Source organism: Dioscorea cayenensis, chromosome 7 (assembly GCF_009730915.1).
Source record: "Dioscorea cayenensis subsp. rotundata cultivar TDr96_F1 chromosome 7, TDr96_F1_v2_PseudoChromosome.rev07_lg8_w22 25.fasta, whole genome shotgun sequence".
Classification (NCBI taxonomy): domain Eukaryota; kingdom Viridiplantae; phylum Streptophyta; class Magnoliopsida; order Dioscoreales; family Dioscoreaceae; genus Dioscorea; species Dioscorea cayenensis.
In genome coordinates, this window is record NC_052477.1 from 27,180,820 (window position 1) to 27,252,908 (window position 72,089).

Sequence of the window (72,089 nt, forward strand, 5' to 3'; positions counted from 1 at the left end):
TTAATTATTATAAATAAATATTTACCTTTAATTATTAATTATTATTATTTCATTTTAATTATTAATTAATTAATTGATTATTTATTATTTAAATCAAATTATTATTTTAATTATTTTTATAAAAAAAGGTAAATTGGTTATTTTTCCCTGAGGAGTGAGGGAAGAGTGAGCAATCCTCCCTATTTTGGGGATTGCTCACTCCCCACTCATTTTCTATCTACTCTTCACTCAATCCCATTCATGCTATTCCAAACAAAAGTTTGCTCTCCTCCCACTCCCACTCCCATTCTAAGCATGTCATCCACAGAAAAGTGAAATTAATCACACTCAAAAATAGCATCACATTACCTTGAACATGAACAAAAATGAAATAAAATAAAACCTCTAATTAATTCCCTCAAGTTTCACATGGTCACAACCATATGGAATCACACATTTTCAAATGCATTTTAAAACTCAATCAGTATCACGATATTTGATATCATATGAAGGTTCATGGTAATCACTCATTAAATTATAATAAAAAATAATCCTCAAACAAAGCATCCATTGATACAAGGATAATTATATATATCTTATAAGTTCACAAAGCACAAACATATATATATATATATATATATATATGAATAACCATTACATGATATAAAACTCTAGTAAACTCAATCCCATATCCCATTAATCATCATAATTAGTATAGTAATTAACAATCTATAGAAGCTTAATTTCTTGCTAATAATCCATTCAATCTCTTCCAGGACCTCTTGGATCATGCCTGTTATTAGCTCCAGATCCAGGATAGTCATGTGTTTCAAAGTCCATCCTCTTCTTCACAAACTTCTCATCATCATCATCATCATACATCATCATCTCCTTCCTCATAATCTCCTGCATTAAAACAAACCATTAAAACCAAACATTTTAATTACATCTTCAAAAGAAAAGAAAGAATTAAATTAAAACATAAAGGAAAAACAAAGGGAAAAAATAGCCACCTTTTGAAGCACCATTTGTGAATACTCATTGTTTCTCAGAGCTACACATCCTGAAAACAAGTAACATATCATCACCATCATCATCCGATCATTTTATGAAGAAATACAAAGATCAATGGAATATGAAGTTCAATATGTTTCAGTACCTTGAGTGAGGATCAAAGAGATGAACAAGAGGAAAAGGAAGAGGTGGAGCAAAGGCTTCATTTTGCCCCTCATTGTATGCAAAGGGCCTTTGGGACTTTGCTTGATAGTAATAATAATAATAATAATAATAATATATAATAATAATAATAATATATTGTGCAAAGATGATGGATGATGGGAAGAGGTGGCATATGGTGGAGTTTATATAGGGATGAAGGAATAAAAGGCAAGGCCAACAAATAGACACACACATGTATACTCAGTCAACCATTGCCTGCCTTAATTCATTCATTCAACCATGTTTTCATGTTGGCACTTTGCTTTCTTTCTTTCTTCCTATATTTGAATGGACATTGAAGAGGAATTTTATGTTCCACAAGACCTAACTATGCCAATGATTGTGGTCACTCTTGTATGGTACAATGTGATCTTTTCTTTATTGCTTTGTAAAGTTATTTAATGTTTGTATTGTGTATATTTTTATTTAAGTTAGAGAAGGGATTTTTTTTTTCATGGAGCTCCATTTTTAGTGGATTATATATATATATATATATATATATCTTTCATTTTTGTGTCTTGGGGCATATTATTATTTTTCTTTTGAATTTAAATGGTTTGTTCATCTTCTCAAAACATAAATAAATAAATTATGAATTTTGCTCCATTGTTTATTTATATTTATGTGCTTTCAAAATATTTTAATACGAATTATGTATTAATTTGTCCCAAGCCAATATCTTATATGTAACAACACAAAACATAATTTATATATTAATTAAAATTGTAAAATATTTATATATTTTAAACCATATGCTAGTTATATATGTGGCGACCATATCACTTGAAATAAATCCTCAACATTTACAAACCAAATTTAATGTTTTAAATATGTACAAATGATGATATAATAATTTTTCTCAAAACAAATTGGTGTTAACTCTGTGTTTTTTTAATATATTATTTAAAAAAAATTACAAAAATATAATTATTGATATTCTCATCAAGATTACTCACATATTTTTTTCTCGAATTATCTGTAACTCTAGATTTATCTAAAAAAAACTAAAGATCTCTGCTATAAAATGAAACAAAATTTTTTTTAACTCATCATCCACTGGTTCAAATGTTGCCATAAATTTCTGAACCAAATCGTTCGAGTTTGTTGTGCCTTTTACCAGTTTTTGTTAGGTGGTGTTATGTTTGCTTTTTCAGCTTTTTGTAATCATTATTTTAATCACATGAGATGGTTAAATTTAGTATTTTGTAATTGTTATGGTTTCTCTTAATATATTCATGATTTATCTAATTATATATATATATATATATATATATATATATATATATAAAGGAGATCACTATCTTCCTGTGCTAGATGTGTAACAATACTTTTCCTCATCTTTATGCGATGCAAATCATCTTCAAGCTTATATATGTATATATATTCTAGAAAGTGTAGCTCATTTGAGATCACATGATGTTGTGGCATCTGAATACAAAGGCACATCTGAATAGAAAACAGATAAAATACAACCGACTCCAAAAGGGAAATGTGTATATAAAATAAGAAGGTGCTAAGTTGATCACTAAAGATCGAGAAACCGCATGCAGATATGGTAAAGCTTGATGTGCATGAAATAAAATAGTCTAAGATAAAATAAAACTATATATATATAATACATATTTTCTTCAAGTGCGGGAAAAAAATCTTGTATGTATTGAACTATTGAAGCATTGCACATAGAATATATATATAAAAAGGTGTGATTTCTATGTTACTTTTAGTAACTAAATAATTGACATAGTGTACATATATATATTTTTTTTATATGTATCTAGTTTTTTTAGATGTAGAAACATTTGAAGAATTGAAGGTATGATATAATGGTTGCTATTTGTAAAGGTGATGTGCAGAGTTTACTGTTAGTTATTGTACTATACTACACCATTAAATACTATTAAGCACTATGATAAATATATATATATATATATATATATATACATATATGTTAACTACAATTAAGTGCTATATATGAAATAGACACTAGTTATTAGATTGTTGCTACTATAGATGTCTCTAGATTTTAAATTTAAAGACATCCTTAAATGGATATAGGTAAACCATTTTAGTATAAATATATCTCAAATCCTCAACTTTGATTGTGAATAATAATTGATGCAATGGGACAAACAAACTCATTTAAAAAAAAAAAAAAATCCACAAAATTTAAGCTTTGTTAAGAGGGAAAAAACTCCCAAAAAAAAAATGAGGTTTATTCCACATTAATAAACTATCAAAACTCACAGTTAAAATTTTCCAATTCTCCATTAGGAATAACATAGATAAACTCATTTTTTTAATGAAAAAAACTGAAAAAAATACTTACAAAACTTAATCTTTATTAACAACTAAAAAAAAAATTGTCTCATAAAAGTAATGAACACTTGTATATATACTCATTCTCCAAATTTCCACAAAATTAAACATAATGGTTAAAATACTCAAATTAAGAAAAAAAATAATAATTTTTGAATTTTAATATATATATATATATATATATTATCTATTACCAATATATTCTTTGTGTAAAATGTTCGTATCCTGTCAAAAAAATAAGTTTAAATCTCAGTTCACATAAAATGAGAGCACATGTGTAAGTAGTAATTCATGCATGTGTACATTTCTGATATATGGCTTGTTCATATTTCATAAAAAATAAATAACAAGTAAAATATTTAAATCTAAAAAAATTAAATATTAGATAAATTATTAATTTATTATTAAAAATACCTAAATCATAGAAAAACAAAGCAACGAGGATAAGGAGATATTTTGTAAGATTCCATTAACAATGTGACAAAATAATAGCCACTTTGAATGCCAGGTGTTGGGCATACAAGCATGGGTTGACATACCACACTCTTAAATTGCTAAAATTAAAAAAATAAAATAAAGAAAAGGTCGAAAATGAAAGAAAGAAATTTAGTGGTCATTTTGTCCCACCACACAAATAAGTGGTGGTATTCATCAACAAAAAGCAAACAGTGCCACTCAAATGATGCCCAACCACCAAAAACTTTGCTTTTTCTTAACTTGTTTTTTTGCTCATCTGTGAGCCTTCAATTGCTCCCTCACTTAACTAAATTATTACACTAATGTCTGAGTACTTTGTGAGAGTTCCAATTGGCCAATTTTTTTTTTTAAAAAAATTCTGTCTCAATTCACAATTCTTTTATGTTTATTTCATGTCATGTCTAGAAGACTTATATCTTCCCTTTGTTATGTTACCACAATGGCCTCATAGCCATTTTATTATTCAAAATGACCTTAAGCTATCAAATCACTAATTAATATAATAAACTAATTAGCTAAAAAAAAAGTTAACATTAATATTACTCAACAATATGTGGGAAGTCCAGAGTTCAAATATCTCCTCACAAATGATGAATATATAACTTAAACAGTGACTTATCTATTTTGAGGAAAAAACTTCCTTCAAACCAATAATTTTTTAATATCTATTGAATTTTAAAAATATATATATTAAATTTATAGTTTTTTTTAAATTATGAACAAACCAAGAGTATGATTGAACTTCTCAACAATTGAGTAGAGATCGAAATGAATGAAGTACTAACCATCTGTTGTAGGGTAGCTGAATTTGTAACTTTAATAATAATAGTTGTCTATCCAATATTAATTTACTCTTTAACCATAATTTTTTATTTGATATTAAATAATAGTAATTAGTTAATTTAGTTTGAAAATTTAACACATTTAAACTAAATTATGGTTATATATAGAAAACATTTAAAAAATTCAAATAAGTTTTTTGTTTTAAAAAATAAATAAGTTCTGAAAAATAAAAACAAATATATTTAAAAAAATATGCAAGTTAGTTGTCCTTTATAAAAAAAAAAAAAAAAGAATTTGTCAAAACAAACATGTTTTAAAAATTTTAAATCTAATAAATTTTTAATTAAAAAAATGTTGAGATGGAAATAAAAACTCAAAAGTCACCCTTGCAATAAAAAAAAAGTAGTATTTCGTTTTGAGACCATCTCCAACCCACAATCCCAAATTTCTATCCCAAATCCCAAATTTGGTCTTACTACGGGAAATTTTTACTCCAACCATAAATCTCAAATTTTATCCCCAAAAAGGAATATTCTTATAATATTCTTTTCATATATTATTTTCTTATAATAACCACCTTCTTCATCATCAAATCCATTCGGAGTTTATTTCGATAATATAGTGAAGTCTGCAGTGATTTACTAGAATATTAGTTTTAATTTAATTAGTTTTTACATTGTATTAGCTTTTATTAGGGTTATTTTCAATAAAATTTCAACTATTCCTGTTTTATAAATTTATTATATATTAATAATTATCAATTTTAGTTATTAATTAAATAATTATTATTATTGATTATTAATTAATTACACACAAATTAATATTATAAATAGCTACTTATAATTATATTAATGAAATAATAATTTTATATTTTTCATTACAATAATAAAAACAATAAAAAAATAAAAATATAATAAAAAATAAAAAATAATGTGGGACCCCAAATTTGAGGTTGCAATAGTGTGATCCCCAAATTTGGGGTTGCACTATTGCAAAACCCAAATTTGGGGTGGGATTTGGGTGTGGGTTGGAGTACTCTACACCCAAATCCCACCCCAAATTTGGGATTTGGGTGTAAGGTTGGAGATGGTCTCAAAGAATTTTAAATTTCTCCAAACTTATTTGTTTAGTTTTTGTGATTCGTTCATATTTATTGGAGAAATTTTTTTAATTATTTGATGGGACGATAGTTCTAGTCATTTTAGGACCCGTTTGGATCATGGATTGTCTCCTTGGGAGTGGGAATCACATGCACCCATGAATCCTTAGCCCATGTTTGGTAACCAGGAAAGGCATAAATAGTGTCTTTTCATGGTAATGGGACTAATGCATGTGGATGAGTGGCACTCCTTGACAAAATGGGGGGTTTAGCTCTCCTTAGCATGGAAATGGCTATATTACCCCTCTATTTATATTTAATTAATATTTAAAATTAATATAATTAATTAATAAATTTAATTATTACAATTTAAATAAATAATTATTAAAAAAATAATCATATTTAAATTATTTTTTTATAAGTGATTTTTTTATTTTTTTATTAATTAATTATATGTTAATAAAATTTTTTTACTTTAAATAATTAATTATAATAATTTAAATTAAAAAAATTTAAATTGTTATAATATATATATTGATTAACATAATAAATTAATTTAAATATCATTATATTTTTAACTATTATTATTATTATTAATTTTTTTATTATTAATTATTATAATTAAATATATTAATTAAATATGTGAATTAATTATATTAATTTTAATTATTTGATCATATTAAATTAAAATAAATAATTATATTCTAAATATTTAATAATAAATGATGGTAAAATTTTTTTATTATTAAACATAATTCATTATTTTTATACTAAATGATTTTTATTTATACAAAAAGGGTGATAAATATAATTTTGATCATATTTCTCTTACTTTTTCCTATTCCTAACCCTTATTCCCTCAAACCAAACACCTTCATCATTATCCTCCTCTTTCCCCCTATTTTTATTCCCACTCCTCCCTTCTTCTCATTCCCTCCCTTCCCATTCCTATTCCGTAATCTAAACGGGCCCTTAATGTATAAAATGACTCTAAGCTGTTGTGATAAATTTAAAAAGGCAAGAAGGCTAAGTGGGGAGAAAAACAAAGCATAGACATATAACATGGAAGGTTGATGGGATATATAAAAGTGTTTTTGTGGAAGGTGAAGCAGGAATACTTTAAATATTTGTCAAATGCAAAGCACTTCGGCAGTGGGATATATAAAGTTCGGTTGTGTGGAGCAACACTACTCTACATCACTGTTCATTTTTTGTCTACTTTATGCTTTTTGAAGCTGTTCATTAAAACACTGTTTATTTATCTGAAAGTGATATGGTCTTTACATTTTTTTTTAATTTACAAATGTAACAAGGGCTAATTATATTTATCTATTTATTTATATTTATATTATTTTATTTATGAATTGTTTATTTTATTTATTTATGTTCATTAAAACAATATATATATATATATATATATATAGTGTGTGTGCAGATTTTTTTACATATCATATGTCATCATCATACAATAGTAAAAAATTAAACTCGTGACCTAATTTACACATAAGTGATAATAATAATAATAATAAATCAAAAAATCATTGATGTTTCGAATGTTTTTAGATTTGTTAAAAATAAATAAATAAATAATATGTTTTTTGTTTTTTTTAAAATAATGTATAAATCATTTAAAATTATTAGAAATAAGCTAAATATAAATATTAAAAATAGGACAAAAAAATAATTATGTGCAATGCAAAAGAGTACGGGTTGTACAAAACCATTAGAGATGTTAAATAACTCTACCGAGACAGGAGATCGAGGTGAGAAGCATAACATGGTTTTTAAAAGATTACAGTCAAAGGAGATCATCTATCCATGGTCTTTGTCAATTTTGAGTGTCAATAGTTTTTTAATAAGTTCATAATTAAAGAAATGCTTTCACTTTATAAAAATCAAAAAGTTCGTAATTAAAGAAAATTACTAAAATCTCTCAACATAAGACTAGTTTAATACCAGTATTTGTCGATAAGATTTCTACCGACGTCCTCATATCAACAGTTGGTATGCACATCATCAGTTATTATTGTGAATAGACCTGTTTATGGACCGGGCTGGGCCTAATTCAGGTTGGGCTGAGTCCATAGTTATAATTTTATCCAAGCTCAAGCCTGCCGGAAAATATGGGTCTTAACTCTTGTCAAGACTCACCCAAATTTAATTACCTTTAATCAAGGTCCGTCCAAACCCGCCCAAATAAGTTTTTCATCAAGTAATAAATTAGTTATAAAAAAATTAATAATAATATTATTCTGTGAACATGATCAAATATTATTCTACAAAACACTTTAAAATTAAAATACTAAATACACATCTTTGTCTAATCACAACAACTAAAATTTAAACCCTTATAGTCAATATCAATCAACAATAAATATATATTATACAAATATATTAAAAACTAATTGAATAAATATATATTATACAAATATATTAAAAACTAATTAATAAAATAATCAATGACAATTCAAACCATTATATATATATATATATAAAAAAAAAAGTATATACAAAATTAATTAATAAATATATTTTATAATTCATACCGGACCGAGCCTATGTTTTTAACAATAAAAACAAAGCCTCAGCGTTTCTAAAATAAACTTATTTTTTTATTCAAAACCCTGTCATCAGACCTTGTATATTTATTCAAGTCCTCCCAATTTTTGAAAGGATAACCCGACCCTCAGACAGATCTAATTGTTAACAGTGTTCATCAACAGTGCAAGTGTCCCCCGTGTGAGGAATTTTTTTTTTTTAAACCAACTAACCAACCAATCCATCCTCTTAGAACCGAGTACAATCCATAGCACTATTTTTTTATTACTGTTGCATGCCCTCTCTCTCTTTTATTTTCTCTCTTTCATTTTTCTTGTCCGTGGACCCTGCACAAGTTCGTAAATAACGTATTATCATATATTATTGAATGTTTCGGTTGTAATAAAAAAAACTTTTAAGTCAAATGGACGAATCTTTTAGATTTACAAAGATCCTGTATATGTTTTTTTATTGCTTTCCATGCCTTCAAACTTACAGTCGTTGTGGATGCTGGCTCAGCTCACTTTTTTTTCACCTTGTGTTTTAAGGAAGTTAAATCATAATTAAAAATAAATAAATAAATAATATGATGATGATAGTCACCTCTCTGTTTTTTCATTGCTTTTATTATTTGTACTGTTATGCACTTTAATATCACTAATTTTATTTAATTATTTGTTTGTTTGTGTATCCTATTCTTAGCTATTTTTAAGCCCTTGATTTATTTATTTTTATCATAAATATAATGTACACGTTTTAAATCTCTTAGATATGACTAGAGGATCAATAATATATTCTTTTAATTAGATATACAATTTAAATAGTGTACGCTATGTATATGTATATTTGCCAACTGATGAATTGAAATAAGAGAGTTGGTCCAAAAGAAATCAAGTTCTTAGGTGAAATAAAATAAAGTAATGCCCAAACTTGCCTCCTTGATTGAAGGCCAAGAATTCATTCATATCTATGTTGAACTGGCTTATTCAAATTTTTTTTTTTTATTTAAAAAAACAAATCATATAAGGTAATTTTTTTTTATAAAATATCTTATATTTATAAGTACATTCTTTTTTAATATACTTAAGCAAAAGTTGTTTTTGATGATGTTATATTTTTTTTTTATAACAAGAACAAACCACCACACACCTACACATGCATCATACTCTCCTGTATAGAAGTTATACTTCTCAGTTATTATAGCGATGATATTTATAAAACTTAATTCTATAACCATGCCCAATCTTTCTATAATATACTCTTATTTTTAATATTCTTATTTAAAAAATACAAAAATAATAATAATAATTATAATAATAATAATAATAATAATAATAATCTCATAGAAAATTTGTTTTATGCATTTTTTAAATATAATATAATATTCACAATAATTTCGTTATTTATTTGAGGGCTCCATCATGGTCTGTCAAATGGTTATGAAACATTACTCAAAACTCCCTTCTCCTCTAAACATATTGATTTCTTAGAATTCGAAAGTGTTTTGTGAGCCATCCCAAGCTATAATAAAGCAAATTGTTTTTTTTTTTTAAAATGAACAAGTAACATGTCAGACTAAGCACATTATTAAAAATTGATTTTTTAGTTTTTATACATTTATTAAACAGTGGTAATAATTAGACTATAAACCCACTCTTACATCTGAGATTTTTTTTTTTACAATATTGCGTCTAATGTGTTTCAAACTCTAAAAAATAAAAATCTTTCATAACACATTTTTTGCAATGAAATCAACTAAGCAAGACCAAAAACATATTTTAGCATGCAATGTTTTTTTCAATTAAATAAAAATTAATGAGAAATACAAATTTAGATAGTGTCATCCTTATCATCTAAACCGACATTGAGGGAACAACAACTGAACACTCCCACAAACCCCAATTGCTTCCACATTAAATTGTCCGACCGAAAGGTTGTGATGAAATTAATAGCAATGCTTCAAGAAAAGCCCATCCAGTGGTTCCCACAAACCAAATGCCCTTTGTGCATTTAAGTGCTCGTTATATATCTCAAAATTTAGTAAAAAAACAATCACACAAATATTAATTAAAAAAATACTTCCTTGGTCCCATTATTTTACACAAGTAAGAAATTAATTAGAATTAAAAATTTTATAAATATTTAACTTATTTTTTCTGTTTTATTCGTTTCTCTCAATTAATGAGATTGTGTATTTAAAGTTAAAGTGGTGAGAAATAATCCATTTAAATACTTATAGTTGTAAGAAATAATACATTTAAATAGATTAATAAAATTTATATTAAATATGTGGGCAAATAATTCAAGATATAAAATTTTTTTAAAAATGAAAACATACAATTAAAAAAAATAATAAAAATAAATATAGTTTAATAGTCTCATTTACTTAATAAATTACAGTCAAAATGAGATCACTTGCTAATAGCCTCTTGACCTATTGGCACTAAATCCCATGTGTAGAGTGTTTGTTTCAAAGATGACAGCTCACACAAGATAAAAATATAAGTATATTGAAATATTAATTCCACAATTGTGCTATGTCCCTAACTTCCATTAAATAGTGTCTTTGTCGTCTATCTTAAAAAAAAAAAAAATGTATCACTTTCTATGTCAAGGAAGCACTCAAGGCCCAAGAATCACAAACCCTCTTATTCCTAAAATTAGGGAATAGAATAACTTATTCTTTTTTTTTTTTTCTTATTCTTTCCTTATTGTTGTTGTCAAGCATTATCTAAATAAATCACAGTAGTTTAATTTTAGTGGCGCAATATTAAAATTTTCTTTTGTAAACTCTGGACAAGAGCTCTTGTCATTCATGATAAGAGAGAAGAAAATAATGACATTGGAGTGCTTCAGATGTCCATTAACAGACAAGCAATGTCATTGTCAATTCAGTTGACCATGAGAGAAATGGATTTAGAGAAAGGAAGAATGAATAATTACCTCAATGAGGTTTTATCTAAAATAAAACATATATATAAGTACTGAGCAAGAAGGATGATTTCTTAATAAAGAAAAACATCAATACCAGGCTGTTTGTTGCTATCTCAGCCATGTATTTTTGGAGAGGATTTTTTTTCTTTGTGAACTCATCCCTGACCACAATTTGTTGCACCTTTAGATTATGATCTGCTTCCCAATTCCCATGTTGTTGTTTTTAACTGATTGAGCTGTGTGTGGCTTCTGTATCAACTTTTTGCTCTTTGCATGGGACCATTAGATCTTTAATTTGTGGATCACAACACACCCCTCCAACATGTATCTTATATAATCAATTATTTATAGAGAGCGCGTGCTCTAAGGACGTCCTTAGACGTCCTATGGTGTCTTTAGATGTAAATTCTTTTTGTATTCGCTAGCTACCATCATTTTGTACACAATAACAAATAGTATTAAGCAGTATTTGAATAATAATCATATATACACAATAAATAATAGTAATTTTACACAGTTCTTTATGCAGTAATCGTTAGATGATGATCTAACGGCTATCATCAAATATTTTTAGAGAGCAATAACTTTAAAAACTACGTAGTTGATGTTTAACATTATATATATGCATATATATTATTTTAATTGATTTCAGAATAAAATTGATTTGAGTTTATATTCAAAACAACTATTGTATTATCTAATTTTATAATTAAATTTTTTTGGTTAATCTTAGTTATTTTGGATATTAATTAAAGGATTATATATAAACCAATTTCAACTATCTCAATTTATAGTTTTTGTGAGTACTTTTATTTATAGAGGGAAGAACACCATAGACTGAAAGTGCTACTATGTTCTTTAAAATTATGATTAGTCTATTGTAGTCTTCAAAGATAAGATTAGACATTTAATATTCTACTATAATCGAGATTTATATCATGCTTTTATTTTTTATTTATATATTAAAAATTGTTTGTGTAAATATCTCATATGTATATATATAAGTAAACAATAAATATGTGTATAGTACATTAACAACTAAAAAAACATAATTAACACAAAAATCTTCAATTAGATCAAAGGTTTTATATCTTTTGTTTCTTTTTTGGTAGTTGCAATTGATTAATACTGTCTATAGTGGTTAAGCAAGTATGTTGACTTAGAGAAATAATAATATTAATAAAATAATTGAGAAATTTAAAAAAATGAGGAGTTGTGCCTGTATATACATGATATATATAAATGTTGCTAATAAAATTAACCAATTTACATGGTTCTATTATATATTTTTTTTAAAAAAACTACTTACACAAGTTTTCCTTAATTAGTTCAAAATTTTCATATCTTTTCTTTCTTTTTTTGTTGGTTGCAATTGATTAATGCTTCCTCTAGCTGTTACGCAAGTATGTTGACTTAGGGAATATATATATATATCATAAAATTAAATAATTGAAAAAAAAATAAAAAATGACTAGCTGTTTATATATTATATACAAATTTTGTTAAAAGATGAAAGTGTTTTTTTTTTAACAAAGTCGACAAGCGAAAAACAAAAGTAAGCGGTTATGGTGGTGCACTAACATTATAATAGCTTAACTGACTTGCTGAAGATAACCCCCCATGCAATCCGACGAAAGTTTCTATTACAAACAATGTCATGCAACATTTAATTTTTCTCAAAAAAATATATAAGTACAGAAGTGCATAAATTTTTAGATGTAATATATAAGACGAGTTAACACGTAAAGCAATTATGACCTATTATGTGTGTCTAAGATAATATACCATGGACCATAAATCCCATAATGGTAAATGCTTTTCTATACAATATTGAAGAGATGGAGAATAAATTTCTCCCACAAAGAACCCACACTGAGATCTAATATATAATGAATTACCCTAAAGTAAGGACCGAGTCTAAAGTATTTGTATTTGCTCACTGTTGAGGTGAGAATCCCGTGGACCATCAAATGTTTCTCAAATGAATTGTTTTTAAAGCGAATTAATTTTTTTCTTAATTTAATCATCATTATGTAAGAACTAATTAACAACATAAACATGACTTTTACTCCAAGATTTAAGTTAATAAAAAAAAAGTAAAGTATTAGTTAGATTAATTAAACTTTAATTTTCTTCAATAAACTCTACAAAGGGAGCACGTGGCAGTTGAGTTCCTATTTGATGGTTAGGATTCATCCCCACTTGTCGGTAACAGCTGCGGACGGCTGAGATACGATGGCTTAGAAGATTCTTATTGGATGAAGGGGGCACGTGAGTCGCAGCTGAGCATGGCTTAAGGTCAAGTGTGGCTTGAGGTCGGCTCACTTTTCACTGTTATTGCCCTTTTTGACGTGGGGCCCATTGTTCAAGCTCCCAAAGTCTGATGTGGCAGCGAGGTTCGTGTCTGGTGGGAAGGGTAACCGGTTATAGGCGATCAAATAAAAAAAAAACAGGAAAGTATTGAAACATCCCTCCCAAATTTTCACTTTCCCTCTAACTCCCTGTAAGGTTTCCACTTCCTTTTTAGTCCCTCCTTTATGGGCCTTTTTTCTTTCAGCCCTTATTCCCCAAACGGAGTTAATAAAGGTGTTAAATGGCTATGGAAGTTACCATAATGTCCTTCTTGTATGGAGAAACTTCCTAGGTGCGTGAAATGATGAGTATGCCATTGAAAATCTTGGTAACCACGCACGGTTGGACGGTTGGATTTGTGAGGTGTTGGGATTCGCAGAGCGGCATCTTTTCTCTAATAGTGGTGTTTGTTCGTCTTCTATACATTGTGGGCAAGCCGGTGTAGAACCCTTTCCCAGCAATCGTCTTCCTCGCGAGCGCCGTCTTTCGTCTTCTTTGAATCTCTTGTTCTCCCGTTAACGACTGGCCACTGAAGAAGTTTGTTAAAAGAAATCGCAACCAAAAGGTGCGAAAACATGCCTTCAAGAAGGTGGATGATAGTGATATGCGTGGTGTTTAGATGTTGTAACATTGCTTCGTTTGTGTGTGAAATAAGACATTATTATGATGATGTGTATATACTTGAGATTGTCATTTAGTTTGTGCATCGTATTGTGTAATATTTGAGTTCATGTGTAACATGAGGTGTTCCTGTGTACAATACCTTCTTCGTGTGTAAAATAAGTATGCTCGTATTTAAGATATTGATTTTTTTTTGTTTTATTTCCACAACAGACGATCTCGACAAAGTTTGTAAATGCACAGTGTTACCTAGCTCTTGTTTTAGAACTGATCTCCATATTAAGGAAGGATATGAATAGGCGGCAGTGGGAGATACTCCGAGGCAATCCTTTTGCCCATTTCATGGATGTCGCACCCATCATCCAGGAGAGAGGGGTGATTGACGCGCTACTACAGGTGTATGACGATCGCACCCATCGCTTTGAGATAGGAGAGAGCATGCTCTCATTCAAGCCAGAAGACGTAACCCTCATTCTCAGTCTCCGTTGCGGAGGGGATATTGTATCGTTCAAACACGAGAAGATCCAATGCGAGTTTGAGGAGTCATTCATTAGTAAAATGCATAATCATCACCGTGACGCAATTAAAGACAACCTATGCTTGCTCGTACGAAGAAAAGGCGGTGACAAGGAGACATTTGTAAAGCTTCTGGTCGTCTATTTCATGGCTGCCATCTTCTTCCCCAGCACTTCTCTTAACGCGCTAACATTTGTTGGCAGGTACGCTAATGATCTTCCCTCACTTGGGCGTTATGCTTGGGCCCATGCCCTTCACTGGTGGCTGATGGTCAAACTCCCTACAACGACCGAACGTGTACAGATGCGGTGCAAAGGAAACTACACCACCGATGGTTACTTGAAAGGGTTCACCGTCGCCCTCATCATTTGGTTCTACGAGGTAACTGGCACTGTGAAAAAATAGTGGCTGGGAAGGACACCCAGCATAATGTGTTATGGGGAAACCAATTACATCAAGGAGAGTTTAATCGGTCCTCTGTTGAAGTCGCTTAAAGGAAGAGAAGTAAGTTTGTGTCAAACTCTAGCAAAAATATGTAACTTATGTTATTTTCTATGTATTAAATTGTTTAATTGTGTATAATATTATTGTCATATGTATAATACATTTTACATGTCTAATAATATATCTTCCTATGCATAACAGAGGCTACCTGTGTAACAAAACATATTCATGTGTAAATTATATAGTTCATGTGTATAATAAGCCTTATGTGTTTAAATTAATAAAGTTCATGTGTATAATGTTACAGTTCTACGAACTTGTTCCAGCCAACGATGAGGAGACTGAACTCATTGGCGTTAGAAGGCGGGAAACTAGAAAGCAAGGTTACGAGAGGTCGTCTGAACTGGTCGAGCGAAAGAGAAGGGCCGGACGCCGCTCCTCGACAACGAGGCCTGTAAAAAGGAAACATGCCTCCCCTAAGCTATCCTCAGCAAAACCAAGCGGACAGCAGGCAAGGAAGTGACCTAGGGGGGACTCTTCCCCTTACGACTCATCAAAATTCTCTTGCCGCCAATTAGAGGGAGACGGTGATGATGTACGCAACCTCTTGCAGCTGGTATTAGAGGAAGTTCGTGATATGCATGCGCATTTGGATGAGCGCGACGCGAATGATGAAAGACGGTGGAGGGCCGTATCAAGGTCACCACTGTCGGATAGTAACATACAGTGGGAACCAACGGTTCGTTCTCTTCCTTTTTCTTCAGGTAGGAGATTCAAGCGGGTAGCCCGGGGTTTTAGGGGCCGGTCTGGCCTGACTTGGGAAAGGGATGCTTCAGAAACGGCCCCCTGACACTCCTGATGTAGATGATACCCGAGAACCCCCAGCACCATCCACTATTGCAGAGCCTGCACCTTCTCATGTTGCGGAGGATGTACTTGTAAATAAAAATACCAACCTTGATGTCCCAACGCCTTTCCCCATTGCTAAACCAGCGCCTGCTGCCGGACCTGCCCCTGTGACAGAGCATGCGCCTGTTGCAACGACTTCAACCGGTGAAAGTAGTAAAGTTGACGCACCGCGAAGGTGAGTAAGTCGCAGCACGGCTGAGGCAGATATATCTTAGGTTGTCCCACCCAAATAATCATCGAAGAAGGTTCCACCAAAGAAAGCTCCAGTCAGGGCCCCTAAGAAGGTTCCACCTAAGAAAGCTGTTCAAAAGGGAACACGAAGCACAAGGACACATGCTCCGAAAAACCAACCACCTATGCGAGCCCCGCCGAGGAAAATGTTCCCACTTGACTTCAGTTCAACTGACACAACAGATATCGACGAAGCAGCCTTAGGAGAAGTGGCAGCACTTGTCGAATCCCTAACTGGCATGAAGAATACATCAGAGGAAACCAATCCACTTGCAATAGTGCCATACGAGGTTCTACCAAGAGAGACGACCCCAAAGCGAAGACTCCTTCGGGTTTTCTCCCACAAAAAAAGAAGTACCCAGGCTTCGGTAGGTTGAACCTGTTGGAACGGACAACCCTTACGCATTACTTGAACACCCGGACAGGTAATATCAGTTGACTGTGTATGACTCTTGCTTTCATATCTATATTACATTATACATGTGTAAATAAAGTCCCTACTTGTGTAAACGATAGGATTCATGGGGGTGGGGCGGGGAATCCCCGTTCCCCTCGGGGCCCCGCCCCGACGGGGCGGGGATTCCCCGAAACGTCCCCCCCGCGGGGCGGGGAGCGGGGAAAAAGTCCTCCCCGCCTAGCGGGGCGGGGCGGGGGCGGGGAATGGTCTCCCCGCGGGGCACGGGGCCCCGTGCCCCGCGGGGATTCCCCAAAAAATATAATATATATAATCAATAAATATTTATTTATTAATATTTTTAGTTATTATTATGGAACTCACAATTATTTCATACAACTTATTAACTATTTAAATTTATATATTTCATTAAAAACATATTTATTTAATAAAAATCTTAAATCATTTTTAATAAAAATTATTATATAATATATCTACAAAATTTAAATTCAAACTTATAATTTTTCAAATTTCTAATATTCACAAAAAAACTAATTATTTATTTAATTTAAATGAATTGGATAATTAGGTAATTGTCTAGATTTTTTTTATTCAAATATCCATGTGTTGCTACATATAAGAGATTACTGACATATTATTAGATCTTCAACTTTTTTTTTTATGAATCATTGGATTCTAAAGTTATATTCTCTGAAACTATCTCACATGATGAAATTACGTATGTGAGAATTAAGATAATTTTTATAGAGAATGTGTGTTCATATCAAAACTCGTTAAATTAACTTTATATATATATATATATTTCAAAGTCGGCTTTTTCATAAAAATATAACAAATATTGTAATTTTTACTTTGCACGAAATGTGATTATAGCAAAAATTTTGTTCACTATAAAATTTTTCACTACAAAACGGCAAACGACCAACCAACCATTTGATGGCAAATCTCATGTATAATAATCCATCATTAAATATTTTTTAATTGCTTCTGATTTAAGTGATTTTATGTTTAAAATCCAAAAATCACGTACCTTCTCCTCTCCAAAAATCATCCAACAAAAACATCTAATCGATTTAAATATATCAATTGAATAGATACTTATAAAATTATTATTTGTATACATCACATTAATGAGAAAAAAAGAATGGATGGTCCGATCGTAAAACAAACATGACTTTTTAAGATATATACCTACAGCTTTTTTTCATATAAATAATTTGGAGAAAGAACAAAGAAAAAACAAATTGATGGAAGCATGAAATTATTGTGCTAGTTTTGCATTATGAATTTTATTTAATGGATTTGTAATTTTTAATTTAGTTTTTAAACTTTATGTTATTTGTACCTTTAATTTTTGTTGTTTCATCAAACATTATATTATGACTTGTTAGGAGAAATATTTTTATGTGAATTTTTTTATTTTATATATGATGTACGTATGTTGTAAAAAAACTTTTGGTTGAGAATTTTTTTATTTTTATTTCATCATACATTATATTTTTTTATTTTTCAATTGTATATAGCATCTTTTAGCATGTGTAACATAAATGCATTAGAAATATTATAGTTATTTATAGAAAAATTTTTTTATATTAATGTTTTTGGGCGGGCGGGGATTCCCCGTGGGCGGGATCCCCGCTGGGGAGTGAGCTGGGAGGATTTTTTTCCACTGGGAATTTTTAACCGGGAATCCCGCCCGTGGAGAGCGGGGATGGGGACGGGGATCCCATTCCCCGCCTCGCCCCGCCCCACCCCCATTCCTAGTAAACGATAGCTATATATGTCTATATTACATTATACGTGTGTAAATAAACACTTACATGTGTAAATAACATTTTAGGTTTAACAAATTATAAATAGGTGTGTCTAATACAAATAGTAAATGTGTAAACTCAATTATTTGTATGCAATATATGATTTACATTGAACTTTTCTTGACATATTTTTTCAGTTCAGTAGTGTGGAGGAATGACTAAGCGTACACAATGCGTGATAGCATTTACATTCTCCTCAAAGGCAAAGATCAAGTCTCGGACGATGTTATCAAATCCACTAGCATTCCAAAAATGAGCCGTCGTCACGTGTCCGCAAGCGCTCGCCATGCAGAAGTCGGAAACCACGGCAGACCTGGCTGCGTACATGATGGAGGATATAATGTTTGGCTATAAAAATACTAACATTATCCTGATGGCAATCGTCTTCAATGGCCACTATCATTTGCTAACGCTTGACTTGGAGAATTCAAAATACATGCACTACTCCTCACTTCAGTCATCTATATACGACTCAGATGCCGTTGACATGGTAAGTCCTTTGCAATCGTTTGCTATTCCTCTTCTAATATATTCCTCACTGATGATGGAATATAATGCTTCAATGGGATCTTTTTGAACTCGAACTGGAGGTTAACTTGGGCCACAACAAATTCAGAGATCTACCTCTAGAGCATGTACGTGACTGCCCCTGACAACCCCCAGGAAGCAACGACTGCCCAATATTTTGCTTACGCTACATGGAGCAAATTTTGAATGGGGAACGACTGGACATACCATGGGGGGTATCCCGTATTTGAGACTGCGCTACGTGTCACGGATATTAATTGATGGAATAAGGCGAAAAATTATTTCTGACACAGTCGCGGAGACTGGCCAGGAGGCTAAAGAGAAAACTAAAACTGCCTTGGAGACTGGCCAGACTGCTGAACCTACCGCAGAGTCTGTAGCGGATAAAGAATCTGCCGTTGAGACTACTGACGACGCTGGTATATATTGCACAGAACGCAGAACTTACGGCGGATCCTATAGTCGATGAAGAACCTCCCGTCGAGAATATCAAAGATGGCAACTGTTGAGAACATTTTCATAATATGGTGAATTAAAACTGCAAATGTTTGTACTTAAATCATTTATGAATCCAATTTAGTAGAATTTTAACTGTCTCTCAAACATATCCAACTTAATTGTATTTTACACAGTAGTATCAATTTTATACACAATAACATCATTAAGAACACAGAAACTTATCATTTTGCACAATAGAGTAGTTTTCTAAATAGTAACCTTAAATAATACACACAAAAAACTTGTAATACACAACAAACTGATTAACTACACAATTCAAGTGATTAACTACACCAGCACACTATGAATGTCTAACAAAAGGTAAAATAACTGCATGAAGAAGTTTTTATAGCTAGTTCCCAATGACTGCATTACAAGATCGTCGATTATGTCCACTTTGGTGACACCTTCCACAATGTAAATTGCGCACATCAAAGGCTTGTGATTCGATCTGTTTCCTTCGCGGATGGCCGGGTCGTTTCTTTGCTATCGGTGGCGGCATTCTCAGTTGACGGGCGTCATCTGATGGCTTGTCACTGTCAGGGATCGGGTATATTGGTTCGGCATATGCGGGACGATACAATTCTGCTGTAAAATATTGGTCGACATAGCAGTGCACATTTGTGTCTGTTTGCATAATCGCAACAGTTGCATGCTTGCATGACAGTCCATGTACGCCCCATCTCCTACAAGAACATTTACGTAAGCGTAGGTTGACGACATTATTGTGCTCGTCAACCACTTCGTAAGTGTCATCGCTTGATCGAACCACCCTCGAAAACCGACTGATTTCGATGATTTGTTCAACCTTCTTGCGTATCTAAGGGCAAAGGTATGTGTCCCATATGGCAGACACTTCGCGCCGCTCAGTAAGCATGTTCATCAGTTTAAACCTGGGTATTAACATGCGCGAAGCCGGGTAAGAATTACTAATGAACATAAACATAATTTAATACACATGAGATCGTAAGTGCACATAGAAACTCACGATTTTAACCACTAATGCAAAATATTACATAATAACATGGAATACTACACATGTATTAGAATTTATACGTAGTTAACTAATATTTTACATAGGAACCCATATTTGTACACATGACCTATATAAACTACATGGGAAAATAGGATTTTAAATAATAGTAGCAATTATTACGCAGTATTGGTGATTACTACACATTAAACAATGAACTATAGATTAATCTTACCATATAGTATCGACCATGCTTGTTACCAGTAGATGCCTTGCCTCTTTGATCCAGGCATTGAAAGACTCCGCTACATTAGAGTACATTTCGCACCACCTCATACCCTTGAACAAATAATTACACCAATGATCAATGTCGGACTTGTATAATAACCAATCATGTGCATTGGTCGATATAGCTACAAGTTCACTAACTGCATCATCGAACTCTTTAGACGTGTACGCGTACGCAATTTTCACGATTACTGATCAACACTGTTCTTTCAATGATTTCCCAAGGCTGTCGTTCGCCTTCATGAAGTTGGTTTCCAAATGGCACAAACAATAACCATGCGGTGATGACGGGAACACGCGTGCGACCACGTTAACAAGACCTTTCGATCGATCCGAGATAAATGTAATAACTTTGTCGTAATCATCTTCTCCATACAATGCCTCCTCGAGGGTAGCAAGAAACCACGTCCAATTATTATCTGTTTCGTTGTCAACTACAGTGAATGCTACATGGAGGATACCCTCATTGCCATCTTTGGCAGTTGCACCTAAATGAATCCCGCCGTGCTTGCCAAGCAAGTGAGTTCTGTCAACAAAAAGTAATGGCATGCATCCCAACTTGAAACCCAACAAACATACCCGCAACGAGAAAAAAACGCGTTTAAATTGATCACCGTCATTCTCAACGATTACAAAACTGCCGGGATTCGTCTCAGCCACTTTGTCCGCATACCAGAGAATCAAAGTAACCTAGGTAGTCAGAATCGGACCGGACCAGCCGGTCCAACCGGGTTGGACCGGACTCGGGTACTAGGCCGGTCCGGTTTAGCTTAGAAAACCGGGTAAAGAAAAACCCGGCCATGAACCGGGAGAACCGGCCGGTTCAACCGGAAACCGGATGAACCGGGCCAGTTCTCCCGATTTTAAAACTTAATTAAAAAAATTAAAAAAAACATAATAAACCAGCTAATTATATAAGTTAATGATTCTTATCAACTTATTAATTATTAATCAAGCCTTCAAATCAAGGACCTCCACCCGTGACTCCATGAGCAGCTAGGTCTCCATCTCCAATAGCAGCCTCTTCACCCAAAACATCATCTCAGGAGATCTCCCGATTCTTCCTCACCCGTCAAGCAGCGACACCACCCGGATCTTCCTCTCGTCAAGCACCTACAACCCATCATCTCTTCCGTCAAGCACCGGCATCACCCATCACCGTTGCCGCCACCATAAATACCAAATCAAGCCTCTTTGTTCACTCATCAAAGAGTCAAGATTCAAGTTCAACAAGAGTGTTATATTGCAGGCTTGCAGGCTTGCAGCTGAAGGTTAGTGTTTTGTATATTTCTATTTCATTTATAGTTACAAGTCTTAACTCTTAAGTGGTTGGCAGATGTACATGGTTGTGTTGATGAACTTGGGATTAATATTATTACTGTTAGATATCATGAGCATGACCTAACTTTGCAAACTATATATATTAATGTTAATAGTTCTTGGAGGAAATTAAAAAGTTGTGAGTTTAATTAGTTGTCAAAAGGTGTTTGACTGTGGAGCTAAGGACATCATTATATTGTTCTGTTTAGTTGGAGATGATCTGAATGCATGGTATGTTATGTGGAGCTAAGAAGAAGACTGAACCTTAATATTTTTATTTATGGGAACATGTGCGTCAATATATCAGACATGGAAAGTTATGTGTTTTCTGAATGCAAGACATGGTATTATATTTAACAAGGATTGAATATGAGCACATGGCATGCTTCATGATATTAAATTATTAATAAGGATTGAATATGAGCTAAGGACATCATTATACTGTTCTGTTTAGTCGTGAATCAGCTTTTTCTTCTGCTAATAAAATGCAACCCGGTGAGTAACAATAATAATTTATATATTTTATATTCTACTTTCATTTTTACTAATTGTGTGTGATTCTAGATTTTTAACACTTCATTATATAAATTTATTTTAGATGAATGGTGGAGGTTGTTTGGATATAGCGCTCCGCAGTTGCAAAAAGTTGCTATTCGACTCCTTAGTCAAACATCATCTTCTTCAGGATGTGAGCGCAATTGGAGTGTTTTTGAGTGAATTCACACCAAAAAAAGAAATAGATTGGATCATCAAAGGCTTAGTGATCTTGTATTTGTGAATTATAATCTTCATCTTAAGTGCAGGTATTACATAAATTTTATAAAGAACATGTTAAATTGATTTTTTTTAATGTTCATTAAGTTCTTACTTCTTACATCTTATATAATTTTCTTTGGTGTAGGCATCAATACAAAAAGAGAAGTTATGATCCGGTTGATTACGATTGCATTGATAAAACGGACTTTTGGATAGTTGAAGAAGAAGAAGAAGCAGAATTAGTAGATGGAGATATGGTAGAAGCAATATATGGAGAAGATGCTATTCCAACTTTGGATGAAAGCCACAATCAAGGTTAATGATAAGATTTTAAGTTAGTTTATAACTATATAAAATTTTGTTTCAAGTTTTTAACATGATGCAATTTTTTAACATTATTAACCTTTTATATTTTTGTATTGTCTTTTTGCCACTAGATGATGTGGATTTGAATGAAGAAGAAGTGGATTTTGAATTATTTGGTCATGCAAGCTATGATGATGCATTTGATCAACAAGAATACTTGGGGCAAAGAGATGACAATGAGAGTTGGCCACAACATCAACCATGATTTGTGGATTTTGCTTAAGAAGGAGCTTTCTAGTGAAATTTTCATATTTAATATATTGTGTGGATTTTAGTATTTTACTTCAATGTGAACAACTTTTTGTGTATGAAACTATGCATTTTGATTCTTATCATATTTATTGCATAGTATTATCTAAATGTATTTTTGTTGAGAATTATGAGCTCATGTTATTTTGAATTTCATATGGATTTAATTTTATGGATTTGATTTCAATGTTTGAAATTTTGAATAACTTGATGAGATTAATATTATTTAGTGTTTCATATCAATTTAGTTTAATTAAATGTTGTTAAATGTTGTGTTTTGAATATGGAATCAATACTTTTTTGTTTCATAGGTTGTGTATTTGATTTGAAAATTAATATAGGATGTGTATTTGATTTAAAAATTAATATAATATTTAATGTATTTTATTTTATATTTTTATTTATTAAATCCGGTTTGACCCCGGTTGGACCTCTTGACCCTTGAACCTTGGCCTCCTCTGGTTCTAACTACCTAAATCGTAACTACTAACCTCCTTACCATGAATAGTGGCCTGTGCAATCTCCTTCCCCATCCAAGCATGCTTATATGGTAGGCGAACTCCATGGTCCTATAATATATCTTTCTGAATGTCGACAGCTCTATATAATGGCCGCTCCTTGAGTTTCTGTATTACATGTTGAGAGACCTATTTTTTGCTTGCTTTCGGGTGTGTTGTTGTACCAATGCCCCACCGCAACTGTGCGTTGCTTGCATTGTCTTCACTCGGAAGGTGTCAACATTTTCCTATTTTAATGCATGCACATGCCACTAACAATTTGGAGAAGCGCACTTGACGGTCACCTGAAGTTTATCATTTTTTATAAACGTAAAATCAAAATTTTGTCTTATGGCATTGCTGCGTAAGCAATTTTTGAACTGCTCTACATTGTCAAAGCGCTGACCCACTTTTACGGTCACCCTATCAAGTGTTTGTAAAGACTGAACAATACTGAGCGCTCCTGTCAGAGGATATTGGGACAGATATGTCTCAACATCTACGTTCATACTTGCTGAGAAGGTGTCCCTACATGACAATGCATAAAACAGACAATATCAATACGATACTTTATTACACAAATAAACATTAGACCTACACAAGAATAAGGTATTTTAGACAGTAAAGTATATATTTACACATAAACAGATAATATTACACAGATAAAGTAGTTTAATACACATGAGACTAATTTAATAAACATGTATGAGATAAATTACACATAATACACAAATGAAAGGTAACCGACAATAATTATCATTGCAATTACGATGGAATCAATGAGCCTGAGTTGTCATCCATTGACCCACTTGCATCCTCGATGATGATGTCGACAACGGTTTTGTTGAAAGTATGACGTATATGGCACATGCGTTGAAATTCAGCATCCGACTCAATTGGGCAAAGCGTCTTGTACGAGTCAGGTGTCACAAACTTTACCCTAACCTGAGAACCGTCCAATGTCCACCGCTCACTTATGCCACCAATTACTGTTTCTCATGAACTCAATACGGTGCATTGAAGCATACGTCCTTCTCCTTTGTATCGTGTCACGGCATAAAAGGTCTTCATTGATTATAAACACCTACAAGAAAATTGAAAAAGTTACAAAGGCTATCGTCTGTTACTTAGTATAAAAGATGAAAACAAAAAAAAGCTCAACAAACTTTCACACGGCCTCGGCCTCTACAGGATGTAGAATAGAAAATGAGACAATGACGAAACTAAGAAAGCTCTTTTCCTGGCGTTAAGAAGGTACACAGATATAAAAAGAACAAAATAATCAAAGGAGGTTAAAAATACGAGAGGCTTTAGCACCAAGATTAAGAATAATAATAAGAAGATGAAGAACAAAAAGTCAGAAGAAGAAGAAGAACAAGAAGATGCAGAACAAGAACAAGACTTATATAAAAGAGAAATGAAAAGGCTCTGACATTGGCAGTTTCTTTGAATTACTTTTTAACTTTTTTTATAAAAGTTGATTTGACATGGAGAGAAAAAGCTCTGCAATGCTTGCTTTTGAGACAAGGGCAAGGTTGCCATTTCACAACCTCATAACTGACGCCTTTAACGACAGAGACTAAAGAGGAATGTAAACATTAAAGGAGGGATTTTTATGAAAATGAAAAAGTCAGAGGGACTGAACAGGAAGATTGAAACTTCACAGGGACTAAAAAGTAATTTTTCCTAAAAAAATTATATATATAAGTTTATTTTTATCAGCGCCAATTTTACTTCTTGTGGTTTAACTCTTATTTTAATAATATTTAATATAAAAATTTCACATTATTATATATGTAAATCCTTTGGCATTCATCTAACCACACCTTTTTAATTTTTAAAGAAATGTAAAATAATTATTTTGAAAAATATTTATAATTTTTTTTTGTTATTAAAATAAGTGGTGTCATTTTCGCCATTTTCCAGTTTAACAAAATGTTTTTAAAATTTAATATTAATAAAGTAGATCGTAGATTGCAATAAATATATGTATCAAAATTTAAAAATTTAAAAATAAAAAAGTTTTTTATTTTGAAAAATATTTCAAAAGACACCAGAATCGACCCTTCACGCGTCAAACGGCCGCTATACTGTGAGATGTTCTTTTTCATATAAATTTTTTTTATGAAATTTCATGATTTTTTTATTAAAATAGATAAATAGTACAAAAAAAAAAATAAAACATGAAAAGAAGAATAAATCACATAAAAACACTAGGGGGTGATCACTACTGTCACACCTACCCTTCTACTGAGGTAAATGTGACACCCATCAGTTAGAAATCCATTTTAACTAGAAACTGACATCCCTATCAAAGAACAAAATCAGACTTACAGATCTCAATTTACAACTTTGCACCAACTATAGGTTCAAGTACATAAATACAACAAATATAATAACTCAAATTTGCTGGTACAACCACTACAAGATCACGACACCAATAAAAAGAAAGAAAGGAGACTCACTACAATCTTGGACTCAACCTTGACTAGCTCTATACTCGAACAAACAATCTAGTAAGGTCTTGCTCCTGCAACTACAGCACATTCAGTTGGTCGATAGTGGCTCAATAATTTCAAATAATCAAATGTAGCATACATAAGTATATAAAGATCCATTTTCACAGATAACTTTTCAAACTTTCACAAAGATCATAATTTTAGCAAATACAACTTTAAAGGGCTTTTGAAACATAAATTTATCATAAATCAACATTAAATCAATTTTCACAAAAAATCCAAATTTTTATGAGAGACTGCCCCTCCTAAGAGCGACAGCTGGGTTTCGTCCTCTCATCACAATTCAAAATAACAGGTAATATAAAAACCGTCCTCAAATCCACAGCCTGAAAAACACTCCCCGACTTAGCCGCCGTCGCGACTAGGTTGAGAGCCGCCATGGTCTTCATAACCTTGACGTTGGTCATTGAGATTCCCGTGTGGTGACCCCGAGTTTCTCACATAAAGAACCTCCTGTCAATGGCTCCGCGCACCTCTTGACCAAGGTAAACTCAGGGTTAACCACGCCGCCTCCCATCAGATCGGCCTGTGGAACCCCACACTGCAGTGTCGGACTAAAGTCCGTAATTACTATCAAAATCAAGAAAAAAATCCACAATACAATACATGCATAATATCAGTAAAGTCCAGATCCATGATACCATTCCTATAGTAGAAATGAAAACCAATTCCACAAACATTACTAGTAAAACAATCTAATATGCGCACATGGTTTCACAAATCATTCCAAATCAAAGCATATGTAACCATAAAAAATAAATACATGAATTGAATAATTAAATCATAAATACATGTATTTCCACTATTTGAAAATATGTATAATTATACAAAATAGATGTATCAATACGATCGCGATTGTCATGGCACATCAATGGCAAATAAATATAAGTATCTTTTAACATTATAAGCAATTAAACATAAAAAAATGAAGTAATCAAACCATTATTTCCAAAAATACTAGACATTAAATAATTATTTCAAAATAATAATAATTATTTAATCATTTAAAATAATAGTCACTACCAACTCACCTAGTCTCCCTTGGGTTTCTTGCTAGACCTGGAACTCCCTCCCAAGCCTAATCAATACCTAACATGAGAAAAGAATAAAAAAATAAATACAACCGGCTAATGATCACAATTAAACCCAAACAAAAATACAAGAAACAATAACAGACTCTCTAATTGGGCCTACTCACTCCAATCGGTTCAAACCTGATCTTGCATAATCCAACTAGCTTTCAATTGTACTTAAACTAACTCAATTTGGGCTAGACCATCTTAGACCAACCTGAACCAACCTCAATTCCACTGAACCAAGCTCAAATTCACTAAACCAAACTCAATCTAGCCAATCAGCCTTGAACCAACTCTAATTCTTATACAAAATTTGTTGAACCAGCTTGGTTCAACTGAACCCGAATTTTTCTTGAATTGCTGGCTCAACTAAACCCAATTCTCTTCCAATTGGTTCAGCCCAAAACCATTAGCTCAACATCAAAACCAAGCCTATTCTTCACTCTCATTCAAACCCAATGAACCCAACCTACTTCAATCCATCCAAACCCAACTCAACCAATTCACTCCACCAAATTGGTTTGATCCAATCAAGTCAATTTGGCTAACCCAACCAACTCTATTCCGACCATCATCATTGCCATCTTAATCATCATAATCATCAACTTAATTAACCAAACCGTAATCTCGGTGATACATACATGCATACATACATCCATTTGAGAAAAATACACCAAGAAAAGTTTTTACTAAGTCAAACCATCCCTCCGACGATCTCCAAATCCTCCACCTCAAACCTCCCATTTTTCTTCTCATTTCTTCATTCTTTTTTTTTTCCTCTCAGGTTACTGTAGCACTATGAAGAAGAAGGAGAAGAATATCATCCAATTCTAGAGTTTTCTCTCTACTTAAGTTTCCTGCTGAAATTCACTGTTAGTCTTTGAAAATATAATTTCTTACAAAAAGACTGAAAAGTTTCCTGAATAATTCACCAATGGTCCCTGAATTATGAAATAGTGTTGCCAAAAGATTCTTGCAAACTGTCCAACGGTCTCTGGATTATAAAACAGTATTTTAAAAAAGTCCATTTCGTCTTACCTTTCAGTTCTTGGTTTCCAGAAATATTACATTTCAGTTCTTAGATTATAAAATAGTGTTTGCGCTTTAAATAAGTTTAAAGAGCACTTAAATGAGTGCATAGAATCTATTAAAAGAAGTTGATGTCTGTCTCGGTATGTAAAAAATTTAAGAAAGTGGTATGTAAATAATCTTGGTGATGATAGAGAAAGTAGCATGAAATTTATTGAATTAAAAAATTTACATATATATATATATGGTCTTTAATAATTACATAGAACGCAGGATAAAAAAAGAAAAAAAAGAGTGAAAAAGGAAGGCATTTTTTTTCTTTCCTTTTTCTCAGTATCATTGTCCGTTTGCGGCCCAGATTTAATCTCAACGAGACCTAAAAACTCGTGGCTGAGAATTATCCTCCCTGCTGACTCAGCATCCAGCTGGCACTTATTTGTCAATTACCGGCATCTCCCGGTCATCCTTTCCTTTTCCTTCGTATCCTTAAAAATTTCCTTTTTTTTTTCTTTATCTTTTTTCTTTCACTTGTTCGTCTCTCTCGCTGAAGAGAATAAGGGCAGGGTTGAAGAAGACTATGCGAGCGATCGGGATTGGAGGCGGAGGAGATGACTGATCCGGCGATCAAGCTCTTCGGCAGGACCATACCGTTGCAGGAGGGGATGGATGGTGATTTTCCTGATAAAGGTTCTGTCTTGGCGGCTGCAGAGGATTTCGGAGAGAAGGTGAGGAAGTAGAAGGACTTTGTTTGGTTTTGTGGTTTGATTGTTTGGGTTTTAGAGTTTTGGGATTGGTTGGTGTTTGTTTGTTTGTTTGAAATGTTTGGATTTTTTTGTTCTTTTACTCTTGAAGGTTTCTTATCTTCTTTTTAAGAGGTTTGAGAGTTTTGGATCTGGTTTTGTTTTTCTTTCTGTTTCTTTGATTTTTGAGATTTCATAGTTTGATTTTGGTTTATGTGCTCTTGTGGTAATGGAAATAGACTGGGAGTATGGTTCGGTCCTTGTATTTTTATCTTTATCTTTTGATTTTATTCGCTTTTTTTTCCTAGTGAGAATTTGGTCTGAGCTCTTGTTTGGTTTTTGAATCTTGTTTCTGCGTGTATTTAATTCAATTGAAGTTTGGGAAACTTGAAATTCACAAAAAAAGTTGGGTTTGTTTAAGAAAGGTGAGGCCTTGGTTTTTGGTTGAAACTTTAAAAATTGAGCCTTTGGAAAACATAAGGGAATCAGTTGGATAAAACCATAAACCCTGGTTGTTGTTTAATAATTGACTTTTTATTTCTTGTTGAAAATAAAATTCTAGTTCGGCTGTTCTCAATGTTATTATTACAATTCTGATATTAATTTCGTTCATTTGTTCCTGAAGTGAGATGGGATATTATGCTTGATGTGGTATTTTCCCAAGTTTATTGATGGAATAGAACATCAAAAACTAAAAAAAAAACTCAATTTTGGTATTTAGGACAATGAAAATGAGCCACTTTCAACCAAGTATGGAAAGACCAAGAACCTTAAAAGGTTGCTCTTTTTTAGTAAACTTGTGGTGCTTATGATGTATGATGTTTTTGACACCACAAACTACTCAACCTCTTGGAACGTCATTTTTTTTTCCATATTAGAAACCTTGGGAAATATAACATGAAAAGGAGTGTATCTCGTTTTTTTGGTGTAGTGATTTTGTTATTTGAATGTCTGATTGTGTCTCATGCATGATCTTTGTGAATTCACAAACTTGCAATTGGAAGAGGAGATGAGTCCAGATTATGGAGGAAAATCCATCAACTACGAAAATTCCTTATGTCAGTAGTTGATTTGAAGTGACATATTGATGACAAGGATGGAGTGATTTTTGTTGTCTAAATGCTGCTCCTGATCACTGATGTTGGGTAAAGGCAAATCATTGCATGACATATCTGAAGTCATGATCTTTGTTGAGATAGGGAAAATAATGAATTAATTGCACCAGCAACTTCAAACCATAAAGATCCTGACATCTGAGAATGAAAAGAATGCGAGTAGGAGACTAAAAAATGGCAATTAAATGTCTGAACTTGTTCATAATTTGATACTGTGAGTCTGTGATGCAGTGACATGGGTGAGCTGATGAGGTTTTCAGACAAGACAAGACTGAGAGGCCAGAATATGTAGTATGGGTTTATAAGAGCGTCATGTGCTTGATGAACTTGCAGATCTTGAGTTTTTGTTGTCATTCTTGATTGTTTGAAAACTAAAGAAAAACTCGAGCTCGTGCAATGAGCTATGATTGAAATGAAAAACTCTTTTGCTCAAAAGTCAAAACCAATGATGACTCTTGCTATTAATATTTTCTCTTTAATGGAGTGGCTGTTCTACTGTTTCCTTTTAGATTATTTTCCTTTCCTTGAACATGTGTTAACAGTTGTCTTATTTTTGGATTGGTTCTCGACCCAGGATGCTGACAAAGAGTTGAAGTTTGAAAGCAAGGATCCAGCTTCTAATGGCCCAGAGGAGCCAGAGCAGAATGGGCAACATGATCCATCTGATTCATGCAATGGCAATGGTGAAGATCATGAAACATCTGCTCAAGGTGACAAAGTGACAGAAGATGCTAAAAATGAGCAAGATCAGGCAGGGACTGAAACAAAGGTTCTCAAGAAACCAGATAAGATTCTACCATGCCCTCGCTGCAATAGTATGGATACCAAGTTCTGTTATTATAACAATTACAATGTCAACCAACCTAGGCATTTCTGCAAGAACTGCCAGAGATATTGGACTGCTGGAGGGACAATGAGAAATGTTCCAGTGGGTGCTGGAAGACGCAAAAACAAACACACTGCCTCGCACCAACATCATTTAATGATGCTATCAGATGGAATGCCCACAAACCGACTAGATGCTTCTGATTTAAATCATAGTCGGACTCTCCCCTCTGGGCCTTCGACAGCTTCCATACCTATCAAGGTAAATGCAACTCTCTTGAAATTTGGACCAGAAGCACCCCTATGTGAGTCAATGGCTTCTGTTCTTAATCTTGGAGACCAGAAAAAAAAATCTGAGTTGAGCTCCATAGCTTGTGGTGAAAACGTGGATGAACCCTCTTGTGCGTCTTCCATGACAGTTCCCAATGGTGTTGAAAAGGAACATCCTGAAGGTGCCACTAACCTGAGGAACAGTAGCATGCCAGGCTATTGTACTGGAGTAAATCCTCTGCATCCTTTGCCAAGTTATCCCGGTCCTCCTTGGGTTTACCCTTGGAGCCCGGGATGGAATAATGTTGCTGCCATGGCAGCAGGCCGGTCCTCAAATGAGAATGGATCAGAAAATGGACATCCAAATCCCATCCCTTGGAACCCACCTCCTATGGTAGTTGCTCCTGCATTTTGTGCACCCGCTATTCCCTTCCCTTTTATACCACCTTCCTTTTGGGGTTGCATGCCTACTTGGCCCTATGGAGCATGGAATGCACCATGGGCTGGATCTAATGGTGGCTTGTCACCGTCATCTTCTACAAGCAACAGTGGTTGTTCCGGCAATGGCGGCTCTCCTACCTTGGGCAAGCATTCCAGAGATGCAAATTCTCAGTGTGAGGAGAAAGTAGAGAAGTCTTTATGGGTTCCAAAAACTCTGAGGATTGATGACCCGGATGAAGCCGCAAAGAGCTCTATATGGGCCACCCTCGGCATCAAGCCTGATGAAGGTGGTATATTCAAATCTTTTAAGTCGAAGTCTGAAAGCAAAGGACAAGAATCTGATACTGCTCAAGTCTTGCATGCGAATCCAGCAGCCTTGTCACGGTCTCAGACTTTTCAAGAAAGCACTTAGGAAGGTTCTGCTTGGACAGTTTCTGGACTTCCATGAAGAATGCTTCCAAGCATATAGGGCAGCTTCTGAAGCGCTCAGATCTACATGGCCTCGCTTAGTATGTACAACAGGCAACTGTTAGATCTGACAGAAAGCTAAATTTAGAAATCTCGTTTTGTTTCTTTAAAGCTCAGGAGACAATCAGGTTTGTGTAGCCTATTCTATATTTTCTCAGCATTGTATTCTGTAAATAGCAGAGAGATACGTAACAACTTATAGCTGCTAGTCCAAATATTGTTCCTGTAACTGTTGCCTTCCCAACAATGTGGAGTGTGATTGGCAATAATACTCGGTTAATTAAGGTGAAAATGCATTTGATTATCTTGGACCTGCTGGTGATGGTTTGGAATGATGGAGACAAATTTCTGGCGAATCCCAAGGTCTGTTTCTTAAACACAAATCTGAAGTAAAATTTATATATAGAGTTCCCTTTTCTTTTTTGCAGCACTCCCCCTGGTTGGTTACAAGATGTCTGCTTTTGCATTTTTACATTTGGTTGATCCTAATTTCCTTTTTTCTCATTGTAATTGCTTTCTTCTTCGGGTATTGTATCGTAATTGCTTTCTTATCTTCTGTTATTGCTATTCTAGTATTGTATGGATGAAAATCATCTAAAGTACTGTCCTGGATTTAAGCACTTGCTTGACCTGTTGAAGACAAAATGTTTCTTTTGATATCTTATCTTTGTTGTTACCACTTCTGTTGATTCATAACATGCTGTCATTGATTAATATTATAGTTTCTATTTTTGCATGACGTAGCCTTACTATTGTAATCCTACTATTCCTTTGTTTAATATTGTTGTGTAATTATACATATGACAGGAATAAGTAAACTTAGTTTCTCTTGAAGCCAAGAATTATGCCATTTTAAACAATGATCAGAATGAATTGCAGCATTTCAGCATAGGCCAGTGATTCTATGTTAATGCTGTCAATTGCCTCTCATATAATTGTCCATCTTATGTCTTTCAATCATTTAATCAAAAGGTAGACACCAACTGCTCAAATGACATTTTGAGAAATATATCCTGAACCATTAGAGTGGTCTGAATGAGTTTTCCATTTATTAGAACTGTTACCATGAGTAGAACATGTATCAACAGCAGTATGATATCGATACGATGGAAGTTTGTGTTGCAACTAATATAAGTGCACTCAGGTACACTTTGAGATCTCAGCTGAATGATTTTTGCGCAATGCGTAAGCATGTCTCTTGATTATGTTCTTGCATATTTTGCAATATTTCTGCAGTGTCATCGCCGGAGCCTGAGTTGCTGCTGTTTTCAAGCTCAGATGTATAGCTGCTGCAACTCGGATTCGATCATGTTCTTCTTCCATTCACAGTCATTAATCATGATGAATATAATAAGTTGTATGTAGATCAGAATTTGATTGTTCCTCATCCTTTCCTGTATCTTGTTGCAGGATTCTGTGAGAAATTTAATATCTAATAAGACAAACCTGGTGAAACACAACACATCCATTTTATCAATAATCTCTTATGTTATCAGTTTTGGTGCATGTTAAAAAGTTGGCAATCCACATGATGCTCATGCTTCTCCAACTATCCACATGCTTTATATGTTAGAAATCTATCAACTTGTATACCCATCTCTCCTCTTTGAATAAAGCATAACATGATGTCTGCCTTAATGTTTGCCCTTATTCAATCTCTGCTCTTATTTTGAATCTACATTCAACAACATTTTAACTATTAATTGAGTTCCAAAGGCCAAGAATTAATAGCTCTAGAACTCGGTATATAATTCTAGAATGTAAAAACACTAGTCATTTGATCTCTCTAGACGCATGGAAATAATATATATCCTGAGAAAGTTGAAAACACTGCAGCTGTACTTTTTTGAAAAACATGAAAGAATAATAAGAAGTCAATAACCAATAAGTCATACATGACCAATGACTCAATTAAATTAATTAAAAATAAATTTTTTTTATTTAATTTGTGACATCTCTCGTTCCTCACACATTACACCAACCATAATTTTCCATCCTCATCCGCTGCCCCTCTCTGACTGTCTTTATCCAATTCCTCATCCTTTCCCCCTCTTCTAGACTTGCATATTCTTTTAATAATAATAATAACAATAATCCAAAATTGTTTGATTGCTAATTCCAAATGCATATTATTCAAAAATGCCTTTTCATAAGTAATGCGAAACTTTATATCTCTGAATATAACCCAATCTGATAACTAAAGCTCCCTCCTCCTTTAATTAACTGAATAAAATGACTAATAACCTCAATTACATAAACTCAATAAACATGCTCTTACCTTGTGTAGATTTTAAAATTTAATTTTAATCTCTTTATAATAAAAATCACATCCCTATTTAAGAGATTGTTAAAAAATACCTTACAAAAAAAATCTCCCATCCTATAATTCTAGAAGAGTGAAATCATTATTTTTTATGAAAAGCTCATATATCCAGATTTATAAACAGTATTAGACCAAAATAAACAGTATTAGACCCAAATGTACTGTATATAAAATTTTAAATATTTTTAAAATTTTAGTAAATAAACACCCAAAATTTTATAGGGTATAAACCCTCCGTCAAGCAGGGGAAGCTTCTATAGAACTATAACCCTTTCCCTCCCTCCCATTCGTTGACATTCAAACCTCCCAACTTCTCCTACGTCTCTGTTTCTTCTTCTTTTATCAAACCTCATCATCTTCATCATCTTCATCATCCCAAGCCCAAGCCCCAAGCTCCAAGCTCCAAGCTCCAAGCAACAATGGCTTCCGGCCGTCCTCTCCTCATCCAATCTCCCAAAACCCCAACTTCTCCAGAACCCCCACCTCCTCCTCTCCCTCTAATCCCTTCCAAATCCCAAAACACCTCCATCTCCAAACACCCTTCCTCTTCCTCTCCTCGCCATCCTCCTCCTCCTCCTCCTCGCTTCCCTTCTCGCCGCTCCGACTCCATCACCACCTCCCAACGCGACATCCCTGACTCGGAAGCTCGCTTCGTCTACATCAACGATCCAACTCGTTCCAACTCCCCAACTCGTCTTCCAACCAACTCCATCTCCACCACCAAATACTCTCTCCTCACCTTCCTCCCTCGCAACCTCTTCGAGCAATTCCACCGTCTCGCCTACATCTACTTCCTCGTCCTCGCCGCCATGAATCAAGTCCCCCAACTCGGCGTCTTCGGCCGTGAAACTTCCATCCTCCCTCTCGCCTTTGTCCTCTCCGTCACCGCCATCAAAGACGCCTACGAAGATTTCCGCCGTCACCGCTCCGACCAATTTGAAAACCACCGCACTTGCTCCGTCCTCTCCTCTGACTCCCAATTCCTCCCCACTCGCTGGAAAGACATCCGCGTCGGCCAACTCATCAAGCTTCATTCCAACGATCCCATCCCTTGTGACATGCTCCTCCTCTCCACCAGCGACCCTACCGGCGTCGCCTACATCCAAACCGTCAACCTCGACGGCGAATCCAATCTCAAAACTCGTTACGCCAAGCAAGAAACCCTCAAATCCCACTCCTCCTCCTCCACCACCACCACCTTCCCCACCTCCGGCCTTGTCCGTTGCGAGAAACCTAATCGGAACATCTATGGCTTCCATGCCAACATGGACATCGACGGCAAACGCGTCTCTCTCGGCCCTTCCAACATCGTTCTCCGCGGTTGTGAGCTCAAGAACACTTCTTGGGCCATTGGTGTCGCCGTCTACACCGGCCGTGAAACCAAAGTCATGCTTAACAGCTCCGGCGCACCATCCAAACGTAGCCGTCTTGAAGCTCACATGAACCGTGAGACTATCTTACTCGCCGTGCTTCTCTTTCTTGTCTGCTCCATTGTCACCGTTCTCGCCGGCGTTTGGCTTCACGTCCATCGTGCCGAGCTTGATTACATGCCTTTTTATAGAAAAGGAGACTATTCCGACAAAGAAGTGGGGAAGTATAACTACTATGGGATTGGTTGGGAGGTTGTCTTCACTTTTCTAAAGTCCGTCATTGTTTTCCAAGTTATGATTCCCATTGCTCTTTATGTTTCTATGGAGCTTGTTAGACTTGGCCAAGCTTTCTTCATGATCCAAGATGACTCTATGCGCCATGAAAAAAAGAGGTTCCAATGCCGAGCTTTGAATATTAACGAGGATTTAGGCATGATCAAGTATGTCTTCTCTGATAAAACCGGCACTTTGACAGAGAACAAGATGGAATTTCGTTGTGCCAGCGTTCTCGGCACTGATTATAGCAACACCCTCACCACCCAAGAAGAAGAAGAAGATGATGTAGAAGAAAACAACAATGGCTATACACTCACAGGTATGCATATATATATATATATATAGAATGCATGTGTTTTTTTTTTTTTAATTTTATTGCTGTAATTAATTAATTAAGATATAATATAACAGAGGATGGGCAAATATTGAAGCCGAAAATGAGGGTGAAGATTGATGAAGAGTTGGTGCAATTATTGAGGAGTGGTAAATAAGAGTGAGAAAGAAGAAAAGAGCTTGTGATTTTGTTCTTGGTTTGGCTGCATGTAACACTATTGTGCCATTGGTGGTGGAGACTGAGGATCCAAGAGTGAAATTGATAGATTACCAGGGAGAGTCACCGGACGAGCAAGCTTTGGCTTATGCTGCTGCGGCGTATGGTTTTGTTCTTGTTGAGAGGACTTCCGGCCACATTGTCATTGATGTTCTTGGCCAAAGACAAAGGTATGTCCCATGCTTAATTTACTTTTTTATTTAACTTTTTTTTTTCAAGTCTTGCATTACATGTTACATAAATATAGATTTAATATAAATGAAATATTTTATTTAATCATTCTAATATAGTTTTTTTTTCTCTTTATTATGATTTGTCTATGGAAATTCTCTCTAGTTAAATATTTAAAAAATGTAAATTTTTATAAATTTCTCAAGAACAAATTATATGAGAGAGAGCTTTATATTTTTTAAATATTAAAATAAAAAATTTTATAGTGACAAATCATATTAAAAAAATCAGAAGAATAAATTAAGTATATTAGAAGGGCTAAATAAGTTATTTTAATTTTAATATATAAATATAGTTTTTATTATATTAAATGTCTAGAAAGTAAGGTCATTAGATGAGATGCATGATAGGAAAAACTTGAAACATGTGAAACATATGCAGCATGCAACGATTTCAAAGCTGTTCATTTGTTTATATGCATATTAGCAAGACCTGGCATCAATGATGCTTAATTGGAAACTATGAAAGGATTGCTTTTTTTAAAAAAAAAGGGTGGCTACTTTCCTGAAATAAATTGATTATTAAATATAAACACAACAAACACACAGCTGGTTGGGGATGGGGAATTGGGATTCATATGCTCTTGTTTGTTGGCAACTTGGCATTGGTCCATGTCAACAATCAATGCCATTAATGGTTCTCCCATTTTGTTTGGGAGGACAAGCTTGTGCCCAAGATGAGCCATATAATATTTATTGATTAGACATGATTACTCACTCCAATTACATTTCAATATTTCATTTTTTTTTAAATTTTACTGTTTTTATGATGTATACTTTATTTTAGTTTATTTATTTATTTATTTTAAATATTTATATTTTTAATATTTTAATTTTAGTCCAATGTTTTTGTATGCAATGTATAATTAGATTAACTTCTATGCACTATCACCTTAAGATTTTAAATTAAATAATAATAATAATATAGTATATTTCTTTTTACCAAACATAAAATTAAAACCGGATAGATTTGAATATATAAATTTAATTTTTTTTATCCTATCAACCCCATATAGAAAAAGGATTATATATATATATATATATTAAAGACGGGCATGAACAAATATATTTGTCAATCTCTAATATATATATTAAGAGGACTGTTTCTCTGCGGACGTCTATAGATAAAAAAAAATCTATGGACGTCCATTTTCAGCTGTTGGATCTTGATCCAACGGCCAACATTGATAAAAAGTAGTTACTACAATAATATTAACAGCAAGTATTGTTTGGAACAATAATTACTGTTCATCAATGTCAACTTTTTGATCATAATCCAACGGCTGATAAATGGACGTCCATAGATTTTTTATCTATAGACCTCCACAGAGAATAGTCCTCATATATATATATATATCAATGATTTTTTGGTTTATTAACACTAGATTTTTTATATAGGATATTTATATCCTTATTAAGAAAGCGAATTCGAATCTAAGCTCACATAGAGTGAAAGCACAAATTTATTAAAATATTAATTCAAGATGCATGTTCCTTCATATATTGTTTGATCAAGACCAGTTAAAAAGAGAGAGATGATAATAGACTTTAGTTATGGATTCATATGTGGTTGGTCAAATGCGTGCAAGAGGGACATGTTAGAAGAGAACACAACGTTGGTTACCAGTTAGAAAAATAAGAAGAAAATGTGAGAAAAAGCCAAGGGTGACGCGTTCAAAGGATGCAACATTGAAAAGGAGTGGTTTGACTTGGCTTGTCTGATTTCAAAGTAGAATTAGCCACCGGTCAAATATATCTATTTAAATTTTTTTTTTCTTGTTTTTGTGGCAAGTGGATTAGTTGTGGAATTAATCATAAGTGTGTGTTGGAGATCATCATCAAGTAATAGAGAATATTTTGAGGAAGTTGTTGAACTTTCTCATTTGATCTTTGGTGATTTTATGTAATTAGGATTTGGTAGTGGGCCTAGTGGCTTCTTTTCCCATTTTCAATAGTGTTTTAGGTTTACACTTGGGGGTGTTCATTTGGTAGGCTAATAAGTCGGTGGAAGAGGGAAATGGTGTCATTTTAGAGTATACAAGTTATTTTGTCATTAGATTTGGTGGGAAAATTTGTCATTTATATCATTTTATCCATTAGTTAGGGTTAATTTTAAAGTGACATGGGGAAATTAAGAAGTGGCTTTGACTTCCCATATGTATTAGTCTATATGAAGTGGAGAAAGGGAAGAGCACTTGTCTTACTTTCCCATCGCATCATCTGATTTGGTAGATAATTTTTTTTTTAATGTTGCTGATGCATTAACCAAATAATAGTATCTTAGGAATCGTGAGATAAACCACGGGTGATTACTCATGTTTGTGATTGAGAAGTCTCAAATTAAAACCTCTTAGATTATAATTCACTTTTTTGAGTCCTTTGTAGGTGTTATGTGTGAAAAATATCTCTTAATGGTGCACCATTATACTAGTTTATTTTTTGCTTTGTCGTTTATAGACTTTATCAAAAATGAGACTTCAGTTTTATTTATTCTTATTAAAAAATTTGAGATTTAATCTCTTGTTTTTTACTAAAATTCTCATCCATACATACTATATACTATTGAATGACACTACAAACCGACCTTTGCACTGATAGGAAATAAAAACCTTGAAAATGATTTATATTTTAAATTTTAAATTTTATATAACTAAATCACTTTAGTTATATAATGTTTATAATTAAATTAACAAAACTGTGCTTATCCAACCTAATCTTTAATTCAAAAACCTTGGTTATTTTATTTTATTATTGTTTTTAGATAGATACACAAGATAAATTCTAATTCAAAATGTGACATATCATATAGATAGAATTACATTACTTTTTAACAAAATACAAAAAAACTCCTCCAATTATTTCCCAATAAGCTTGGGAAATAAATATCCAAAAGAAACTCTTCTTCTCATTAGAACTTAGAAGCAGAAGAAGAAGTAGAAGAAGAAGAGTATTAAATTAAATTAGAGCATAAGAGAGACACCACCAACTCTTCACCCATATCTTATTCCGGACAATCCCAAGCTTCCCAATTTGAACAACTCTGCCGGCTCACCACTTTGTTTCAACTCCAATTAATCTAATCTCAATCCCAACCATCTTTGCATGCCTTTCTCTGTAAAGCTGTACCACTACTCCTATCCTTCTAGAACGTCCCACCTCCCTCCCTCCTTCCTCTTTTGACTCTCTCTCTCTCTCTCTCTCTCTCATCTCCAACTTCATGTGATCAATCATGCTTCTCTTCTCCTTCATCTTCAATCCTTAATAAAAGGAAAAGCCATTATTAACCAACCTTTTCTTCTCTGTAAATGCTTTACCTCTTCAAAGTATTGCTAATACTTTTTAGTCAACTCAAGCATTCTTCTTGTTCTTGTTGAAAGATTCAATCTTTCACCTCAAATCCTTGGAAAAAATCCAATCTTTGATCCATTTTAGCCATAAAAATCCCTCCTTTTTTTTTGTTTCTCCAAATTCATGCTCCATCTTCAATAGTAGCTCTCATCAATGGCCCACGAGCGGCCTCTCTTAGACCCTTCTCCCCGACCTCCGGCCACCGCCGAGCCTGCCCCCCCTGTGGCGTCGTCGTTTCGGTTTCCGTCCTCCCGGCGCTCTGCCCGTTCTCGTGCCTCCACTGACCACATCTCCTTCGCCATCGATCCTGCTTCCCCTAAGCCCTCCTCCGCCGTCCGCTACGGCTCCCGCGCGGAGTCCGACCGGTCTGGCGCTTCCCAGAAAGAGATCTCCGACGATGACGCTCGCCTCGTCTTCATCAACGACCCTGAGAAGACGAACGAGCGGCTGGACTTCGCCGGCAACGCGATCCGCACCGGCAAGTACTCCGTTTTGACCTTCCTCCCTCGCAATCTCTTCGAGCAATTCCACCGCGTTGCCTACCTCTACTTCCTCGCCATCGCCATCCTCAACCAACTCCCTCAACTCGCTGTCTTCGGCCGCGGCGCCTCCATTCTCCCTCTCGCCTTTGTCCTTCTCGTCACCGCCGTCAAAGACGCCTACGAGGACTTCCGCCGCCACCGTTCCGACCGCATCGAGAACTCCCGCCTCGCTCTCGCCCTTGACAACCTCTCCTTCGTCCACAAATGCTGGAAAGACCTCCGCGTCGGCGAAGTCATCAAGATCTCCGCCAACGACACCATCCCCTGTGACATGGTCCTCCTCTCCACCAGCGATCCCACCGGCGTCGCCTACCTCCAAACCATCAACCTCGACGGCGAATCTAATCTCAAGACCCGCTACGCCAAGCAAGAAACCCTTTCCAAAACCCCCGACAATGGCATCCCCTCCATCTCCGGCGTGATCCGCTGCGAGAAACCCAATCGTAACATCTATGGCTTCCAGGCCAACATGGAAATCGATGGCAAACGCATCTCTCTCGGACCTTCCAACATTATTCTTCGCGGTTGTGAGCTCAAAAACACATCTTGGGCCATTGGCGTCGTCGTCTACGCCGGCAGAGAGACCAAGGTGATGCTCAATAGCTCTGGCGCTCCCTCAAAGCGCAGCCGACTTGAATCCCATATGAATAGAGAGACCATCTTGCTCTCCTTTCTCTTGATCATCCTTTGCTCTATTGTAACCTTTTTGGCTGGCTTTTGGCTTGGGCATCACAAGAAGGAGCTCAACTCCTCACCTTACTTTAGAAAGAGCAACTTTGGTAGAGATGGTGATAATTACAACTACTATGGGATTGGAATGGAGATCTTCTTGACATTCCTCAAGTCAGTGATTGTATTCCAGATTATGATTCCCATATCTCTGTATATATCCATGGAGCTTGTTCGTCTCGGGCAGGCTTATTTCATGATTCGTGATTCGAATTTATATGATGAAGCTTCAAATTCAAGGTTTCAGTGTAGAGCTTTGAATATCAATGAGGATCTTGGGCAGATCAAGTATGTGTTCTCAGACAAGACCGGGACACTGACAGAGAACAAGATGGAGTTCCAATGTGCGAGCATTCGTGGGGTTGATTATAGTGGAGAGAAAGTTACTGTGGGAGAATATTCGATTAAAGGTAGTGTGGCATTTGTTAGATTGATATGTTTGATGTTGGTGTCAACATATTGTGATTGTTTGCCTGAAATTTATATAATTGGTGACAGTTGGAGATCAAGTTTGGAGGCCGAAGATGAATATTAAGACTGATCCTGAGTTGTTGGGACTTTTGAGGGGTGGAAGGGAGAGTGAGCGACGCAAGTATGCTTGTGATTTCTTGCTTGCCCTTGCAGCTTGCAACACTATTGTGCCACTGGTAGTAGATACAACAGACCCGAAACTAAAGTTGGTAGATTATCAAGGGGAGTCCCCTGATGAACAGGCGTTGGTTTATGCCGCCGCCTCATATGGATTTGTGCTTGTTGAGAGGACTTCCGGGCACATTGTCATTGATGTGCTTGGAGATAGACAGAGGCAAGCTTTTTATTTTTAGATTAGTACTTAGATGATTTGACATCATTTAGTTAGTTCCAAAGACTTAGATAATTTGTCATACTGCAATTTGTTTGGAATGCTTAAAGTCTTGCTTTTGTCTTTTGTTGTTCTGCCTGTGAAAGATTGGTCATTTTAGTTTAGCTTAGCTTGTTATTCTTTGAATCCTATCTGCTTTTGCATCAGCATAAGTGACTTTTTAATGAAGTAGTTTAAACTTTTATGGTGGTGGTTGATGTTTGCTATGTCACAAGTAGTTTTTTTCAAGATTATTTACTGTTTGTTTTCATTGAAAACCATTTGCTTAGTCAATTGTGATTATTAATATGGATCATTACACTATTTTACTACAGGTTTGATGTGTTGGGTCTTCATGAGTTTGATAGCGATCGCAAAAGGATGTCGGTTATAATTGGATGCCCTGATAAGACGGTGAAGTTATTTGTAAAAGGTGCAGACAGCTCAATGTTTGGAGTAATTGACAAATCCCGCAATATGGATGTAGTTCGCGCAACAGAGTCACATCTTCACAGCTATTCATCCATTGGTCTGAGAACATTGGTTGTTGGGATGCGGGAGCTCAATAGCTCTGAGTTCGAAGAGTGGCAATCTGCCTATGAGAAAGCAAGCACCGCTTTGTTTGGAAGAGCAAGTTTGTTACGAACTGTTGCAGCAAATATAGAGACCAATCTTCAATTACTTGGAGCCTCAGGAATTGAAGATAAACTACAAGACGGTGTACCTGAAGCTATAGAATCTCTGAGACAGGCTAATATCAAGGTCTGGGTGTTGACTGGTGATAAACAAGAAACCGCCATTTCCATCGGCTATTCTTGCAAGCTATTGACGAATGAGATGACTCAGATTATAATAAATAGCCATTCAAAAGAATCTTGTAGGAAGAGTCTCCTCGATGCTTTTACTATGTCCACCAAAATTTCAGCAATGGCTTCTAATGCACAGAATTCTGTTGGAGATGCGGGATCCAACAAGGTTCCTCTTGCTTTGATCATCGACGGAACCAGCCTTGTCTATATTCTTGAGACTGAACTTGAAGAAGAGGTATAAATATGTTAAATGTGTATGTATATATATTCTTGCTTGGGATGCATTCAGGTCAGGATTCCACTTAATTTGTTTATTCTTTCTGAATTTGCAGCTTTTCAAAGTGGCAACAATATGTGACGTGGTGTTATGCTGCCGAGTGGCTCCATTGCAGAAAGCTGGAATAGTCGCACTTATTAAGAACCGAACTGACGACATGACTCTTGCCATTGGTGACGGTAAACAACTAAATACTGCATTGTGCTTTTTATCTTTCATCTTTTTTTTTTAGCTGAACATTGATTGCTGAAAACTAGCATTTTGTGGTGAGCTTTATTTTAGGCTGATTTGAATATCTGTATTGCAACAGGTGCCAATGATGTTTCGATGATTCAAATGGCGGATGTGGGGATTGGAATCAGTGGCCAAGAAGGGCGGCAAGCTGTTATGGCCTCCGACTTCGCCATGGGGCAATTCAGATTCTTGGTGCCTCTTCTATTGGTTCATGGTCATTGGAATTATCAGCGAATGGCCTACATGATCTTATACAACTTTTACAGGAATGCTGTATTTGTTTTCACTCTTTTTTGGTAAGCATCCTTTATAAAAAGTATTAGCAGTGTGTTAATATCCCCCTCTGCATTGTCTAACTGATATTCCTCTGTATTCACGGCAGGTATGTTCTGTACACAGCTTTCAGTTTGACAACTGCAGTTACAGAATGGAGCAGCGTGTTATATTCGGTGATCTACACTGCTCTCCCGACCATCATCATTGGAATTCTAGACAAGGATTTGAGTAGGAAGACACTGATGAAGTATCCTCAACTCTATGGAGCCGGTCAGCGGGAGGAAAGATACAACCTCTGGATGTTTATTTTCACTATGTTGGACACTATTTGGCAAAGTGCGGCTATTTTCTTCATACCACTTCTTGCATATAGACACAGTACTGTAGATATATCTGGTATCGGAGATTTATGGACACTCGCAGTTGTCATACTGGTGAACCTTCACTTGGGAATGGATGTATTCCGATGGAATTGGCTCACACATGTATCCATTTGGGGCTGCATTGTTGCCACAGCCATTTGCGTAATCATCATCGACTGCATACCCATTCTTCCCGGATACTGGTATTTTCATTTTCATTACTCTTGTCAAACTGTTATTTGATTCTGAATTTTGGTGTGCTGATGCTGCATCGTTTCAATTAATTACAGGGCAATCTTTGAGATGATGAAACAAGGGCTGTTTTGGTTCTGCTTGCTCGGCATTATAATCGCGGCATTAATCCCACGGTTTGTGGTCAAAGCTTTCATGGAGTACTTCAAACCTAGTGACATCCAAGTTGCCAGGGAGATGGAGAAGTATGGAAGTTTGAATGAAGTTGCTGCTAATACAGTGCGAGAAATTCCAATGACTTCATTCGCAAATGCGAATCAGAGAATACCATGATTTTTACACATCTTTTATTCTTTCTTGTTTATTTCTCTGTTCTTGTGTGTATATTAGCCTATTCTTTGAGCTGTAAGTCGGGTTTGTCGCCGATAGCATGCTTGTAACAAAAACAAGGGATCAATTCACACTCCCTACATGGCTTGTATGTATTTTAGAAATTTTGTCAGATCAAATGAAAATTACCATGATACACAACAGTAATTTTGCCTCCATTATTGTCTTGAGTATGCATGACATTGAAGATTGAAAATGAGCTTGTAAATGAATCCAAAGAAATGAGATGTGAATTGACATGCAATGACTTTATGTAGTAACTTGATAGCTCTCATTGATGTTTTGGATCTAAGTTTCTTGTCATGGGCTCCAATAAGGTGACACCATGACAACTACTAGACTATCTTCATTCAAATCTAGAAGAAAAAGGCAAGAAAATAACAACCAAATCTATATATGTACATGTACTCCCATTTTCCAAATTGTTTGAACTTGCTAAGCTTGTAAATTTGCTAAACTATTTCAAAGTTGGTTGATTACATACAAACTCTTAATTAATTTTTTGGATACTTTTATGTAAAAGAGGATGCTTTATGTAATATGAAACTTTTTATTCTCATTTCTCTCATTTGTCACCTGTAAGAATAATACCATGTCAAAGAAGGTAAAAGAATAAATTTTGTATATGTACCACTTGAAATAAACATGTGAAACATGGTTTGTATAAGTAAAAGATAAGATTTATTCAATCCTTTTTGTAACAGGCTGAGGTTGACATTAGTTGGGCTGAGAGAAATTTAGCTAAATGTTAACAATATTCATAGTCACAATAAGGATGGGATCTCTAATGATTACCATTGTAGACATGACCAATTAAGAACAAAATGTTAACTCTAACTTAATGTGACAATGGATTAGCTATTCAGAACATATATATATTTATATAAAAAAAACTTACACACCCAAGCTATTTATTCTAGAGAATAGTTTGTTTTATTTACACTTACGTTTTGAATTCAATTAGGCATAGGATATAGATAATCACAGTCACTTGCGAGAATGGAGTCATGGTTGAAAGAGATAATGAGAACAAAAATTAAGAAACCAATATGTTAATATTGTCGGTGTTAATGTTAGTATTTTAGTAAGCTGACATTATTTGCCAATAAGGTTTGCTGAGGCCGCAGATGATGAGGTGGCAGCTGTTGGAAGAAGTAAACTTAATTGGATACATGCATGCATAATATTGGGAAGTTATAAGTTTTTGTTTTGGGTTCATGAAAATATGTTTTGGTTAATGAGATGGTGTTTAGGGAAATGAATATGAAATTAATATGTAAATGTGAAAGGTCACAAAAATGCTATAAGCAAGTGTTTTGTTGTCTTCCTCTGATAGTGGAAAAATTAATATACATCTTCTTCATGCATTTTATCTTGCTTATTTTGCCCACAAATTTATTTCATCCCAAAATTATTTCCAACAGCAACATGATGAGGTGATAGTCAAACTCAAATTACAAACTATTCCAGGTAGGAGAATTTGAATTAAAGACTTGATTGAAGAAGACCTAATTTGGATGCTTAATTAGGGGCTAAATTTGGATGCTTAAGGATTAAGTAGCTTGTGAGCTAATTTATTAAAGAGACTGTTTTTGGAAAAGCTATGGTTGGCAAACTGTGAAGATTCCAATTGATTGAAAAATTGATTAAATACTTTTTGGAGTTATATTTGGTAAGTGCATAAATTGAAGATCAAAATTAGCAGAAGATTATTGAAAACTATGTTTGGTGCATTAAAGTTTACTTGAATGGTAATTGAAGATTTGGTCGAAGCTAAGATCGAAAGGATCAAGAAGCAAGAAGTTTGAGTGTGTGTTTAAAGACCCAAGGATGGGTTCTTACTAGTGGGATAATTGTTGGAAATTTCTCATCACAACCAATGATTTTTGATTGATAACTAAGACAAGGATCAATGGAAAACATCCATAATATATGAAGTATATTGTAAATCGATATAATGAATAGAATTTCCTCACACAGATAGTGAAATAGGGATGGAGACCATACGGTGGAACTAGAATTTTTGCCATCGGAGGTATCCCGCGATAAAAAAACAAGAAAGGCGGCGCTAGGATGTTCGTTGAATCCTTTCTCTCCAACTTTTCACACACACACACACGCACATCCCACCACAAACGCATCATAAGCATATATAAATATACCATATTTTGGGTAGACCCAAGCCCAATGGGCTGACTTGGGTAAGTTTGAAGAGTGAATCCAATGGCTTATAGCATGGTTAAATAGAAAAGCATTCATCTCATAAATGACCAAATATGTCACATGCATTCAACAACGATGTTAATTGTCTTTTAGATTATGTTGGTTTATAAAATAATCCAACATTCTCCCACTTGGACTAACATAATCAATACATAAATGTTTTTCTCCACAAAATGCATAGCCAAACTAATTATATATAACCAATACATCGATAAGATGTAAAGTCCATACATAATTAGACGCTACTATTATGAAAGCATAACAAAGAACATCAATATGGATTTAACAAATTGAATTTCATCATTTTGTCACTTAATAGAAACACAAAGATACATTATCTCCAACAACATCAAGCATCCATAATATGCATGAATTACACAAAATGCAAACAATCCTCACAAGAGATCTAAAGAACAGTAGACTCCCACTAATACAAAATGAGATTAAGCTCTTAAGAATCTAATTAACTGCGAAATGTGTTTTTTAAAAACACAAATTAGGATGCTTTTTTTAGTGGGTCTGCCAACAACAAACTGCTCATAGACATATTCTCAATAGTAATAAGAGACACTGCATCTTTCTCTATCACAAATAGAACTTAACATCTATATATAAACTTGGAGTGTGAAATTCTCCTAGTGTTCTAAGAGAAAGAAACTACTAGGAATTATCACAAACAATTTCAGTGACCTCAAAATGGAGTCCATAACTCTAAATGCTGAAATAAAATTCCACAGCCACATAGCAGGTTGTCTCATAGCACATCACATATTCTACCTATTTATAATCCAAATGTGAATTTCTTATCATCTATATTTGCAGCCTGCATAATGGAGCTACTAAAACAAACACATTTAAGTTGGTATGCCGATATGTAAACATAAGATCCTTGGTACCTTGAAAATACGTTAAGATTTTCTTAGCCACTTTCTAATGGCTTTGTCCAAGATCACTCAAATATATACCAAGCACAGTAAGCACAAAGGCAATATCAAGACATGTGCATACTTGAGCATACATCAGGCTGCAAACAACAGAAGCTTAAGAGATAGCTTTCATTGAATCTCTCTTAACATCACACTTAGGACATTGAGCTTTGGAGAACTTGTCAGTACTTTTTGCAAATGAAGTCTTTGTAAAAGAACATAACTAAATGTTAAACATCTTCAAGATAACCAAACAATATTTGTTTTATCTTAAACAATAAATCAGTGTTATTACCAGTGAGCAAGATATCACTAGCATATATTACGAAAATATGTACTTGCTCCCACTAATCTTCATGTCAATGTCGCTTAATCTTGAATACCCATTTACAACCAATGAGTCTACAACCATTTGATAACACTACCAGACCCCACACTTTATTTTGTGATATAGAGCTCATTTCATCATTCATTGTATCCATCCAAAAATTGGATTAAGAAGCAGAGATAGCTTCTATATAAATAGCTCAACTCATAATTGGTCATTTATGTTAGGGCCCAACATAATATCCATTAGTTGGTTATGTGTTACATATCAAAATAATATCCATAATTAATATTATTAATAATTCTAAATAATTGAATAATCCTAATCCACAAATTATTCAAAAGTCTCCCACTTGGATAGCTTTAATCAATTATTAGTAAACGAAAAGTATTACTATAAACAAAAATATTAATCGTGGCTATAACAATATACATATATAAACCAACAAACTAATGAAGTGCAAAGCATTTCACACTACAGAAAATTCTATCCCGTAGGGATAAAATATCACACATGTTAATATACTCACACTTATATATAAGAACAATAATACATATCATGAGTTAAACAGGATATGTAATGTATGATAATGGGTTTAAGCATCATAATAATGCAAAAAGGGATAAGATATTTGGACTCCCACTAACCCCAAACATCAAAGGACTTAACAGCATTTGTAAATAAGCTGGCCCCGAAAACATCAAAGAATCATTTGATATGCATGTAAACAATATTTAATAACATGCAACTAAAAATAAATGATTTATAAGGCCAACAAACAAAAGTCCTATAACTAGATTTTTTTATTCAAAATGGTTCCACCAATGGATCCCAAAACATGACAAGCAAAGTGTACAAGATAACAATGCATATGTACGTGATCACATGTCAACAACCAAATTTTCGATACTGATAAGGAATACAAAAACATAATTGACATTAATCCAAAGCAAATAGTGCATTGTAACTTCGATAAAAATGACATTGATAATGATACACCAATATGATATAATTATCACTAATACATCAATAAGTGTCAAATCATATCAACTCTCGAAAAAGTATTAATCAAATTTATGCAAATTTCATATAATTGTGCTCACAATAAACAAGATTATAATTACACAATTGTGTAAACACGATCATGTATCTTGTACTTTCAATACATAGCCTAATTTATAAACATGTGTGAGACCATGTAATATTTGACAAGTCCAATTTCATAATCATTAAATTCAACATGAGAGATTCAAGTCATAGTTTATGATTAGTCCCATTAAGCTTCAAAATGGCAGAAAAATGAGGATTGCACGAAGCTGAAGAAAAACCATAAGAGCAACAATTAATGTCCATGTAAACAAGATCAAGCAATTTTCCCTTTCTTCAACTTCCCTTAATGATTCACAAATGTGATCATCAAATGCTAGAGTCCATCAATAATAAAAAAATTGAACTCATTCACAGGTAACAACAACATATTAAACATTACAACCAAATATATCAATTGAACTCATCGTTAGGATAGTTTCACTGTCCGTATGGATCTTAGAGAAAATAAAAAAAATGTACTAAATTGGGAGAAAACAATACTAACAATAATTTCAAATGCCTCTTGATTGACAACTAAGCTAAGGATCAACGGAAAACATCCATAATCTATGAAGTATATTGTAAAACGATATAATAAATGAAGTTACCTCGCACAGATGGTGAAATAAGGATAGAGATTAGAGACTGATAGTTCCGGTGAGTAGTGTGGTAAGATAAGTCACTCAATAACTCACTCAAAGATTGGACACACACAATCAAACAAGAGAAAAGAGACACGCAAGTTGGTAACCCAGTTCGGCACAACCTTGCCTACATCTGGGGGACCAGGCCCGGAGAATCAATCCACTAAAAGAGGCTTAAGAATAAAGAGTACAACACTCTCTCACTCTCTCAAGACAAAGAATATCCCCTTTAGATTGACCGATGCCCACTCTCCTTAACCCTCACCAAAGGGTCTCTCACTTCGTGGCTCATCCTAAATCTTCAAGCATAATATCTTATATAGACACACCGACGTCCAAATAATCATTCCTCTTTTAGAATTCCCCGTAGCTTCCTAACTTAGACACATTCCAAAGTTAAATGTTGCAACACCTAGTTGCAATATTGCCCACCTTACTGAACATGACTGAGTTCTAGCCAATTGCACCCGAATCTGTGACCTTTAACCTTCCCGGTTCCTTCAATCCACCTCATAGCAGTTGACTCGATTCGAGCTCCTCCTGCCTGCAGCTGCTTCCTTCCTCACGCAACCATCTCACCAAAGATGGTTACCGAAGATCTCCCGATCTTCTTTCCAAACTTGGTCAAAGTTTGGTTTTCCAAAAATGATCTTCGATTGACTCATGGAAATATTGTTACTAAACTTGATCTCATCTCATCCAAGTTTAGCCTCCAATATCTTCAAGCATGATCTCCAATCATCCATGCTTGGATCTTCAAATCTTCAATCAATCTCTGTATCCGATTAGTCTCCTTAAATAGTTCTGCCCATAATTAACTCTTGGATCTTTCTTCAAATTGTGTTGCTAAATATGGTCTTAATAATCTCATTGGCTTGTCCTTGTCTAACATAGTCTGTGTCTTCAAATATCTCTACACCAAACTAAGTTTGTCATTGCCTATCTTAGTTTGTATTTTCAAATAGTCTTCACACCAAACTAAGCTCCATGCTATCTTAATGATGATCTTTTATTCTTGCCAATAATAGAATATCCTCTCTTTCTTTAAGGTAGATCTTTCAAAAAAAGAAGTTTTACTAAGGATATGATCTATTATCCCAGATCTTACCAAGGATAGATAAACATACCTAAAATAAAACTTACCTTCTTGAAGAGATCCTTTTAACTTGATGCACTTTCCAAATATAGTTGATCATCACATGACTCTATTGAGAAGAATTTCTTCTAAACATGATATATATCATGATCTTCTAGCCCTTGTAGCTTCACATGTCATGACACCTAGCTTCATCCACATCATCATCCTAGTCACTCCTCTTTTTGCCAAGTCATCATTTCCACTTCATCTTTCTTTGCCATGTCACATCTTGGCTTGTCATATAATGTCAATCCATGTCGTCAGACTTAACAGAAACCATCAAAGATCTAATCTTTATTCATCCCGCATATGGTGGAACTAGAATCTTTGCCATCAGAGGTATCCTGCGATAAAAAAAAAACAAGAAAGGCGGTGCTAGGGTTTGTTGAATCCTTTCTCTCCAACTTTTTATACGTACCCACGAATCCCACCACAAATGTACCATAAGCATATATAAATATACTACATTTTGGGTGGACCCAAGCCCAATGGGCTGACTTGGGTAAGTTTGAAGAGTGAATCCAATGGCCCATAGCATGGTTAAATAGAAAAGCATTCATCCCATAAATGACCCAATATGTCGCATTCATTCAACAACAATGTTAATTGTCTTTTAGATTATGTTGGTCCATAAAATAATCCAACAGTAATTGGTTATAGGTTGGCCAAAATTGGTAGAGATTCGGCCATGTTAGACTTAAACTCAACCGGGAGGGTTAATGGTGTCATGAGGTCATGTTTCAACTTGGAGTTATACTCATCTATTTCCACTATATCTATTATTGGGCCAAGTTGTAACTTAAGTTGCAACAAGACTTACAACGCCAGAATTGGTGGCTATGGAGAATTAAGACAGAAGAAAATTTCTTGATACGGTTCATGTGGAGGATTATAAGATTCGTTTTTATATAAGATTCGAAATTGGGGAGAGAAGCATGAGGGGAAAGTGTATACCTCGATCAATCTAGAGAAAGTGTTTATTGTTCATTGTAATCGATCGTGATATTGATGAAAGAGTGTTTCCTTGTGTCTTTTAGGTTCTTTGTATACTATATTTACCTCTTCTAGTAGATTGTTTCTTCTGATTTGGCCCAACATACATAAATACATTATGTCCAACTATGTTACAAACATTTGTGTCTCTTTTCTTAATTGTTGTGATGTGTATATGCTTGATTAACGATAAATGTAATAACCCACGACCTTAATAGAACTAACAAATATAATAGTAGGGATAAATTTTTTAAAAAGTTACCAAACTATATTTTTTTTTTAATTTAGGGTCCAAACTTCAATTTAAATCAAAATGGTACCTCAACTTTTATTTTGTTTCACCAGCTGATTACCGGAAATATTCCGGCTAATTTATGATGATGTGGCGCCAGAAAACTTGAGTCAACATCTAATTTACACGCTAGTACATCCCATTTGGCATAGCCATGTCATCAAAGTTTGCCACCTCAAATGCCATGTTGGACTTCAGTCTTATATTTGACTATAAATGTAAATTCCACAATGCAGAAGGTAAGTTGGACATGAAATCTTAACTCCAAAGGAATATTTAACTCACGGATAAATAAATAAATATTAATATTTTCTGAAATCATGTGAATATAATGATTTTTATGAGTTAAAACTATTTATTTTTAATGTACTCACACAACTAAATATGCAAATATAAAATAAAGGATTAAATCTATTAAAGACAAATTATGGTCGCTATTTTTTTAACTTTAAAATTAAAAAAAAAAATCATTTTGGCCCTTGAACCAGTTGTTTTGTCCATCATGGCATGCACTTCATATATATTATGCCGTAATATATAGTACACATGCAGGAGTCCTCACATAGAAGAGTTTTCTTTACAAACTAGGATTCACAATGGTTAAAGCTTTAAGAGAAACACCTCTAGTTTTAACTTTAAAAATAATAATAATGATAACTAAAGCAGAGCTTTATACATATATATAATACATTTTTGCTTAGGCTTTAGGCTTTTAGAATCTAGTGACATTTGATGGTAGTGGTTAAATCATGACCTAGCAAAATTATTATTTCTAAAAACAGTGTACAAAATTTATTATTAACTATTTACTGTGCTATTACACTGTTAGAGATACTAAAGCACTATAAAATATTATTTATTACTATTAAATATAGTATATAAATCGATAAAAGTTGTGAAATGTAAATCTAATGATTACTGTAGAATGTCCTTAAAGGACGCATCCTCACATGTATATATAAAAAAGTTTTACTTTCACAACACCAATACAAACAAATTAAGAAAAGATTACATAGAAACATTTTGCTAGTAAAAAATTGGAGAGCACCAATGAGTTGTGAAGGCTCCAACATTGCAACATATCATCTTAAGGCTAATGTACTCTTTAATGTACTATTGATGTGTGGGTAGGACCCTAAACAGATGATGGTCTCATATGTTGGAACTATATTAGAGCATCAAATCTGACAAAACAACCAAGTCATTGGTTGTCAAGTGGGGATCCTAAAACCCCCCCAACAATCAAGCATAGATGTTGGACACCCAACAAAAGGATCTCTACTCTCTATCCTCTCTTGTCAAGGCCACCAACATGCATGCCTTCATCTTAATGGACCAAAAGACACTATATCTTAATGTTTCAGTCCCCCTTCTATCGTCATTTTCATTGTCATTTGGAGTAACTGTAAATTTATAAATTTTGGGATAATTGTTAAAATAAAAATTTAACTAGGCGCATCGGTTGTTTGAGGGACAAGTTGATGGGGACTAAGTGGGTCAAGTCTGTATGCCTTGGAACCCAAAATCTGAAGGGATGTTGGGAAGGGAACAACCCCAAAGATGTGTGTCTAGCATGAGTCCTATGTCTTATTGATCCTTCCCAAAGAACCAAATTTAGGGTGTCTTATCTTAGTCCCTTAAACTAAGGACCATATGGACAGACACAATGCCCCCTTTCTCCCTACTTGCTTTCATGGATCTCTTAATAATTTTGTTTCTTTTGCTTACATCTTTAATTGCTCTTATTAGGATTTATTTGTCTTAAATTAATATATATAGTTCCTATTTAGCACCCATCATGTGTGTTTATTTATACAAGCATTAATTTTATTAAATTGTTAGCAAACAGTTATATATAACCCATATAATTAATTTGTGCTAGGTGATTCAAATGAATTGATTCTGTCCCCTCTGTATATATTTGCCATATTTTGTCATTTTATGATGAATTAATGCATTATGAGGGCTCAAGCAGCTTGCTATGTTTCATGTACTTTTCTAGGACTTGTTCTGCTGGTTCTGGCTTTATTGCTTTGTTTTTTTCTTCTGTTTATGATGCTTTATATTCTTTGTACTAATGGTTATAATTTAATATATGTGTGTGTATATATATGTTGATAAATGACCAGAAATATAAACATGCGAGATATTTGATAGATTATTTATTTATTTATTTATTTATGACCGTTTCAATATATTAAGAACATCAAATGTGAGTGTTTTCATTGAACCATAAGTACATCTTGATTGAAAAGGACAAATAGAAATAGTGAGTCTATAAGCATGTAGTGTTTAAGCATGTTTTGTGATAGCCTTTGTTTTATGTTGAGAAGGTGCATGAATTAATTCTTCTCTGGTCTTATTCCACAAAGGCAGCATGACATTCTTTCTCTAGACATTGGACTGTAAAGGTTGTATAATTATTGGATCAACAACTATATATAACTGTATATCACCTCAATTGTAAGTTGTAACTTCTAGTAAGTTATAGTGTTTCATTAATTTTGTCCATATCCTTATTGTTTTCTTAATTTTCTTTCTCAAACTTAATGCTAGCTGTTTCTTTATTTATGTGCATGAAAATTGTTATTACTACGTGTTATTGGTCATGGTTTGTTTAATTTACTTTTTTTGGAAAAAAAAAAAGATAGAAAACCAGAGCAAATTAAGTTGAAGCATATGTATCAAACAAAACCTTTTCTTATTTTAAAAAATACTTAAGTTGCAATTAACTAATCTATTTGTAATTAGTTACTTATTAAAGTTTTGGGATGTCATATGGTACTGTTATTTAATTTAACTTAAGTTTATCATGTTTATTTATATTTGCCTCTACATATGTTGCTTCACCTTTGATGCTGTTATTACTGTACGTTTTTAAATCATTTATGAGGCCTTTGTCAAGCAAAGAATCTTAAATTGCTAGACAAAAATAACTTAAGTTCGAATTTAACTAAGAATTGTTGTTTTTAACATTTTACAATTTCTTTTTTAAAAAAGGGATGAGACTAGATTGGAAGATTATAGGTTGGTCTCACTTAATTCCTTTGTATTTTAAGTTAAACTTAATCAATAAAAATATTCAAAAATAAAAAATAAAAAATTAGACATTTGTGCTAAGCGAAAGGTATTAAACTAATAGATTCGATTTAGTCAACAATGAGTAGCTTTTATAATTATTTTTATCTTATTTTATGTTTTTAGTTTTTTGACCCACTGATTTTTTTGTTTATAGTGAAATACTAAGAGTCTTATAAAAAGTAAATTTTTTGTAACAAGTGATTTTTGCATGCAAAAAAATTTAAACTTAAGATCATATACTTAAGTGGCCTAAATTTCTATGACTTGGACCGGCACCTATTTATATTTTTAATAATTTTTAAATGTAAAAATTTAAATATGTTATTATTTTATTTTTGAAGATATATATATATATATATATATTGACTTAAACGGGACGACTTTTGTTAACTATGGCTCTTTCAACCGATGTGGGCTTACAATAACATACCATGTGTTACATACATACTAAAAAGTAAAAACATATGTAAACATATATATATATATAGATATATATATATATATGTATATTCAAGCCTTTTTTAGAAATGATTTTTGAGTGTTGATTACTAATTTCAAGTTTGCGGAAATTTTCAAATATCATGGCTAATAACCTTTGTAGTTTCTTTTTCAATTTGTTTTATCGGGGATGTTGAATGGGGACAGGCTAAACTAAACTGATGCACGTCAGAATGAGACATTGAACCTCTCATGCATGCAAATGCAGATAATGATAATGAGAGAGAGCAACAGATAGCTATGTCGCACATATATATATATATATAACAAGACCGATAAGATTAATCAAAGCTCAAAACTATGGTGTCATGCATTCCCTGATCAGTCCACCGACCAAGGGTGGCCCTGTGATTGAGCCAAGTGCACTCACTTCATGTGGGTCTACAGTGCATCCTCTGCTGAATATCAGTGCAAGTGAATCAATCCTTACTTTTGTGGTGCCCATACATGCACACTTACTTGCATTCCCTTGGCTTCTACCTTCTCTTTCTGCCACCTTGGGAACCATTCAACCATCCATCCTTCTCTCTCTCTCTCTTTATATATTCCTTTCTCCATTTTCACCTTCTTTTGATCCCAGAATCCCAGACATGTCCTTTGGAAAGGGTGGCAGATTTTGCCACCCCTTACATATGTGTGTGTGTATATATATATATAAAGTTATAGAGTTAATAGTTAGAGAGGAGATGATGATCTCTAGATGATCACGTTAATGTGTTTTGTTTGTAGGTGAGACACCGACCAACTCTTAGTTTGGCTTTTAGGGCACATGCACAGTGAGTTCTTTGAGGAGATGAGAGTTTTGTTTTATTTTTAAGGGTTAAAACACATGTTAGTTTTATCCTTTTTGAGTGAGCTAGGTCAAAAGTTGCAGAAAGTTTTGAGTTTTTGAGAGCATGCATGCATAGCATATGCATGAAGTTCTAGAGAACTTAATTTGAAGGAAGGTTTCAGGGAACATGCTTCTTTGCTTTTCCATAATTTCCAAAGTCTACCTTCTAATTATTTCATGTTTCTTAAAGCACATCAATGCATTGGAAATTAAGCATGCACTTTCGAATTGACTATAAATACATATATTATATCATCGGTTTTGATCATCTTGGATCGAAATGTACTACTAACTTGTTTCTATATATGATTGTTATGATGTTGTTTGTTCTTTAATGTTTCGGCTAATCCTCATCGGTTGCGAGTTTCAGTAATGTACTATTAATAATTTATTATCATGTATTTACACACATGTAAGAGACAAGAGACAATGCATGAACATCATATAGATGTAGACACATTAAAAGCAAAGTGTTTCAAATTCTAAAGTAGCAGCATTGTTTAATTAGTTTTCAATCCATAAACAAATGCTCCTTTAAACATGAAAACAAGGTAGTGCACATGGAGAAGACAAAAGAATATATATAATTTTATAAGGAATCTTTCTGCCTATATATTAAAGTTAGTTTTATTGTTAATTTGATCACCAAACAAAATAACATTTATAACTTAATTTGTATTAATTCACCTTTTATATATATATAAATATATGATATAATATAAATATATGTATGTATGTATGGAATGGAACAAGCTTGACTTTGTAGAAAATTAAAATATGTGACTCTAAAGAATCATTAGCTAGCTAGCTTCCTCTACTGCCCTAGTTTCTAGGGATGTTGTTAATTAGTGACTTAATTAATGGAACATATCCATGCAAACTAATGAGTGTTTGTGCTTTGCTTTAGTACTAATCATGAGGTTAGGCAGCTTGCCATTGAAAAAAATTTGTAAAGCATGGAGCACAAATGAAGGAAGGATAGGATTCCGCCGGGCAGTTTGTCGTCTCGCTAAATAATATTTAAATCATCGGAAAACATCTGAAGTCCTTTTTTTAATATAAAGATCACACTTGATATACAGATTGAGAACTAATTCTTAATTAGTCTTTGCTAATCACTCTCATTACACTGTTTTCATTTTTTTAAAATACATGGTAAGATGGTAAAATTAATTATCTCATGCTAATTAATTAAGTTGAAAGTTGAGAAAGAGATACATGACCTCACTGTCAAAGCAAATATAATTCTAAAACATCCAAAATGATGGTCAAATAACTCAAAAGAAGACACAAACTGTCTTTAAGACGGCAAGGCAACAAACCAAGTTTTGTGGCAAATACTCAGCATAATATATCAAAACCATCGCCACCTTTTTGTTAATACATGATTAGTGATACATTAATGAGGGTGATCTTTTGCTTTAAATATATGTAACTTGTCTCCACAATGAATGTAGACAGACATACAAGTTAGGATATCAAGTGTGTGTTCTGTTAAGATACAAATACTAGTCAAAATGTACTTTTGAGTATTCAATTAAAAGCTTTGGCATTTCATTGATGGCAGAGCTTGATGGAATAAATATATATAATTTGGAACATTGTCAAGTATTTTTGTAACAAAAGATGAGCCAAATGGATTCAGATATTGAACATCACTGACAAGTGTGACCCACTTTCAATTCAGCTTGCAAAGATTCACCAACATGCACCCAATTAAAGCTCATTCTATATTTCCTAGCTAGTAATAATCTTCATGTCTAGCTATCTACCTTCATATACATATATATATATATATATATATATACATATTAAAACTTGGTCATTCTCATTGGCCTTACAATGCCATTGAATGATAAACAAGCAAAATCTTGAGTTAAAGAAGATACATGCAAATTAAGACATGCATGCATGCAAAGTAGACGTAAAGAAGATGTATTGTTATTATTACATGGTACTGTCGAATGTACGTAGTTTACTTAATGATGAAGAAAAGGAAGAACAGAATGGCCTTAAAATGGACAAGATCAGCTGACTGATAAGTAAAAAACCAAGGATGCTTCTGTCCTCTTGTGTGCAAAAAGTAACCTAATTTTAGGCCAACCCTCTTCCTTCTAACCCTAGAAAAAAGTTATAAAAAAATAATAATAATAAAAAATTAAAAAACCCTCTCTCCATTATAAAGAATACATATATATATTCTATATTCTATATGTTCACTCTCACACACACAATGAGAAAGAAACATGTCCAGAAAACGTCAGCCATGATAAAGAATGCGGTTTCTTGACTAGTTGTTGGATTGTTCTTCTTCTCTGCTTTTAGAAAACAAGAGGGGTCCAGCTCCCCATGCAACCCCCCTACAAACTCACATGCCCTGAAGAAGCCAAGCCCCTCCCACGCTTTCACATGTACTCTTCTTCACCCTTGGTCAGACTTGCAAGCCCTTGACCCCACCTGTCTCCTTGTTGCCATGAAAGGATGACACTGGTTTTACTCCTTAACCTCTCTTATGTTATGTGTGCTATCATCCTTCTTCATCCTATATATGTACCATTTGACCATCATCTATCTATACTCTATAGTTCTTCATGTTAAAAACCCTCCTTTGTTTCTTTTCCTCATTAATATGCCAAACACTAACCCATTATATAACTTATATGTTTTTACCACCTTTGTCTGTACATGTCTTGCTTTTATAGCTAGTCTTTAGGGTTTAATTTTCACCACTCTCTCTCTCTCTCTCTCTCTCTCTTCATTCATTCATTCCATTTCACAATTTTCACAATATATCCCTATATAAATACCCAAGCTTATGCCATTCCTTCTTCACTAGTTCCTTGTGCTATTCCCTTTATCCCTTTTCTTTTGACTTTTAAGTCTTGTTATTAATTCTTGTTAGCCAGCCATGGATAGTCACTCCCAAGAACACAGCAGCAACTCAAGCAGCCATGGTTCCAATCAGCAAGACAGGATCCCAACTGAACCAGTGCGCTCTAGATGGACTCCCAAACCTGAACAAATCCTCATCCTTGAGTCCATCTTCAACAGTGGCATGGTTAATCCTCCAAAAGATGAGACTGTTAGGATCCGTAAGCTTCTTGAGAAGTTCGGTGCTGTCGGTGATGCCAATGTCTTCTATTGGTTCCAGAACCGTCGTTCAAGGTCTCGCCGTCGCCAACGCCAGATCCAAGCTGGTCTTGCTGCTGCTGCTGCTGCTGACCCAAGAACAGCAGGCCTTCCAAGAGCCACATCTACTGGCTCACCCATGTATCATGAATCAGCTTCATCTAGTCGCTCTAGTACTTCTTCTTCAAGCTCATCTGGTGGAGCTTTCTTGCCTTGCTCTTCAACCACCACTACTTCTTCTTCTAGCCTTATCGGCGATGACGGTGCCGATGATCTTTTCTCTATCTCTCGTCAGATGGGCTTCATGGATGGCAACCAGAATCCCATGTTCTACCCTTCTGATGTCTCCCAATTGCACTATCAATCTGGTAATTACTAGCATGTCTTTAATTAATTACTTTGTTGTTCAAACATACAATATAAATATATTTGTATATATATATATATATGAAGCATGGTTGTTGAGATCATACCCAAATCTATGCTTCACAGTGATATGCTGCAGTATAGGATGTTATCACATGCTTAATTCTCAACTAATTTTCATGAATATGCAGGTCCAATAACTGTTTTCATCAATGGAATGCCTTCAGAGGTGCCAAGAGGACCAATTGATTTGAGAGCCATGTTTGGCCAAGATGTCATGCTTGTGCACTCCTCAGGGGAGTTAGTTCCTGTCAATGATTATGGAGTTGTCTACCAAGGTTTACAGATGGGTGAAAGCTACTATCTGGTAACTATATATATATATATATATATATATATATATACTATCTCACCATATCATTTAGTTCATTAATTAAACATGTGGAACTTATAATTTGTATGAATTTTTGGTGCTTGTTCAATTGGTTTCAGGTTTCAAGGACTACTTAGCATCATAAGTTCCAAGTTTCAATTGAAGGAAAGCATAAGATAATCTTCAGAGCACCAGCATAAGATTATACAACTTTAGTTATATTCTGCCAGTAAAAATATATATGTTGTACTCTCCTCTGCTTGATCATAAGCCTCAAGGAGCTTATTCTCTGGATTTTTAAGTTTATTTTATATATATATATAATATGGGAATTCCAATGTTTCAATTGTCTTGCATTTAGCTCTATTATTTGGGCTTGAAATAAGAATTTTAGCCTTGAAGTCAATCATCTCTATTATAACATCACTTCTTATTTATTTATTTGTTTATTCATTTACTTTCCTTTCTATCTTTTGTGCTTTTGGAAAGTTTATATATGCTTTTGATTGGTGTTTCATATGATTGATTTATAGATCAAAAGGTCTATGAATGAAGTGAGTGTTTTGAGTTTGAAGTTAAGGGGAAGTGTTTTCAAGGGGGCAGTGAACAAACAGGGCATGGATTCAGGTTAGACAAACTTAAAGTGTGGGCCTGGCCTGCTCTCAAATCAATGTCCAAGTTTGGTTTAAAAATAATCATAATTAATTCAGTTGATCCTAAAAGAATTATTTTAATATAATTAAAAAAAAGTTCCTTTGATTTTTTTTTTTATAAATATTTTTTAAGTAAAAAGATAATATCTAATGGTAACCAATTATCAGTGCTGCAATGCATGCAATGTGACACTTATTTGTTCATATCAATTGTCACATTCCTTTTCAAGATCATTTCATCACCAAACAAATGGTGTGACTTAATGCTTTCTTTTTTCCCTTTTTAGTTTCTTTTTAGAAAATTCAGTAGTTTTTTATATTCATTTTTTATAATTGATTTATATTAAGAAATCGGCGAAATTTGTTTTCTAGTTTAAGTTGTTGTGAAAGCGATTTGGAATAGATGTGATGTGAATATGTCCTGGATTCATATTATATGATCTTTAGACTGAATTGGCATCCAAATTTAATTTTTGAAGTTTGCGTTAATATTTTGTAAAGTGAGCTTAATTAACACAATACCATAGCACTAAACGCGGTTGAATCTATTGATACTAACTTCATTAAAATAATATATTGTATAAAGACTTTTTATCGTCCAAAATTCAAAACATTAAATAAAATAGGATTAAAAAAATTTAATTGTAAAAGCGAGTTTATAATTCGATTCCCAACACATCTCACACAAATCAGACAATCAATTTATGATGACATCGCACCTGACTGATATATGTTTATTTTATAATATATATATATATATATATGATTTTTTTTTAGAGAAAAATCTCTTAATTTCTTAAAAACCCATCATGACATCTCTGGGTTTGACCTTAAACTTTTTGACTTTTATTTAAAATGAGCAAATTAATCCATATGCTTATTCTTGTTAACACCTCCTAATATATATGTATAGAATCTATAGATATGTATATCCTAGTAGATAATCATGTAAAATGACTACTGATAAGTTTATTTTCCATTAAATAAAATTGTAATTACAATAAGAAAGTGATATTTAATTATCCTCTCAAATCAGGGTCGAGAGTTCTAATCACTCTTAACTCATTGGTCAAGGATTTTGATTTGTCTATATTTACCAAAAAAAAAAATTCTAAAGTTAACTTGTGAAACTCAACAAAATATCTTTTTCTAAATAATATAACAAGCAAAATATCACTTGTAACATTTAAATCTCAACTCTATTTTGATTATTTATTTATTTATTTGTAAAATTAATTTATTAAATTTTTTTGAGATATCTAATTACTCATATAATTTCCTAATTTTCTAATATATACACATATTTACAATATTAGAATCTTTGAGGTTTTTTTTACAATTTTTTTATTTTATATCATGACAAATATGTGACCATTAACCAAATAAATAATAAAAGACATTACTGTAAAAGAATATACACTGTGACTTCACTAAAAAAAGACAAAAAAAAAATTGTAATAAATTTAACTCAACTAATATCATATTGGAGTTTCTTTATGTTTTTTGTTTTGTCATCTCATTGCTTATATTTTTATTTGTATGTTATATATTATGAATATTTTAATAAATCAGTGTTTTATTTATTTTATTAAAAAATCATGATTAGTAAAAATAATTAACTTGTGGATCACCACATAATTAACAAAAAATAGGATAATATTTATAGTTCTATATATATATATATATATATATATATATATATATATAAAAAAGGATAAATAAACAAACTTTGAGTTAACATATATATATATATATACACACCGTGACTTCACTAAAAAAAGACGGAAAAAAAATCGTAATAAATTTAGCTCAACTAACATTATATTGGAGTCTCTTTATGTTTTTTGTTTTGTTGGTTGTTTTGTCATCTCATTGCTTATATTTTTATTTGTATTTATATATTATAAATATTTTAATAAATCAGTGTTTTATTTATTTTATTAAAAAATCATGATTAGTAAAAATAATTAACTTGAGGATCACTACATAATTAACAAAACATAGGATAATATTTATATTCCTACATATATATTTTTTTAAAAAAAAGAGGATAAATAAACAAACTTTGAATTAACATATATATATATATATATATATATATATAATATGCTTTAGTTTCTGTGAGCTTAACTTTTTAGGTGAATAGAATGATACATATATACATACATGAAAAAGAAATGTGTTGATTTTAATTGTGAAGGTAATATATTTAGCATAACCAAGCTTTTCTTTCAACATTTCAACAATACTTTCTTGGCGAATTAATCAACAATTAGAAGTGTTTTAATACTATTTTCAAATCCAATTAATCTATAATAACTCAGCAACACCAAATTAACTTGTCAAAAACATTGATTAAGAAACACATTTTAATTATAATATTATTCACCAACGACTTATCTATTTATCTAGATCATCTACATACATACTCCTATTTTTTTTCTTTTATTTTTTATAAAATTGAAAATGTAAAAGGTAAAAAATGAAAGAAATCACTCAATAAAAGAGAAAATCAACACCAAATAACCCAAGTTTTATGAATTAACATAGTTTGTATTTCCCGAACACCCGATCGATCATTTAATTCATTTCTAAGTTTAAATAGGTACCAAGCTCTAATTTGGGTTGGGCTATGATGAGTTGATCATGGGCCAAGCTTTTTCCAACACATAGATCCACACAAATATATATATATATATATATATATATAAGTGTGTATGTAGGTATGTATGTATAAATTGTCTTCATTGGATATTAAAATACAAGAGCATAGTTTTCACCTTCTTTCCATGAGCTTTCTTCTCATCTTCCAAACCATGCAACTACTCCTTCATTTCCCATTTAAACTTTAATATATTAACCATATCATTGACTCCTTGCTCTTCATGACAAAGCTTGTTTCATTAGAAAAATATCCTCAACTTCTCCACAATGAAGCAACATGCTGTTCAAAGCTCACAACACATGCCATTATTCATGGATTCTCATGGTAACTTCTTAGAAAACCCTCTCTTTGTTCTAATTTATGCAAAATAATCAACAAAGTTTCTTATGAAAAGTAATTCCTCATGACTTTTATCCTTTTCAACTTCTTAGAACCTTCCATGCACCCAACTCTTCTCATTTTTAAAAACTCCAAAGACATAATCCGTTAACGTCTCACATGAACTTATAATTCTTCTTCCAAGTTTGGTTACAATATCCTTTTAATGAAGTTCTTACACAACATAGTGCATAAATTCATGGACTTATTCCACTTCAGTTTGATCATGAAGGAAGGATCAATTGGACCTCAAGTGTCCAAGAGAAAGAGCACTATTTGCTATGAAGGATTTGTGAGCAATGAGGATGCAAAGGTGGTGATTGGCAAGCTTGGTTTGTGGAGTTGTTCTTCTTCTTCAAAGAGAAGTAAGGATAATCAGCTTCTAGAAGAAGGAGTTTATAGATTGTTAGAAGAGAAGGAAGCAAGCTTGACAGAATTGGAAGAGGCTTTCACTGTGTTTGATGAGGATGGAGATGGATTCATGAATCAAAGGGACTTGTTTAGAGTTATGAACAAGTTGGGGTTTGAAGGAGTTAAAGTAGAGGAGTGCAAGAAGATGATTAAGGTATATGATTTGGATGGTGATGGTTGTATTAGTTTCAAAGAGTTTAGGTTCATGTTAGAATGTGCAACATAGTAAGTTATATATATAACTCTATGAATTAGAACTTCTTCTAGTTCTTCTCTCTGTATTTCCTTCTATGTTTTTATTCTACATCTTAATTAATTTGCTTATTAAATTTTTGTTGAGTGTTTTACTTGTAGTTTTGGTGCATGAGACAACCATATATATATATATATATATATATATGATGGTTGTTTCCCTCACAAGTTCAAAACACTCAAGAAATTAATTAGCTGTTAGTTTATAAACTGTTAGGTTTATGTTAGTTTATTAATAATTTTTAAACATATTAGAAGGTCAAATTTTTGTATCACTTGGTATTTTATTCCCCTCCTTATTCAGCAATTGAGGGTTTAATTCTTAGTTATGTACACTTGTTTCTAGTTAATTCTTAAGAAAAAAAATATATATTGCTTATCACTTCTTGGCGTCTCACTGTATTAATTGATATGGAGAATAATTATTATTTTTCATCTATTGTTATATTCATTTGAAAAGTTATTCAAAATTGTTAGAAATAATCTTTTAACACTCCAACTGCCAATTAGAGATCTCTGGTTAATACATATCTTTTAAAAGAAAAACTTTTATAAAACTTAATGAAATTTGCATAGAATCATAATATAAATCACATTCAGAAGGATTACTCTGTCAGCCCTATGAGAATCCCACCGTAAATTTAAGATCAATTTATATTTATAATTTTTTCAAAATTATATAAAATAAGTTGATATATATATATATATTTAAAATTCACTGATTTTTGTATAGTACATAGTATATGTAACTATATAGTTTGTCCATTTTTTTTAATATACATTTATATGTAAATATATTTAGTAGACTCAAAAATAAAAATAAAAAAATTACAAGCCACCCCCCTCTCCCCCCCTGATATATATATATTAAAATTCACTGATTTTTGTATAGTACATAGTATATGTAACTATATAGTTTGTCCATTTTTTTTAATATACATTTATATGTAAATATATTTAGTAGACTCAAAAATAAAAAAATAAAATAAAAATTACAAACCCCCACAAAATCAGGGTGAATTATAAAAAGCCAGTATTTGATTAAATGTATAAAAAATATGCAATTATTTTCATATTCTTATAATGTAATGTTTAAAAAAATATGTAATTATTCTTATAAAAATATATCGTTTAATTATATATAATCGGACATCATTGTTTTTTTAGTCAACCGAAAAATTATACAAAAGAAAATAATTGTACATGTATAAAAAAATAAAAAAATAAAAAGTGCGTGTGGAAAATTTAATTATTTAAAATATATGAACAATTGCCTGTTTTTATTGATTGAACCATACAAAAATATTAATTATATTTTTATCAAATGAAGATCCAATATAAAACACTAATTTAATACTATGTTAGAGGTCTATTAATTAATATTTTTTTCCTAAGAGAGAAGGCTTAGGTGTCCCATGGATGGGAAAATTTCAAAAGTTTATATTTCCATTTTTTTTTTTATATCTTTTATTTTAGAAATCATTAAATTTAGACAATTCAATGGGTAAGGTCGAACCATTGTACCTGATCATGGAACCGTGTCCGTGTGATCATCTAAATATTTTTTGAATTTTTTAAATCATTCCCTATGAATTTTTTAAATTTTTTATCAACGGATTTCAAAAAAACTACGGAAATTTAAACCAAATGATGAGAATCCTATAAAAAGCTCTCATTAGATTTGACAATTTTTATTTTTATATAAAGAAAAATTGAACTGAAAACCATTTATTTAAACGATCACTTGCCTGACCTCACCATTCTTATCAATTCTTGCCGACATATATATGATGCATCCCATAGCTCTTGTAAATAATAATAATAATAATAATAATAATAATAATAATGATGATGATGATGATAAAACTATATTACTCTTTTGAAAGTGAAAGTGATATATTTGGGCCCAAATTAAACTAATGTTTGGTTTGACTAAGAAGTTCGATGCATGTTATGTTTGGCCAACAAACACTTTCAACATTTCAGTAGAAAGTTGGACATAATTAATCAACTCTCATGTGATATTTAATTAATTAGTCCATGTTTTATTATAGTACATAGATGTGGGGTTAAACTAATTGTTTTGGAGAAAAAGCTTTTAAATAAAGTTGACCAAAGTTTTATTTTTGGATTAAAAAACAATATTGATGGAAAATCTTGATTGTATGGTCTAATGGTGTGGATTATACCCTAACTATTTTTAAGAAAAAAATTGTTTTGTTCTCAAATTTTGAGTATTGAAAATAAACAGTTTGGTAATTTGGAGGATATTCTGGATGGAAGATTGTGGCGTCATGAGGGTTATTTTTCCTAATCAAATTTTCCAGAGAAAATCTTTTTATTGTTTTCTCAAAAATTGAGTAATCAAAGAAAGTAAGAAACGTTTTGTTTTTTTAAAAGTTTTTTAAAAATAAATAAGAAAATCCAAAATTTGATAAAAATGTGTAATTATTGATATATCTTAATACATATCACATCTGCTTATGTGCTCAGAAACATATTTGCAGTTGTTTGTAATATATATTTATGGATGAAAATTATCTTATAAATTTTATGACAAAAGATAGATTTATCATAATTTTTTGTTAATTTTTCAAGATAAATGTCGATAATGAGATATAGTATAATTTACTATATTATAAGTTTTTTAAATTGATTTAAAAAAGATATAATTAAATTAAAATAATTTATAGATATGGTTAATTCAAATAGCAGAACCTGCATTATCTAATTAAATGATATCAAATTTAAAATCTGTGTGTATATATACATACATACATAATGTGCGCATAAAGACATTAATTGACTAGGCTTCATCTTGAGGAGCCCCTCCCTATGATCCGATGTAGTATTGTTTTTGCGGGCACTAGGATCTCCGATCCCCTTGAACAGTCAGCTCCTGCTAGGTAGGCAGATGAGTCCCCTTCGATAGAGCTTCCTTTATGTAGAGCTCCACTAGTCTCATATCTCGTTCATCCAGTTTTTGGATGTTCTTTTGTTCTTTTCTATATGTTGTTTGCTGCGTTTAGTTATATTCCGTGTTTTTTCCAAGCTTTACCTTTGGTGATCCGGTTGTGGGTTTTTTTTTTCCTACCCATGTCTTTTGTATTCTTTTTTTTTTAATTCATATGTGATTTATTTATTTTTTAAAAATTATAATAATAATAATTTATAATAATATATTATTAATATTTCTACATGACCAAAAAAAAAAAATCCCCATTTTTGCAAGAGGCAAGCAAGCAAAAGCATTCCAAAACAACCATCAATATATTATATATATGAAAGGATGATTGAGCCATTATAATATATATACAATAACATAAACTTAATCCTCTAACGAAAGAATACTTGAAATAGCAATCCACATGTCTAATTCTCTTGGTAAGAGTGCTAGCCATGATCCTTGGGATCTTGTGGCAAACCATGCTTGTGACTTCATAGTTCCTACTTCCTAGATTTCAAAGGTTGGTGAGAATTTTGTCCATTTTGGAAGCCTAGTTTCAAAGCTAGCTTTTGAAACAAACAAACCTCTTGTACTATTGACAAGGACTATGGCTTCCTGATTGAGTGACCATCAATATCAATACCTTTTATTTAGCTCTTATTTTCTCTACATATTTCACTTTCCACATGATTTATGATTTTATCGTGTATAGAGTGATCAAATAATGGACCATATCTAATGCCATGCAATATCAATGTATGCATTTAATCTATTTAATCAGTTAAAGAGCCTCCACCTAATTAAGATTGGATTTAGTCTTTACAATACAAATTAGCTATATTTTATATCCAAGACGAGCCACTCCCTCGCCTCTAACACTAATTTAATATGGTTAATGATAGATGGGCAACCTTTAATACCAAATTAAGTATATTAAAATTGAATAATTTTTGTGTATATACCATTTAATTTTGGTTGTTTGTTAAAGTAATTAACAATTGTTTTTTTCTCTTTTATGTTCTTTTCTTTTTGTACTGTGCCAGTATTGTATCAGATTATTTTTAATAGATCTCCACTCTTGGTGGATTCATAGTTTATGCTTTTTTCTCTATATTTTATAATTAGTGCACTTCTTATTTTGTTTTAAATGCATGTGATTTATCTTTTTTAAATTTACACATATGTAGCACAATTTTTGGGACTATTGTGTAGATTTTAAATCTACGCACATCACACAAGGTTTTGTACCTTTTTCTCCTTTAATTTTAATAATTTTGATTCTCTCTCAAGTCACTTTTTCTCTGGGTTTCCTTATCTTCTACATTTTTTTGTTTTCTATATGGGCGTCTATAGAAGCCCGCAAATAATATTTTTTAATATATATAAACAATATTATTAAAAATCCAAGATATTTTCTAAAATCTTAATAAAATAAAGTATTTTTTCTTTTAACAGAGTATAAACAATTAGTTGGCCGTAGCTTTAGTAGGAGGATTTTTTTGTTTATAAAGATGTTTTGGTTATTTTAATTAAAACAATAAAAGCATTTTGATGATTTTCCTATAATACAAATAATTTAGCCATTTTAGTATATATATATATATAGAGATCGTTATGTAGTGCAGTGTGCATATAATTTATAAAAATAGTTCCAAATAGTGGCATGTAATATTACCACATGTTTAGATATTTGTTGAGAATTCGCTAAAAACATCTGTGGACTATAACATGTGGCAATGCTACTTGTCTAGGACGAATCAAATTCCACAATCAAACAAAATATACATGTGAGTCTTTAAAAAAAATCATTTTTAAAAATAATTATATATAATATTTAAAAAATAAAATTCAAAAAATCATTTCAAAAATAGATGTCTATATATAAATTCAAAACTTCAAAAACATTTACTCAAACTCAAATGACCCAAATATTATAATATTTTTTATAAATTATTTTTTTAAAATATGAAATTAATATCTGAACATACATATATTCTCATTTTCACATAAACTAAAATTAGAAATTTATTTTTTTGACAAGCACATGAATACCTTGTAAGCTAAAATAGGAGTGGTAATGACGGAGATTCAACCCGACAGAAGAGGGGCCAATCTATCCACATTTTCTAAACGGGGATGAGAACAAAAAATATCTTTTTCACCCAATAAAAAGTCTAACCCAATAAAAAAATTTTATATATAATTTTTCTTAACATTAAAAAAATCCAAAGCCCGTCCTCGTTCCGTTACCAGCCCTAAGCTGGAGACCCATGCCTAAGGATCAAGAGTTTGTTGGATGCATATGAATTTTTAAATAAATGTTCAATGTAAAAATTTATTAAATAAAGAACACGGAAACAAAGTACACGTAGAGAGCATGCATGCATCTTCCACCCCTCGCAATTCACGCGAGAAAGAGTAAAAAATGAAAAAGAAATAGAAAAAGAAAAAGAAAAAGAAAAAGAAAAGAATCCATTTCACACCTGCCACAAAGACGCGACAACGGGGCACTGACTCAGCGAAACCCCGGCCATTTCTTATCGATTCTAGTGCATGCACACGTACCACCAACAACCTTCTCTCTCCCTCACACACGTGTGAACTACCCAACTCTTTTCATTTTGTCATCTTCTTCTTCTTCTTCTTCTTCTTTTCTCTTGAAACAAGATTTACTTTTAATTTGATGAATGACTGGACTCAGTGACTCAGATAGTCTCAGTCTGTCTTCTCTGATGACCATCTTGTATTTTTTTCATGCATGCATGCATGCCATGAATGCAGTCTGCGTCCATGCAGTACTGCATCCATGGCTAACCATTCATCATCCTCAGTGATAATTATATCTGGTTGGATGCCTTCAAAGTTTCAAACCAGTGGGTCTATATTTATATATACTATATATATAGTACATGAGTTTTTATCTTTTATCTCTTGATAAGGATATATATTAAATTGGCTCATTGTACGAATGTTATACAGGAGTTAAGACCCCTCTGCTTCGCCTGAAACGAAGTGCTTTGTTTTTACTAGTGAAAACATTCTGCTCTTTTTGCATTCACATGAGGTACTATATATATATATATATATGTGATATGATATTTTGGTTCAAAATGTAAGAGATTGTTTTTCCAACAAGATTAAGATGCATGGTGGTATATGAAAAGTAGTTTGTATATATATATATAGATAAAAACCCATCTAAGAAAACTTTTTCTTTATGTAGAGATGATTTATTAATCACTTCACAATGTTAAGTATGCTTGAGATAGCTCAGATATTTTAAAATTATAGATTAACTTGACTGAATTTACATATATATATATATATATATATATATATATATATATATATATATATATATATATATATATTGTGGTCTCTATATATAATCCAAATAAATATTTTTACGTGAGTTAACCATTTTCATCTGCCATCATACTTAATTTGACTGATGGATCTCTTATATAGTATGAATCATGTAGAGTTCATTTATAGAAAGATCCATATAATATTCATAA

General features: G+C 33.0%; 6 protein-coding genes across 7 annotated transcripts; 5 read left to right on the plus strand and 1 right to left on the minus strand.

Annotated features, from left to right (window-relative positions):
• Positions 1–609: 609 nt before the first annotated feature.
• On the minus strand, positions 610–1,315 carry LOC120265640. The gene is made up of 3 exons (XM_039273592.1): positions 1,139–1,315; positions 993–1,042; positions 610–885 (listed from the first exon to the last, which is right to left on the minus strand). The coding sequence occupies exons 1-3, from the start codon at positions 1,209–1,211 to the stop codon at positions 742–744; spliced, it is 267 nt and encodes an 88-aa protein (XP_039129526.1). The 5' UTR covers positions 1,212–1,315; the 3' UTR covers positions 610–741.
• Positions 1,316–29,266: 27,951 nt separating this feature from the next.
• LOC120264916 (cyclic dof factor 1-like) lies at positions 29,267–32,908 on the plus strand. The gene is made up of 2 exons (XM_039272808.1): positions 29,267–29,470; positions 31,175–32,908. Exons 1-2 carry the CDS (start codon positions 29,354–29,356, stop codon positions 32,546–32,548), a joined length of 1,491 nt encoding a protein of 496 aa, XP_039128742.1. The 5' UTR covers positions 29,267–29,353; the 3' UTR covers positions 32,549–32,908.
• A 2,314-nt stretch (positions 32,909–35,222) lies between these two features.
• On the plus strand, positions 35,223–37,292 carry LOC120264915 (phospholipid-transporting ATPase 1-like). Its single transcript, XM_039272807.1, has 2 exons — positions 35,223–36,892; positions 36,985–37,292. Exons 1-2 carry the CDS (start codon positions 35,347–35,349, stop codon positions 37,062–37,064), a joined length of 1,626 nt encoding a protein of 541 aa, XP_039128741.1. The 5' UTR covers positions 35,223–35,346; the 3' UTR covers positions 37,065–37,292.
• Positions 37,293–40,196: 2,904 nt separating this feature from the next.
• Positions 40,197–45,573, plus strand: LOC120264914 (phospholipid-transporting ATPase 1). The gene is made up of 7 exons (XM_039272806.1): positions 40,197–42,382; positions 42,471–42,777; positions 43,149–43,857; positions 43,955–44,078; positions 44,210–44,429; positions 44,516–44,974; positions 45,062–45,573. Exons 1-7 carry the CDS (start codon positions 40,855–40,857, stop codon positions 45,294–45,296), a joined length of 3,582 nt encoding a protein of 1,193 aa, XP_039128740.1. The 5' UTR covers positions 40,197–40,854; the 3' UTR covers positions 45,297–45,573.
• Positions 45,574–60,216: 14,643 nt separating this feature from the next.
• LOC120265694 (WUSCHEL-related homeobox 11-like) lies at positions 60,217–61,611 on the plus strand. Its single transcript, XM_039273643.1, has 3 exons — positions 60,217–60,894; positions 61,084–61,259; positions 61,385–61,611. Exons 1-3 carry the CDS (start codon positions 60,306–60,308, stop codon positions 61,400–61,402), a joined length of 783 nt encoding a protein of 260 aa, XP_039129577.1. The 5' UTR covers positions 60,217–60,305; the 3' UTR covers positions 61,403–61,611.
• Positions 61,612–64,779: 3,168 nt separating this feature from the next.
• Positions 64,780–65,672, plus strand: LOC120265807 (probable calcium-binding protein CML45). 2 transcript variants are annotated; one of them, XM_039273779.1, is made up of 2 exons: positions 64,780–64,907; positions 65,181–65,672. In XM_039273779.1, the coding sequence occupies exons 1-2, from the start codon at positions 64,804–64,806 to the stop codon at positions 65,596–65,598; spliced, it is 522 nt and encodes a 173-aa protein (XP_039129713.1). In that variant the 5' UTR covers positions 64,780–64,803; the 3' UTR covers positions 65,599–65,672. The 2 variants fall into 2 exon arrangements, with proteins under 2 accessions (XP_039129713.1, XP_039129714.1); XM_039273780.1 differs by having other exon boundaries at positions 65,194–65,672.
• Positions 65,673–72,089: the final 6,417 nt, after the last annotated feature.

Excerpts from the sequence above, each read along its gene's own strand:
- LOC120265640 (XM_039273592.1), bottom strand. The coding sequence starts at position 1,211 with ATGAGGGGCAAAATGAAGCCTTTGCTCCACCTCTTCCTTTTCCTCTTG. Across the intron at positions 1,043-1,138 it reads CTCTTTGATCCTCACTCAAG|GATGTGTAGCTCTGAGAAAC; the intron begins GTACTGAAACAT and ends ACTTGTTTTCAG. Across the intron at positions 886-992 it reads CACAAATGGTGCTTCAAAAG|GAGATTATGAGGAAGGAGAT; the intron begins GTGGCTATTTTT and ends GTTTTAATGCAG.
- LOC120264916 (XM_039272808.1), top strand. The coding sequence starts at position 29,354 with ATGACTGATCCGGCGATCAAGCTCTTCGGCAGGACCATACCGTTGCAG. Across the intron at positions 29,471-31,174 it reads CAGAGGATTTCGGAGAGAAG|GATGCTGACAAAGAGTTGAA; the intron begins GTGAGGAAGTAG and ends TTCTCGACCCAG.
- LOC120264915 (XM_039272807.1), top strand. The coding sequence starts at position 35,347 with ATGGCTTCCGGCCGTCCTCTCCTCATCCAATCTCCCAAAACCCCAACT. Across the intron at positions 36,893-36,984 it reads CAATGGCTATACACTCACAG|AGGATGGGCAAATATTGAAG; the intron begins GTATGCATATAT and ends ATAATATAACAG.
- LOC120264914 (XM_039272806.1), top strand. The coding sequence starts at position 40,855 with ATGGCCCACGAGCGGCCTCTCTTAGACCCTTCTCCCCGACCTCCGGCC. Across the intron at positions 42,383-42,470 it reads GGGAGAATATTCGATTAAAG|TTGGAGATCAAGTTTGGAGG; the intron begins GTAGTGTGGCAT and ends AATTGGTGACAG. Across the intron at positions 42,778-43,148 it reads GTGCTTGGAGATAGACAGAG|GTTTGATGTGTTGGGTCTTC; the intron begins GCAAGCTTTTTA and ends ATTTTACTACAG.
- LOC120265694 (XM_039273643.1), top strand. The coding sequence starts at position 60,306 with ATGGATAGTCACTCCCAAGAACACAGCAGCAACTCAAGCAGCCATGGT. Across the intron at positions 60,895-61,083 it reads CCAATTGCACTATCAATCTG|GTCCAATAACTGTTTTCATC; the intron begins GTAATTACTAGC and ends ATGAATATGCAG.
- LOC120265807 (XM_039273779.1), top strand. The coding sequence starts at position 64,804 with ATGACAAAGCTTGTTTCATTAGAAAAATATCCTCAACTTCTCCACAAT. Across the intron at positions 64,908-65,180 it reads ATTATTCATGGATTCTCATG|TTTGATCATGAAGGAAGGAT; the intron begins GTAACTTCTTAG and ends ATTCCACTTCAG.